The sequence below is a fragment of the Loxodonta africana genome, chromosome 24 (assembly GCF_030014295.1).
Source record: "Loxodonta africana isolate mLoxAfr1 chromosome 24, mLoxAfr1.hap2, whole genome shotgun sequence".
In the NCBI taxonomy this organism is placed as follows: Eukaryota; Metazoa; Chordata; class Mammalia; order Proboscidea; family Elephantidae; genus Loxodonta; species Loxodonta africana.
This window is the reverse complement of record NC_087365.1, coordinates 37,946,806-38,018,494: the sequence shown is the minus strand read 5'-3', so window position 1 is coordinate 38,018,494 and position 71,689 is coordinate 37,946,806. Positions and strand designations below refer to the sequence as shown.

The 71,689-nt window shown below is 46.0% G+C and overlaps 2 protein-coding genes across 2 annotated transcripts; both read right to left on the bottom strand.

The window, feature by feature from the left end:
- Positions 1-15,285: 15,285 nt before the first annotated feature.
- ACTR5 (actin related protein 5) lies at positions 15,286-42,361 on the bottom strand. Its single transcript, XM_003411545.4, has 9 exons — positions 41,974-42,361; positions 40,186-40,415; positions 38,003-38,172; positions 35,779-35,996; positions 34,844-35,026; positions 27,185-27,301; positions 26,325-26,464; positions 25,201-25,333; positions 15,286-20,975 (listed from the first exon to the last, which is right to left on the bottom strand). The coding sequence occupies exons 1-9, from the start codon at positions 42,355-42,357 to the stop codon at positions 20,718-20,720; spliced, it is 1,833 nt and encodes a 610-aa protein (XP_003411593.1). The 5' UTR covers positions 42,358-42,361; the 3' UTR covers positions 15,286-20,717.
- A 13,770-nt stretch (positions 42,362-56,131) lies between these two features.
- SLC32A1 (solute carrier family 32 member 1) lies at positions 56,132-60,001 on the bottom strand. Its single transcript, XM_010591680.3, has 2 exons — positions 59,609-60,001; positions 56,132-57,319 (listed from the first exon to the last, which is right to left on the bottom strand). Exons 1-2 carry the CDS (start codon positions 59,999-60,001, stop codon positions 56,132-56,134), a joined length of 1,581 nt encoding a protein of 526 aa, XP_010589982.2.
- Between the last annotated feature and the right edge of the window lie 11,688 nt (positions 60,002-71,689).

Below are 71,689 nucleotides of genomic sequence, written 5' to 3'. Positions count from 1 at the left end.
GCCAGATATGAAAGTGTGTTATAAAATGAAAGGACTACATAGTTCAGTGTGAATTCAGGAACAGACAGGGAGATGAATGGAGCAGACAGGTGAGTCTGGAATTTGGCTAAAATATATCCAATCACTTAATAAATAATAAAGATGGCATCAAAGTCAGTGGGGGAAAAGATGGATTACTCAATAAATATTGCCAGTACAACCGGATAGTCATCTGAAAAGAAAATTCAGCTGAAGCTCTACCACAAATCTATGCCAATTTTAAATAAATTCCAACTGGACAAATACATTGTGGTGCATGCTTACAATAAAATACTGCACAACAATGACAATGAATGAACAACATGACGTGCAATGTGGATCAATCTTAAGAACATATTTAGGGATGCATAATTAGGTGGAGCCCTGGTGGCGAAGAGCTCGACTGCTAAACAAAAGGTCAGCAGTTCAAATCCACCCGCCAGCTGCTCTTTGGAAACCCTATGGGGCAGTTCTACTCTGTCCTATAGGGTCACTTTGAGTTGGAATCAACTCAACAGCAATGAGTTTCGTTTGGGGTTTTTATGGATTGAAGTGTGCTCCCCAAAAATGCATGTTGTAAATTCTAACCCCAGTACCTGTTGATGTAATCTCATTTGGGAATGGGGTTTTCTTCATTACATTGATGAGGCCACATCAGCTCAGGGTATGTCTTAAACTTAACCGCTTTTGAGATATGAAAGAAAGCAGATTAGGCATGGAAGCAAGCAAGCACAAATGAGGGAAAGATAGATGCCATGGGAAGATCACCAAGGAACCCAGAGATCCTGGGGCTAGAGAAACTGAGACAAGGATTCTCCCCCAGAGTGGACAGAGAGCCAGTTCCCTGAATTTGGACTTCTTGCCTCCTGTGAGAAAATAAATTTCCGTTCATTAAAGCTACCCACTTGTGGTACTCCTGTTACAGCACCACTAGGAAACTAAGGTGGTAAAGCTATGAAAAACGCATTTTGGGATATTATAAAAGTCAGGGTATTGGTTACTACTGAGGGCGAACAATGGGGTTTTGATCAGGAGGCTTCCAGGGTGGCTGCAATGTTCTGTTTCTTGATCACTGTGGGTGATGGTTACATAGGTGTTTTTCTTACAAGTTGTTAGGTTGTACATTTATGTTTTATCCCATTATCTATGTCTTTTTTTAAACAATAAAAAGGTTTAAAATAATTAAATATATGAGAAGGAAACACATTTGCCAGGGTTTTTCTCATTATCTCAGGGTGAGTAAGACCTTTCTAAGTATGACATAAAACTAAAAAGCAATTTTAAAAGATTGCTTAAGTTGTAAAAAATTCCGCATGGAAAAACACCTTAACAAAGTCAAAAAATAAGCCACCCTCAAGGGAAAATACAATTCTTACCACATTTCTTAATATAAAAGAGCAAAGGGCTAGAGGGTGGTTTTTCAGAACCTCATGAATGTGTTATCCATTAAAAATAAAATAAAAAGAAACAAGAACGCAGAAACTCTTTGTTTTAATGTGGAGTGATCTCTAAGATACACTGTTATACTGTGGATGCTATGCCACCATTTATGTGAAAATCAGATGTGTAAATCATGAATACGCTGCTTGCATCTTCATGGTGTTGTTTACCATGCTTCTGACAGATATATAATAAACACGAATACACAAAAAAAGGTAAGAGGCCGCTCCATACACATTGATGTTCAATGATGCCCGAGACAAACTACAATATGAGAAACCAAAGAAGGACAGATAAGAGTGTCGTTATTTTTTCATTTTTTTTTTAATGGAAAATTTCAAACACATACAAAAGTACAGAAAAGTATAATAAGCCTCTATATACCTTCCTATATTCAGCGATACATAATCGACACACAATCATTCTTGTTTCATCTACACATACCCATCTCCTCCCACCCCACTTGATTATTTTAGAGCAAATCCTAGACATATAATTCCATCTGCAAATACTTCAATACATATCTCTACGAGATAATCTCTCTCTGTGTAGCCACAAAATCACAATCACACCTCTAAAAATCTATCAGTATTCTTAGCAGAAAATGCAGGGGCAATGCTGTTCGGCCTAACTTTTAAGAACAGATTACCTAATATAATAAAAACACAGCTATAGACAAAATAAATAAAAGGGACCTCATAAAAATTAAAAGCCTTTTTCCTAAATTTTATGTATTGTCTGTTGTGCAGCCATTCTCACCCTCCTTTTCTGACTTGTTCTTCCCTCATTAACATAAACTCACTGCCCCCTAGGGTTCCCGTCTAATCTTTCAAGTTGCTGTTGTCAATTTGATCCCACATAGATCATTCTTAAAAGAGCACAATGCTCAAAGCAGATCTTTTTACTGGTTAAGCTAAACTACTGCGCAATTTTAAGGTGACTTCAGGGAATATTTTTTGGTTTAAAGTTTAGAGATTATCTCAGGGCAATAGTTTCAGGGGTTCATCCAGCCTCAATGGCTTTAGAAAGTCTGGAGTCTATAAGACTTTGAAACTCTTTGCTGCATTTCCCCCCTTTTGATCAGGCTCTTCTTCTATAGAATCTTTGACCAAAATGTTCAGTAATGATAGATGGACATCATCCATTTCTTCTGCTCTCATGGCAGAGGAGGCAGCTGTTCATGGAGGCAATTAGCCATGCATTTCATATCTTCCTCCTATTCCTGACTCTCCTTCTTCCTCTGTTGCTCCAGGTGAATAGAAATCAATAGAAAGCTTGGATGGCCGAGCTTTAAGGCCCTAGGAACTACACAACAAACTAGGAGGTAGAAGAGAAGCACTAAAGACATTATCAGGCCAGTTAACTGGGATGTCTCATGAAGCCATGACCTTAAGCCTCTAAACCAAGGAACCAAATCCCATGAGGTGTTTGGTTGTACATAAGCAGCCTCAGCAGCTACTCTTTTTTTTTGTTTTTAATTCCATTGTTTAAATGCGTGTATCACACAACTTTTGTCAGTTCAACTTTTTATAGGTGTAAAACTTATCAACAGGAATTACAATAATTGGCTGTGCAACCCTACCTTTAATCAATGTGATTTTTCCATCACCGCTAAAAATTAAAAACTTTTCTTCACCAAAAGACTTTACCAAAAAAGTGGAAAGACATGCTACCAGCTGGAAGAATATCTTCAGAAACCATATACCCGATAAAATCCTAATAACCAAAACACAGTGAAACCTGTGAGAGCCAGAACTCAACAGGACTGCCTTGTTTCTCTGGGTCTCACAAGTTTTCCACCTTTGATAAGGTGCAATCTTACCATTTTTCTATGCCTCGTTTCAGTGGAAAATATTTGAGTTTTCCTTCTCTGGGAGGTTTTCACCTTATACACGTTCCAGCTTTCGCAGGCTTTACTGTATAGATAAAACTTTGACAACTTAACAACAAAAAGACAAATAACCCAGTCACAAAATGTGCAAAGGACTTGAACAGACATTTCACCCAAGAGGACATTCAAATGGCCACCAAACATGAAAAGATGCTCCGCACCATTAGCCATCAGAAAAATGCAGATCAAAACCACAATGAGCTACTATTTCACTCCCACTAGGATGGCTAAGATTGAAAAAAAAAACAGAAAGCCATCTAAGATAACATCTATTGCTCCCATCCCATCCGGAGCAAAGGAGAATGAAAAAAAACAAAGAGACGAAGAAAATACTAGTTCAAGGGACTAATGAACCATAGCCTTCACCAGCCTGAGCCCAGAAGAACTAGATGGTGCCTGGCTGCCACCACCAACTGCTCTGACAGGGATCACAATAGAGGGTCCCAGAAAGAGCAGAAGAAAAATGTAGAACAAAATTTAAATTCATACACACACACAAAAAAAAGATTAGACTTACTGGTCTAACAGAGACCGGAGGACTTCCCAAGACTATGGCCCCTGGACACCCTACTAACTCAGAACTGAAGCTACTCCTGAAGCCTGCCTTTCAGCTAAAGAGTTGACAGGCCTATAAAATAAACAATAACACATGTGAGGAACATGCTTCTTAGTTCAATCAAGTATATGAGACCAAATGGGCAACAGCTGCCCAAAAGCAAAGATGGGAAAGCAGGAAGGGACAGGAAAACTGGACAAATGGACACAGGCAACCCAGGGTGGAAAGGGAAAGGGGGAGAATGCTGACACAATGTGGGGATTGCAACCAATGTCACAAAACAATTTGTGTATAAATTTTTGAATGAGAAAATAATTTGCACCGTAAACTTTCACCTAAAACACAATAAAATTAAAAATGAAAACAAAACAAAACAGAAAATAACAAATGTTGGCGAAGATGTGGGGAAAATGGAACCCTTATCCATTGCTGGTATGAGTACAAAACGGTACAGCCATTGTGAAAAAGAATGTGGCAGTTCCTCAAAAAACTAAAAATAGAACTACCATAAACCCATAAAAAAACCATTGCCTTCGAGTCAATTCTGACTCATAGCGACCCTATAGGACAGAGTAGAACTGCCCCATAGAACTACCATATGACCCAGCAAATCCACTCTTAGGTATGTCCCCAAGACTTGAAAATGAAGACTTGTACACCAATGTTCACTGCAGCACTACTCACAATAGCTAAAAGGTGGGAACAACCTAAATGTCCATCAGATGAATGGATAAACAAAATGTGGTACAAACATACAATGGAATACCGCTCAGCCAGTAGGATAAATGAAGTCTTGATACATGCTACAATATGGCTGGACCTTGACCACATGCTGAGTGAAATAAGTCAATCACAACAGGACAAATATTATATGACCTCAATTCTATAAAAAGACAAGAAAAGACAAATGTACACAGATCAAAGTTTATTAGTGGCTACCAGGGGCAGGAGGGAGGGTGAAAGGGTTTAGCGGTGATGGAAAAATTGCATTGATTATGGGTAGGGTTGCATAGCCAATTACTGTAATTTCTGTCTATAAGTTGTATACCTATAAAAAGTTGAATTGGCAAAAGTTGTGTGAAACACATATTTACAACAACAAAAAGGAGTAGCTGCTAAGGCTGCTTATATACAACAAAACACTTCATGGGGTTTAGTTCCTTGGTTTGGAGGTTTAGAGTCATAATTTCATCAGACATCCTAGTTAATTGGCCTAATAATGTCTTTACTGCTTCTATTCTGCCTCCTAGTTCATTGTGTAGTTCCCGGGGTCTTAAAAGCTTGCAAGCAGCCACCCAAGGCACAATAATTGGTTTCTATTCACCGCAGCAAACACAGGAAGAAGGAGAGTCAGGAATAGGAGGAAATGGAATGTGTGGCTAATTGCCTCCGTGAACAACTGCCTCCTTTGCCATGAGACCAGAAGAATTGGATGGGTTCAGCTATCATTGCTGAACATTTAGACCAAAGATTCTATAGAAGAATTCTGGTCAAAAGGGGGGAAATGCAGCAAAGAATTTCAAATTCTTATGGACTCCAGACTTTCTGAAGCCACAGAGGCTGGATGAGCCCCTGAAACTACTGCCCTGAGATAAACCAAAAATATTCCCTGCATCATCTTAAAGCCAAGCAATAGTTTAGCTTAACTAGTAAAGAATGTCTACCTTGAACATTGTGCTCTTTTAAGATCTATCTATATGGGATCATGCTTGCTGAAAGTGAAGAGGACTTGAAGCACTTGCTGATGATGATCAAAGACCACAGCCTTCAGTATGGATTACACCTCAACATAAAGAAAACAAAAATCCTCACAACTGGACCAGTAAACAACATCATGATAAACAGGGAAAAGATCGAAGTTGTCAAAGATTTCATTTTACTTGTATCCACAATCAACACCCATGCAAGCAGCAGTCAAGAAATCAAAAGACACATTGCACTGGGCAAATTTGCTGCAAAGGACCTCTTTAAAGTGTTGAAAAGCAAGGATATCACCTTGAAGACTAAGATGCACCTGACCCAAGCCATGGTGTTTTCAATCACATTATATGCATGCGAAAGCTGGACAATGAATAAGGAAGACCGAGGAAGAATTGATAGCTTTGAATTGTGGTGTTGGCGAAGAATATTGTACATACCATGGACTTCCAAGAACAAACAAATTTGTGTTGGAAGAAGTACAACCAGGATGCTCCTTAGAAGCAAGGATGGCGAGGCTGCATCTTAAATACTTTGGACATGTTGTTAGGAGGGATCAGTCCCTGGAGAAGGACATCATGCTTGATAAAGTACAGGGCCAGCAGAAAAGAGGAAGACCCTCAATGAGATGGACTGATATAGTGGCTGCAACAATGGACTCAAGCATAACGATTGTGAGCATGGTGCAGAACCGGGCAGTGTTTCATTCTGTTGTATGTAGGGTCGCTATTAGTCAGAACCGACTCGATGGCACCTAACAACAACAACGTACAGGATCAAAATGACAAGAGTAACGAGAAAGATTAGATAGGAAGCTTAGGGGGTAATGAGTTTGTTAGTAAGGGGAGAACAATTCAAAAAAGAGGGTGAGAACAGCTGCACAATTCGATGAATGTAATCAATGTCACCCCCACGTGTCTGTCCGTTTGTTGTACTGTGGGGGCTTGTGTGTTGCTGTGATGCTAGAAGCTATGCCACCGGTATCCAGATACCAGCAGGGTCACCCATGGAGGACAGGTTTCAGCTGAGCTTCCAGACTAAGACAGACTACGAAGAAGGACCCAGCAGTCTACTTCTGAAAAGCATTAGCCAGTGAAAACCTTATGAATAGCAGCGGAACACTGTCTGATATAGTGCTGGAAGATGAGCCCCCCAGGTTGGGACGCACTCAAAAGATGACTGGGGAAGAGCTGCCTCCTCAAAGTAGAGTCGACCTTAATGACGTGGGTGGAGTAAAGCTTTCGGGACCTTCATTTGCTGATGTGGCACGACTCAAAATGAGAAGAAACAGCTGCAAACATCCATTAATAATCGGAACCTGGAATGTAGAAAGCATGAATCTAGGAAAATTAGAAATCGTCAAAAATGAAATGGAATGCATAAATATCAATATCCTAGGCATTAGTGAGCTGAAATGGACTGCTATTGGCCATTTTGCATCAGACAATCATATAGTCTACTGTGCTGGGAATGCCAACTCGGAAAGGAATGGTGTTGCATTCATCGTCAAAAAGAACGTTTCAAGATCTATCCTGAAGTACAACATTGTCAGTGATAGGATAATATCCATACGCCTACAAGGAAGACCAGTTAATACGACTATTATCCAAATTTACGCACCAACCACTAGGGCCAAAGATGAAGAAACAGATTTTTATCAGCTACTGCAGTCTGAAACTGATGGAACAGGCAATCAAGATGCATTGATGATTACTGGCGATTGGAATGCAAAAGTTGGAAACAGAAAAAGGATCAGTAGTTGGAAAATATGGCCTTGGTGATAGAAACAACGCCGGAAATCGAATGATAGAATTTTGCAAGACCAACAACTTCTTCATTGCAAATACCTTCTTTCACCAACATAAAGGGCGACTTATACACATGGATCTCGCCAGATGGAACACGCAGAAATCAAATTGGCTACATCTGTGAAAGAGACGATGGAAAAGCTCAATATCATCAGTCAGAACAAGGCCAGGGGCCGACTGTGGAACAGACCATCAATTGCTCATATGCAAGTTCAAGCTGAAACTGAAGCAAATCAGAGCAAGTCCACGAGAGTCAAAATATGATCTTGAGTATATCCCACCTGAATATAGAGACCATCTCAAGAATAGATTTGACACATTGAACACTAGTGACCGCACACCAGACGAGTTGTAGAATGACATCAAGGACATCAGCCATGAAGAAAACTAGAGGTCGCTGAAAAGACAGGAAAGAAAGAAAAGACCAAGATGGATGTCAGAGGAGACTCTGAAACTTGCTCTCGAACTTCGACCAGCTAAAGCAAAAGGAAGAATTAACGAAGTAAAAGAACTGAACAGATTTCAAAGGGCCTCTCGAGACGACAAAGTAGTGCTATAATGACATGAGCAAAGAGCTGGAGATGGAAAACCAAAAGGGAAATCGGCGTTTCTCAAGCTGAAAGAACTGAAGAGAAAATTCAAGCCTCGAGTCGCAATAGTGAAGGATTCCATGGGGAAAATATTAAACGATGCAGGAAGCATCAAAAGAAGATGGAAGGAATACACAGAGTCATTATACCAAAAAGAATTAGTCGATATTCAACCATTTCAAGAGGTGGCATGTGATCAGGAACCGAAGGTACTGAAGGAAGAAGTCCAAGCTGCTCTCAAGGCATTGGTGAAAAACAAGGCTCCAGGAATTGATGGAATATCAATTGAGATGTTTCAACAAACAGATGCAGCACTGGAGGTGCTCACTCGTCTATGCCAAGAAATATGGAAGACAGTTTCCTGGCCAACTTACTGGAAGAGATCCATATTTATGCCTATTCCCAACAAAGGTGATCCAACCGAATGTGGAAATCACACACAAGCAAAATTTTGCTGAAGATCATTCAAAAACGGCTGCAGCAGTATATCGACAGGGAACTGCCAGAAATTCAGGCTGCTTTCAGAAGAGGATGTGGAACCAGGGATATCATTGCTGATGTCAGATGGATCCCGGCTGAAAGCAGAGAATACCAGAAGGATGTTTACCTGTGTTTCATTGACTATGCAAAGGCATTCGGCTGTGTGGATCATAACAAACTATGGATAACACTTGGAAGAATGGGAATTCCAAAACACTTAATTGTGCTCATGAGGAACCTTTACATAGATCAAGAGGTGGTTGTTTGGACAGAACAAGGGGATACTGATTGGTTTCAAGTCAGGAAAGGTGTGTGTCAGGGTTGTATCCTTTCAACGTACCTATTCAATCTGTATGCTGAGCAAATAATCCAAGAAGCTGGACTATATGAAGAAGAACAGGGCATCAGGATTGGAGAACACTCATTAAGAACCTGTGTTATCCAGATGACACAATCTTGCTTGCTGAAAGTGAAAAGGACTTGAAGCACTTACTAATGAAGATAAAAGACCACAGCCTTCAGTATGGATTGCACCTCAACATAAAGAAAATAAAAATCCTCACAAATGGACCAATGAGCAACATCATGATAAATGGAGAAAAGATTGAAGTTGTCAAGGATTTCATTTTACTTGGATCCACAATCAACAGCCATGGAAGCAGCAGTCAAGAAATCAAAAGACGCATTGCATTGGGCAAATCTGCTGCAAAGGACCTCTTCAAAGTGTTGAAGAGTAAAGATGTCACCCTGAAGACTAAGATGCGCCTGACACAAGCCATGGTATTTTCAATCACATCATATGCATGTGAAAGCTGGACAATGAATAAGTAAGACTGAAGAAGAGTTGACGCCTTTGAATTGTGGTGTTGGCGAAGAATATTGAATACACCATGGACTGCCAAAAGAACAAACAAATCTGTCTTGGAAGAAGTGCAGCCAGAATGCTCCTTAGGTGCAAGGATGGTGAGACTGCGTCTTACATACTTTGGACATGTCATCAGGAGGGATCAGTCCCTAGAGAAGGACATTGTACTTGGCAGAGTACAGGGTCAGCGGAAAAGAGGAAGACCCTCAAGGAGGTGGATTGACACGGTGGATGGAACAATGAGCTCAAGCATAACAATTGTGAGGATGGCTCAGGACTGGGCAGCGTTTCGTTATGTTGTGCAGAGGGTCGCTATGGGTCGGAAACGACGCGACAGCACCTAACCACAACAACAATCAATGTCACTGAATTGTACATGTAGAAACTGTTGAACTGGTGTATGTTTTGCTGTGTGTATTTGTAACAACAATATTGATAAAATTAAAAATAACAACCTAGCAATAATTCTGTCATATCATCAAGCATCCAGTGTTCAAATTTCCCAGATTGCTTCAGACATTTCTTTTCTTCTAAAAAGAAAAAATCAGGATCCAAACAAGAGCCACACTTTTTAATTGTTTCTTAAATCTCTTTTAATTGAGGGGTTCCCTTCTTTTTCCCCCCTTTGCAATTTATTTGGTAGCAGGAAAAAAATAAACGTACTTTAATTTATAGGTTTCCCCTTCTTTTTTTTTTTTTTTTTCTCCTTTCCTTTTATTCCCTTTTGTGATTTATTTGATGGAAAAGAAAAAAGGTAGTTTGTCCTGGAGAATTTTCTGCATACTGGATGTTGTTGATTGTATCGGATGGTGTTGTTTATCATGGTTGTGGGCAGATACTACTCCTTTGGCCCATTCAGATCCTCTCTCCATCTTGGTCCCTGCCCCAGAAGGCAGACCTGTGTGAACTTTATCAGTGGGACTCTCCTGCCTTCTGGCTTCAGTTGGGTTTGGTCAATAGGAAGCTCTGGCAGGAACTGGAAGGAGGGAGAAGAATGAGTGTTTATTTCCCTGGGTCCCTCCCTGCAAGACCACCTTGGGCTGGCTGTGCTCTTTGACTGAAATCCTTGACAACTTCAATCTTTTCTCCATTTATCATGACGTTGTTCACTGATCCAGTTGTGAGGATTTTTGTTTCTTTATGTTGAGGTGTAATCCATACAGTAGGCTGTGGTCCTCTCAAGATGGCTGCTCTACAGAACTCCTTCCCTTTTCAGGTTCTGGTAGCCCCTCTCTCCTACTAATTAAGGCTTCTCTGCCTCTTCCCAGGACCCTGCCCTATTCTGTACACCCCACCTTCACCTTTGTAAATAAACCTTCCTCGATTTATCCCAATCTGAGTTTGCCATCTGCTTCCTGTTGGGACCCTAACTGATACAATGTTTCTTTGTCCTCAGTGTTTCCTGTAAACTAGAAGTTAAATCTGGAGGCTTGATCAGTTTCGGGTTCAAATATTACTTATTTATTTTGTAAAAATACTTCACTGGTGATGTTAGATATGTTATATTATGTCAAATCAGGAGACACACCATATCTATCCATGATAAGAGTCCCTATTAGCTTTTCCCCAAATAGTTTTCCGTTGTTATTGATGGTCATTGTCTCTTGCCATTATTTCATTAAGAGTTAGAAAATGGTGGTACTCTATCATTCCTTCTTTATTTATGAACTGGAAATCTTCTGTAAAGAAAAACTTTCGCATATCATCTATTTGGTTACTTTGGGGTACAGTTTGTACAGGAAAGGCAAGATCAATGCTTGCTTCCTTCCCTTTATTTATTAGCTTTCAGAATTATGAGCTGGTTTCCTGGCATCTTCCAATTCGGTGCTTTTAATATTTGGTGTGTTTCCACCCTTCACTATTATCCTTTCTAATGCTCAAATTGTCCCATTCTTGGCCGGTAAGAGCCCCATTCAAGTTGGCTCCTGAGTCTTTTTGCTCTGATCCCAGGAGTCTTTGACAGCTTCTTTGTCTTTTAATGCAACAAGATGTTCCAGGTTCATCTTGTATATTTCCTGCCCTTGAACTAGAACCAGCCAGTCCTCTAAGGAGCCCTGATTCCTTTGAATGGGAAATGGTATTTCGAAGCCACGATGTGGGCACTAGGGGTGCTCCTCATTACTGGGCTATTCATTATTTCTAGACCATATTCCAGCTAGGAAATTGCATATTTTTAAAAAGAACATACATTGTGTTCACACTGCTACATGCCATTCAAATTTAGGGATACAGCCTTTTTATTTAAAATTTTTATTATATATTTGTATATCTTATATCTTATCCTAAAAATATCTTAGTCCCTAACAACATTAACATAATTATTTGCACATACATATACATATATATGTATGTCTGTATTTTTGGAATAACCACACCAATGCTATTTCTAACAACATGATTATTGAAAACAGTCAGATTTCTTTGCAGTTCTTTTTTGGCCTTAGAATATATTCCACTAGGGATGTACATTCAACTACTGTGTTTTTTTCCTCAACTATACTATGAAAAAAATCTCTTAAAATAAAGTCACCTAATTAATGTCACTTAAAATAACTCTCTGTGCAAGCCACCGATTTCATATATAATTAGGTTTATTTGTTTCACTTTGCTTTTGATTCTTAAGGATTGTATTCTTATTTTGATTGAAATTTATTTGTTTTATAATTTTGTATAACATATGCATGACTCCAAAGCCAAATATACAAAGCATGTCTAATTAATTTAAAATGAAACGAGAGCTGTCAAACTGTTTGAAGGAAATCATAGTCATAGGAGAAAGAAGAGGAAATTGCACAGCTCTTCTGGCCAATGCAGGCACTCACAAACATTTGGACCTTCAATTTAAAACACAGAAATGTCAATTTAAATATTACTACCAGGACAACATATGATTAAGCAAGACTACCAACTTAAAGGAGACCCTGAAACAGTTAAGCATTGAAGGTTCAAATCCACCCAGAGGTTTCTGAGGCAAAAGGCCTGGTGATCTACTTTTGAAAGGTCACAGTTTTGAACACCCTATGGAGCAGAGTTCTACTCTGCAGCACAGGGGATCGCCATGAGTTGGAACTGACTCAACCACAACTGGTTTGGGGTTTTTTGTTTTGGACCAATTTAAAAGTTAAAAAAAAAAAGGACATGGTTACATTTTAAACACAGACATCTCCGAAACGCAGCGAACTTAAAAGACTCTTCTGTTACATACAACATCCTCACCCATGTGCCTGCGCTGGGCCGGAGAGTAAGACCGGTTATCTTGTGAATGCCCTGCATTTGATGCTTTATCAGAAGAGGTGCTTCGAGCCAGCTGTATGAGGCTCTCAGGAAAGTGTCTGAACGGCTACGCTTGCAGGGGAAGAAGGAACGTCTTCTCTTTCTGAGATGCTCTTCCCTAGAAAGTGTTCACCAGGATGACCTGCATTCTCAAGGCCAAGCGCTGGAAGCCCATCAGACAGCAAAGAGCGAAAAGAGAGAGCCTGAGAACTTGAACTTGCAATACAGACGGACAAGGACAAGGAGAAGCTGTAAGATTCTGCTTCTATGGTTGACAAAGAGCCAAGCTGAGGCACTTCACACCCCCAAGATACACCTCTGATCCTGCCTTTACCACCCAACCAGGCTCCTCTGTCAGCTTTTTAAAAATTCCGTCCTTCTCCAAAATCAGCCCCGAATTCAGAAGGAAGCCTTTGGGAGATTTTGCACGCCTGTCATCTTTGGTGCACCCCAGAAAGCCGCTAGGTGGCACCAAAGGATCTATTCTCGCACCCTGATCAAGTAACCCAAAGCCTGGCACACACAAATGCAGAGCGGATGCTGGGATTAAGTGGGTGTGATCGGTATGTCCCCAAATTTCCCAGGGTGTCTCAACAGTATGGTAAGAGCTTCCCTAGCTGTCAAGAAAAAACTTGAACTGGTGTACGTTTTGCTATGTGTATTCTCAACAACAAAAAATAAAATAAGTTATTAAAATAAAAATAGAAAAAAAAGAGGCCAGGTCATCCTCCACCTCGTGAGCCTTTATTGAGATGAAGAAATGTTACTTGGGTGAGTACACATTGGCATTTGATTGTACCTTCTCAGAGTGGCTAAAGAAATGCCTATGACAGAGGCTGAAAAAGTCACTATCAACAAAAGGACTTTGTTCATACTGTTGGAAGGCCCTTGCTTATTAATAGTGATCAGGACGTGGATATTACTGATCCAATTGTAAAGGCTTACAGATTTAACAATACTTCAGATGAAACCCAAATTATTGCTGAAGCGTCCCAAGCTGGGGAATGATAAGCAGGAAAAACCCCCTCTCCTCATGATGATAGCCAAGAGTTGTTGGAAGCTAAGAGGTGTTGTCCAGCCTAGGGGATACCCACCAACCTCAGTCCCAGGCAATCCCCAGGCAGCTTCCCAGGCTGTGGAATAGCTGGCAGGATAACATGCATCCCTCTTCAGCAAGGTGCTTGTCAAAGTATTACCCAGCCTGGAAAGTGCCAGGCAGCTGAATTCATTTTTTATTAATATTTTAAGTGAGATGGGCCCAGTTGGGGTATGTGTGTGTGTGATCTGTTAGACTTTGATAACAATGCTATACTCACTACCTAAAAATAATTTAAATGATTTCTTTTATTTCCTATGCTCAGAAAAATGTTAAGGAAAATTGAGTTTCTAGTCTTTAAATGCTGATAGAATTCTTCTGTAAAACCAACTGGACCTGGTGCCATTTTCTTTTTTTTGGCTGGAGAGGGAGGGGAGCATCTCTGGGACACCCATCTGTAGTTCTTCTATGGAAATAGGTTTGTTTGGACTTTTTATCTCTATTAGGGTCAGTTTTAGTAACTTATGTTTTCCTAGGAAACTATTTCATATAGATTTTAAGGTTATGCAAAATAGTTCTATTTTTTCTGTTTTATTACCTTATTTCTTATTTTGTGTATTTGTGTTTTCTCTATTCTCAGTTTACCTAGTTTTTAAATTTTGTTGTTTTTTTCCAAAGAACAAGTTCATTTACTGATTTTGCCATTTATTATTTTCTAATTATTCAATTTCTTTTATCAGTTTTCTAGTATTGGATATTACCTGGAGGTTCAGAGGATTTCTTTATCTTTAAAGTCTAATAATTTTAATAGAATCTTTCTTAGATACTTATAAGTAAATTTTCCCAGTCACACAGTTCTTACCAGTATTTAGATTCAGGGTGGGTTTTTTTGTTGTTGTGGGGGGGGGGGGCGAGTATTTTGTTAAATTGTCATTTTAAATATTAATTTTAGAATTTCTGATTTAGAGTTTAGATTTCTGAGATAATTGTATCATTTTCTTCAATTACTTTCCTGAGTTTCATCAGTTTCCTTCACATTTTCCTGCTGTTTGGTCATCTTTTCTGAGTTTCAGTTGTTTTTATAGTGTCCTTTCACATCTGCATTTACTTATCTAATTATTTTTTAATTCAGGTTAGAATGTTGTGTAACAGTTTTCCTTTGCTTTGCAGTAGCTTTTTTTTTTTTTTTTTTTGTATGTTTGGTCTGCTAAAAAGTTTTAATTTGAATTTTCTGGTCTTGTTCTTTTCTTACAGCATCTTTGTAAGGATGTTACCGTTTTTATTGTTGTCCGTATTTGAGCATGTTAGATTTAACCTAAACAAATATTGTTGTGGTTGCTAGTCGCCATTGAGTCAATTCTGATTCATGTCGATCCCATGTGTACAGAGTACAACTGCTTCATAGGGTATACAAGGCACTGACTGACCTTTCAGAAGCAGGTCACCAGGCCTGTCTCCTGAGGTACCTCTTGTTGGGTTTGAATTGCCAACCTTTTGGTTAGTTAGTAGTCTAGCACTTAACCATTTGCACCACCCAGAAGATATAACGGATAAGGGATGGGGCAGCGAGAAAGTCTGGGTGGGTTTCACATTTCTCAAGGGCTCACTCTTCTGCTTCTAAAAAAAAAAAAAAAATGAAGGACAGATTAATACTTGGCACATTTTTGTGATCACGCTTCCTCTGGCCCTGTCTTACTTTACTAAGTCTCTTGTCACTAGCCCTTCCTTGTTCCGTTTACATCACCTCTAGCTTCCAAGGTGTCTCCCTCTCCCCTAGAAGTGGTGTCTTTCCAAGGCTGTCAGCTCTGGTCCTGTGCACTTTCCAAGCCCCTTCTTTTCCTCTTTCATTGCCAATGCTGAATCCTTATAGGTGGATGGGGCGCTCTCCGGGGTGCAAAGCTTCTTTGATGATCTCTGGTTCTGCTCTTCTAGGACTCCTCCATTCTCATGGACAAGTTATTTCCTTCCCTAAGGCTTAACAGCTGCCCACCTGTACTCAGACTCCTCCCACACTCAGCCTGGTCATCCAACCAGACTCCATCTTGACTTCCCCCGGACTTTGGTCAGTTAAAATATTTGCTCTGGGCAATGTCTCCTGAATCAACAGGACCTCTGCACTCCATGTGGCTTCCTGGGCCTGGGAAAGCAGAAGGAACAGAGTGGGCAGGGAGCAGAGACAAGAACACCTGGACCGAGCGAGCACTCATGAGTGCGAGTTGAACTGGACAATGAAAAGCAGAGGGAGAACATCATAGAAGAAAAAGAACAGAAAGGGAAACACCAGTGAGTGGGTTAGTCTATTCATGGAACTTCCCAGTGCCTGTGTTCTGACTTGAGTTGGGATGCCCACACTGGTCCTGACTGTGGCAGCTCCCAAAGGTGAGGCTCTTGGCTATGTGGCATAGTGAGGAATGAACAGAAAGGCAGAGTTGTTGGGATAGGATCCTATGCCCCTGAGGTTTGCTGGGCAAAAGAGAGAAACTCCTGGGGCTGCCCTGGCTGCCAAGGGCTGAGGGGGAGGCAGACAGGAAGGGGAAGCAAATAAGAATGAAATGTATGGTGGGTGGAGGGAGAGGCTGGAATCCCAGAAATCTCAGGGTTACCAGAATGTGTTTGAGAGATTTGCCTCAAATTTTCCTTCAAAAACTTTTGCAGATGTCTGTTTCTACTGTAGGAATGTCCCATAACGGTTTTGAGAGGAGGGACCAGCAGAGAGGCTGCTGCTAAAGTAGAGGAAGAAGTATGTGGCTTCCAGCTCAGGGTCCTCCCTTCTTCCTGAGCATAGCAGTCTTCAGGGTGGAACGGGAGGGCCCAGAAAGAAGCTAGGAATCCAGGTATAACTGCCCCAGCCCCAAGTTCCCCTTTGATCCTATACGAATTGACCACTCCTGGACTCTGCTCTGCTGCCAAGAAGTACCAGGCCTACCCTCTTTCTGGGTCTCATAATAATTACAGCTCCTAAATACTGAGCTCCTATGGGCCAGGCATTTTTCATTTGTAAATCTCACACTATGTCAATTTGTGCTTTCTATGTTTTAAGGCTCTTTTATTAGGGGCACACAGGTTAGTTTCAGGATTGCTATATCTTCCCATGATTTATTTTATTACTAAGTAAATATTCTCTACTTTTTTTTTGCTTTAAAGACTATTTTGCCTGATGTTCAGATTACTATAGCAGATAAATTGTTTGGTATTCATCTGTCTAGTTTAGCTTATCCTATCCCTTCATCTATCTTTTTACCATGTTTTTAATGTGCTTTTACAGTGTGCTGCTGTATTTTTTAAAAATCCAATCAATTTGTTTTCCTTTTTTTTTTGACAGGTCAGCTTTAATCTCTTTACATTATGATTATTACTATATTTGAACTCATTTCTACTGCTTTGCTCCCTGCTCCCTTTATTATTGATTTGGCTTTCTTCCCTTTTGTGTTTGGCTTTAGACACTCTATTACTAGCGTTTTTGAGGTTACCCTCGCTGCTTTAGTATTATTTATTCAGGGAGCTTATTCCAGCTTCCTCACTTGATGAGGGCCCAGGGCCACATCTCTGGTACGTACTTGAGCATTAGAACCTGTTCCCACCCACCCCTAGGACTCATTTCTCTGTATGAAACTCCCACGGGATGGTTCAGTGTCAGCTTTTGGTTACTATTCTGGCTTTGATTTCTGTATTCATTTCTGGTATCTATGATTTTCCCTCTCTCTCAAGTTCAGCATTACAATTTTCTTGTTTTATTCAGCTTTTCTACATTTATAGCCGGAAGGGGGTCCTTCTGGGTCAGCTTAGTCTGTGTTTCCTGAAATCCTTAGGGAATTGCATTCATTACCTCATTTAACATTCCCACTGGATGAATGGAATTACTCCCATTTCCTAAGTGAAGAAATAACTCTGTTATACTGCTCTCATTTCATACTTTTTTTTTTTTTTTTCCTAGCTAACAAATCCCCCTGATAAACACAAATGGCTTTCAAATTCTTGTTTGTAACCTGTTTCAGTTAGAATAACGCTAGCTGCCGTTACAGATAAGCTCAGTGTTCTCAGGGCCTCTTGGCTCCTTCCATTTTGTAGCTCCATGCTCCTCTTGGGCCTTAGACTTCTCTCCACTCAGTGAATGAGGAAAGATTCTCTCATGGGAAATGGTGTACATCTCTTCCAACAATATTCCATTTGCCAGAAATTAAATGGGCACAGGTACAGCTGCCCAGGGAGGCTGGGAAATGTAGTTTAGCTGTGTGCCCAGGACGAAAGAAAAATATGTTTGGTAAACAGGCAGTCTCTTTGCCTATACCTTTTAATCCTCCCATGTCTTATCATTTTCTTGTAATAATTTAATATGAAATTCCCGAAATGACAGGCTTCATTTATTCACTTAATCCATTAGGTAGGCCTCTACCAAACAATCTTTGCTTATTGTATTTGCATGAACTTGACTTCTCCATTTCTTGTTTTAGCCTTCTCTGCCCACAATTTTAACATTTCATTCCTAACTTATTCCACTATCTTACCTTCCTTTTGTGAAACTGTTTCTTTCCAGAGATGCCAGCAGGGAGCAGAGAAAGAGTAAGTGGGCAGCAAGGGGTATAGCCCCTACCACTTTAGCTGGGGGGAGGTGTCCTGCTCATTTTAGGTGGTCACTCAACCTTCAAACTCAAATCTGAAGCTAAGTGGTCCCAGAGACCCACTGGATAGACTATCCCTTCCCTGTGCCATCTTTTCTTTCTGAAGTCCCACAGACAAGAGCTCTCAACTGGGCATTGGGAGTCCATTCCTTGGCAGCTGACACCAGAACACTGGCTACAGACAGATCCACCTTCTCTCCAAGGATCATGGCAGGGTCAGAGGCACATCCAGATGTCTCTATGAGTAGGGCTACCTGACCAAGGGAAAGCCCTCAGTGTGGACTCCTGATTTGTTCCTCTCAACAGACTGAGCTACCTCAAATTCTCTTTGTTCAGATTTAATCATTCATTTACCCATCCAGTTGGTCATTCATTAAAAATCCTGTGAGCCCCTGACACCCTCCAAATTCAGCACTGGACTCGATACTCCAAGCTGAATGAAACACATTTCACAGTTTAGAAGAGACCATCTTGGAGTGCAGACAAAGCCCAAGGTATTTGGAGTGCTCTGTTAGTGATCTGTGTGAGGTGCTGAGGGACCCTGAGAGTAGCAAATCCCTGCCTAGTGCACTGGAGAAGGATCAGCAGGATTCCATAAGAACCGCACACGCAGAGGTGGTCACTGAAGGTCATGGTATGTTTAATGCAAGGGGTGAGGGGTGAAACAGGGGAGCTCAAGGCTCAGCCCCACGGCCTGTCTCTCACCACAGCCTCAAATGTCCTCCTGCAGTTGCAGCCCACAGACAATCGAGTAGGTCCAGCTTTAAGCTTGTTTGGCCATGCTGTGTCCCATCTTACCTGCCGAGTCCAGGATCCTTCCCCATCACACCTCCTCAGTCAGGCTGTAGGCAGACCGGTAAGGGCTTGATCACATGACAGTCTTTTGACCTCATCTCTGCCGCTCCTCCCGTTCAGGCTATTTGATCTGCTGACCGTGGGAGAAAGACCGCCAGGCCTCTGACAGCAATTAGCAACATTCCTCTCCCTGGAACTGTGATAGGGAAACCTCTGTCACGTGGAGGTTGGCCCTGCCTTCTTCACATCTACCCTTTCATAGTAGCTCAGGCCTATCACCACCTCATCGGTCCTTGGGCCCTGCCCTCAATGGTCAATGGTTTAACTGCACAATGCCATAGGAGGTCTTGCATTCCCTTGGATGTTCTACTTTCTCCACCACCACCACTACCCCTTACTTATCCGCAGTTTCTAAGTTCTTGAGAGCTAGAGATACAGATGACTACCCGTGGTAAATTGTATGAGCAAGCAGGTTCTGTGGTGGCCTTATCAGAGGGGTGGACTGGAGGTTCCATGGGATTTACAATTGTGGATTCTGTGGCATGAAGTTAGTGACTGAGGGGCCCTCTGGGTTCAGTTCTTAGGTGTGTTGAAGAGTTAAGTCTCAGGAGCAATCTCTGTAGAAGAGAGGGGTTATTGTCCCTCTGAGATGAAATTATGGGGGTAAAGGGAATGTGAGGTTATGGTAAAACTAAAAAGGCCGGATGATTAACTCTTTTCCAATCTCTTTCTTCAAAAACCAAACCTGCTGCCGCTGAGTCGATTCCAACTCATAGCAACCCTACAGGAAAAGTAGAACTGCCCCAATAGGGTTTCTAAGAAGCAGCTAGTGGATTTGAAATGTTGACTTTTTGATTAGCAGCCGTAGCTCTTAAGCACTGTGCCACCAGGGCTCCATTTCTTCAAAAAGGCCTGAAAATATTAAGTAGCCAACAAACTCAAGGGGACATAAATATTTGCGGGAAGGCCCTGTACAGTGGAAATGCTTCCAGCAAAGACAGCAAGGGCAAAAGCTAGGCTGCTAGTCCCATTTCTACTCATTCAGACATGGGCACCAAGCAGCCCCTAACATCAGAGTGACTCTGTACAGGCTGGTTACCTCAATGAGACGTGGGAACTATTTCCAGCTCCTGAGATTCCATGGGTGATTGTTTTTATTACATAAACATTATCTTTTAATACAGATGAAAGACCACCCCCTGCTGGGCATTCACACAATTCCTGAACAAATTCAGAAGAATAAAACATCTACACGGACAATATAAATCTTAAAAACAACAAAAAAGGGTTCAAAATGCAGCAAGAAATAAGTCTTGTGTGTTCTGTACGTCTCTGTCTTCCTCCCCGTCTTCATTTACTGTTGCAGGGAGCTGCTAGAAAGCTGATGCCACAGCTCATCCACAGTTTCACAAAGACACTATGAGGCTACCTAAAAGTACTTCATTGCAGAAGTCCCCAGATGAACACAATTCTAATGGGTAGCTCCCAGCGTCCTTAACTCTGTTCTCCCTAGGAGAAATCCATTTCACAGCAACTGTTACCACCAGACTCTGGCTGGAATCATCTAGTACAGTTGCTGTTGTGTCCCACCGGCTGGCATGGCCCAAGGACATCGTGAGCTGGGCAGTCTCTCTGGAGCGGCCCTATGCTAAGCATGCTCTCCAGCACTGCTTCCACTGGCCCCTGTGCTCCTGCCAGATGCCTGGGTGTCCGAGGAACGTGAAGCCTGTTTTGGCAGGTGGATGGGGACGTAGATGTTGGAAGCGCAATGCTCCTTGAGGTACTCTCCTCCCTTTTCTTCATATTCTTTCCTGGTGACCCAGACTTCGTGGTTGTCTAGGTGGTCCAAGGCCCAGTCACGAGCACCATACCAGGCGTCCAGCACAGGGTTAAAGGCAAGTTGAACCTGCAGTGTGAAGAGAACATTCACCAGTAGGCATCTCCCATCAGAACTCCAGGCTCACGGAGTGTATTTAGCAGGCCCAGCTACACCCCCTACATTTTATCCCCAGAGATATACAAATAGGAGGGGCCCACTCAATTCCCAGGCAGGGTAGGACTACCTTTGCAACTCAAAGCAAAGCTGAGCTGAAATGCCATACTTTCCAAGAGAGCACACAAGAATGCAAAGTACATCAGATATTTTAAGAACATGAGACCTGCCACCTTGGGTCAGAGAGGTGACCAGTTGCCCAACCTCCTCTCCACACTGCTGTCAAACACAAGAGCAGGTACAGGACAAGAAAGAAAGGCTTTCTTGGTCCCGTTGACCTCTATGAGACAGAGGGAAGCAGAGGCTGACTCAAGGTGGCTCTCGCCATAATGGTGAAAGAGCCTCAGAAGAAACGAGAGCAGGGAGGGATGACCTAGGGAGTGCTTTGTGATGCTGCCAATGCTTACTTTCCATTCCTTATTACCCTGGGGGTCAGCAGGTCTGTATGACCCTCAACTAGGCTGGCCTACCCCTTCGCGGTAACACTCTCTGTAGCTCAAATTGGGCTTCTTGGGTTTTGGGAGTCACCTGCCTGACCTCCCCTCTTCCTCTCACCTCCCTTTCTCCACCAACCACAGAGTTCCAGGTTGGAATGGTGGCCTCAGGACTCCCAAAGTAGGTGACACATGCAGAATTAGCATGCACAGGCAGAGAAGAATGAAGGAGATGAAAGTGCACGTGCAGGAATCGGACTGCCTGGGTGCCCACAGGCTAGCGACTTCTCAACAGGGACCTGACCGACCCTCTCTGGGGATCATTTCCCACCACCAAGTGAGGAGGACGAGAGGCCTCACAGCTCTGCCTTCGGAGGAGTCAGTGAGAATGACTGTAAAGCGTTTGGTATGCTGCCTGGGACATGTAAGTACTCGATAATGGTGGTTATCATTATTATTAATAAAAACTACAATAAAACAGATATTTAACAATGGAATATTAAATAGCCACTTTAAAAAAGGAAGCTTTAACTTGATCAGACATTTCACCTAAGAAGAAATACAAATGGCCAATAAGCTATAGGAAAAGATGCTCAACATCATCAGCTATTGTTGTTGTTGCTGCTGTTGTGTGCTGTCTAGTTGATTTCACTTCACAGTGATCCTACCAGACAGGGCAGAACTGTCCCATAGGGTTTCCTAGGCTGTAATCTTCATGGGAGCAGGTTGTCAGGTCTTTCCTCCCAAAGAGTGGTGGGTGGTTTCAAATCGCCTACCTTTCAGTTAGTAGCCAAGAGCTTAACTACTGCACCACCAGGACTCCTCATTAGCCATTAACCCAAACCCATTGCTGTCAAGTCCATTCTGACTCACAGTGACCCTACAGGACAGAGTAAAACTGTCCCACAGGTTTTCCACGACTATAACCTTTACAGAAGTTGACTTCCATGCTTTTCTCCCGTGAAGCAGCTAGTGGGTTCAAACTGCTGACCTTTCAGTTAGCAGCCGAGCACTTAACCACTGTGCCACCAGGACTCTTCATTAGCCATGAGGCAGAAGCAAATCAAAATCATAATGAGATATCGCTTCACATCCACTAAAATGGCTATAATTTAAAAAAACGAGAAAGCAAGTTTTGGTGAGGACATGGAGAAATAGGAACCCTCATCCATTGCCGGTGGGATTGTAAAATGGTACCACCACTATGGAAAACCGTTTGGTGGTTCCTCAAAAAGTTAAACATGAAACTACCACATAATCCAGCAATTCCACTCCTAGGCACGTATTAAAGAAATTTAAAAGCAGGAAATGGAACAGATACTTGTGCACCTGTGTTCACTGACCAACTATTCACAATAGCCAAAAGGTGAAAACAGCGTAACTGTTCATTAACAGATGAATGGATAAATAAAACACGGTACAAACACACAACGGAATATTACTTAGTCATAAAGAAAAATGAAGTTCTAATACATGCTACAACATGGATGGACCTTGAGAACATTATCACGGAATAAGTCAAATACAAAGGGACAAATATTGTATGAGTTCACTTAAATATCTAGGATAGGCAAGAGTACAGAGACCAAAGTTTATTAGTGGTTACCAATGGTAAGTAGGCAGGAGTGGAAGAAGGGGACTCACCGCTTAGGGGACACTGAGCTTCTCTTAAGGGTGATGGGAAAATTCAGAAAAGAATACAGGCAGTCCCCGACTTAAAACGTACTCAGGTGAGCACGAACCGTACTTACTACCAACCCTTTTTTTTTTTGTACATCTTATGGTTATGGTTAGTAATATGTACTACGTACAATGTTGCAGCATGTGATTCATTGATGTTATCATTCTCAGATATTCACTTGTTGACAAATAAAGGTTGGATTTATAAAGATACTGATAATAAAAGGCAATAACAATCAAAACTAAAAAAAAAGAGATATTCAATTTAGAACTGACTTATAACAGAGTCACTGGAATGGTTGAACAACATGGTAAACGTAACTAATGTCACTGAATTGTAACACGTGAAGGTTGAAATAGCAACTGTGTTATTTACATATTTACCACAGTAACAACAACAAAAAATTACTGGGGAGAGGGCAGGTGCTTTGGAAATAAACCTATTGATGTAGAAAAACTGTCACCATAATTTGAAGAATACAGGTTACAAAACAAGTTATCAACGATCTTTTTTTGTTGTTAAAATCATATATATGTGGGAAAAAAGACCTAAAAGTAGACGTGTAAAGTTGCTCACAGTGGCTAGAACTTTAAGTAAATTTTTTTTCTATTTCCTTTTTTAGGTTATTTAAATTGTCTGATTTTTTTTCTTAGTAATAAATTTTTCAGTTTAAATAAGAAAAACAACAGAAACTTTATTTTTAAAAAACAAAAACCACCTATGTAAAAGCTGTGTGTATTGGGGGGTTCTCCACCTTCAAAAGGTCACGCAGGGCCTTAGATGGCTTGTATATTTGAGCCACTGCTGTGTATATAATCTACAATTAGCATATTGGGGATTAATTATGGTGTGACATGCACTCACGGCATTAGGAATGAAGAAGGGGGCAGGACAGGTAGAAGGTGGAGGTGGGACTGCACCAGGTGAGAGCGCACAGACAGGCCTGGGAGGACGGAGCTGGAACCATCCCCTGGAACTGAAACTTTCCCAACTTATGGGAAAAGCCTTGGGGTCAAGCAATGGATCTTTTTTTTCCCCTTTTCCTATTGTACTTTAGGTGAAGGCCAAGAAATAGATCTTGAAAGCCAGGTGAAGTTTTCCTCTGGATTCCTGAATCGCAAGTCAGCCCTGCCAGCGTGCACCTCTGCTCATGCTATACAACTTCACCCGCCCCCGGCTTCGTGCCGTCGCTCCCTCCTGTTCACTGCTGTCTCTTACTGCCTCCTTCTTAGGCTCCTTCACTGGCCCCTCCATCCTCCAACTGTCCTGAAATGCTGGTGTTATTCCAGACCTAATCTTTGACTCCCTCCACTCTCCCAAACAGTGCCCGCTGGCACAGCATGTTAGGCGATCCAAACCTACCCTTCTACTTTCTCTTGAGCTCTCATCAGCTACCTATGGGCCATCTCTTCCTGTATGTGTCCACTGGAATCTCAACTCCACCCACCTGGAAAGGGTATTTAAGCCCATTCCTCCTCCCCTATTTCCTAGCCCAGAGAATGAATGTCATATTTATCAAGCCAGTTGTCCAACCTAGAACTTGGAGGTTTAAGTCTTACATTCCACTTCTCTCCTGATATCCAATCTATCACCAAGCCGTGACAATTTTACTTCCTTAACCTCTCTCATGTCAAACCCCTCCTCTCCTCTCCCTCTGCCACTGTCTTCACCTATCCTGCACAGTGACCAGGTAACTGACACTGTGCCAAGAGCTTAGAACACGGCAATTCATGAGACACTCGCTGGCCCTGACCTAAGCAAGGTGGGTCTAGTAAGGAATACAGATAAAGATAGGGAAGAAAGAAGTACATAAGACACACTCCAATTCTGCTTCAAAAATTAAACATACGCTAAAGACCAGAGAGAAAGCCATAAAGATGTTTAATAGCAGATATTTCTGGATAACAGAATTATAAAGTAATTTTTTTATTTGTACTTTATTTTTTATTTACACTATTACTTTTGCAATCAGAAAACAAATAATTAATGCTATTTTCAAAACAGTTACATGACTAATCAGTACCTGAAAACAAGACTGGAAGGGCCTCATCTCCAACAGTTCCTTCTCAATCCTGGCTTTCATCCCAGGATACATCATGTTCCCACCAGTGAGGAACACATTCTGAACCAGCGTCTCCTGGACGTCCTTCGGATACCTAGGAGAGAAACAAGTTTTTCTGGTCTAGTCCAACTTGAAAATTAAAAAAAGAATGTAGATTTAAAAATATATGCTCTAAGTACAAAACATTTCCTGTGTGTCTTTACAGAATGCCAGCCGAGTGTTTCCAAATATTAGTCAAAAACCTAAATTTGAATGTTCAACTCATTTCTGTTACGTGATTAGAATTTTTGCCCCTTTCTTATACTTTTTTTTTAACATCAACTTTATTGAGGATTAATTTACATACATTTTGATGAAGTTTGACAAATTTATATCCCCAGTAACCAATACAACAATCAAGATACATAACATCTTCACTACCCCCAAAAGTCCGGCCTCCTTTTGAGGACCCATCCTTGATTTGTGTATGTTTTCCAGTCAGCTTTATCTTATCCCTGTTGGATCACTTTTCCACCTATTGTCAACACAAAGCTCAAAGCCACTCAAAAAAAGCAGCTGTAATCGCTTTTTCTCCTTGCTAGGTGCTGCTGGTTCTAAGAATCCTGTTACAGCCACTGGCAGCCAGTGTACTAGAAATCATGTTCCCTGCTTGTCCAACTTGAATTATGAAAACTCCCGCTGCAGGAAATGCCTGTATAAACGAGATTGGGGAGGGGAGCATTGTTATAGCTCTTAAATAAACCCTGTGTACTTTGGGGGTGATTTAAAAATCGCTGGTCTTCAATAATGTAAAATTTATATAAAAGCCAATGCGTATACGTTACCGTCTAGTTCGCACATATAAGAAATTATGGAAGTTCCTCAAATCAACTGAGCATTTGTGTGCTCAGAAAAGAACAACAGAGTCCCAGCCATGTGCCAGGCCTGAGGCAGAGATACAAGAATACTATCTGAGCACAGCACGTCAACGAAGAGGAGCGAGAGAGGTAGATTTCCCAAGTGCCCAACCATCAAATCTACCATCAACACAAAATCCAACACAAGGGTTCAGGGAAATCGAAGGAGATGAAGTTTTGCAGTCTCACCTGTCCAGGACGTACTGAAGAGTCTCCGCTATCCCAGCCTGCTCTTCTCCGATCAGAGATGGCTGGAAAATAATTTCTGGAGCTCGAATTCTTTCTGTCCCAACAAACAGCTGATGATATGCTGCCAAGTTAAACACGGGCTTTGAAAACCCAAGGTTTAGAAGATATTTTTAGGCCATAATGACAAACATACCAGCTGCCAGTTTCCTCAAACTCCATCTCTTATTCCAATATAGCTCTTGTCCATTGTTCATGTCAGAATAGCCTTCCCCAACTCTCCCGATTTGATAATCTGGTTTTCTGCCTCCTTTCAACCTCAGAATTACAAAGACCTAGAAATTTACATCATGAAAAATGACCCAAGTCACAGGGAAAGACACTTCATGGACAGCAGCAGCTAAGAGGCCGAGTGGTGGAAGCCCAACTCTGCCCACCCGGTGCCTGCCTTGGCACCACTGGCCCCTCCCCAGCCACGAAAGCATTTACCCAGGTGTGTCTCAGGCTCAGATCCATTTATCTGGCCGCCATTATAATGACAGAAACATAAACCCAAGTGAGAATTAAGCATAATAACGCTGGCTTAATTTTAAATGAAACCACTAAAATCTAGTCTTTGGGTCTAAAGTCATCAATTAGTTGCCCAAATGTCTCTGCCAGGAAGACTGTTTCTCACAGATTCACAGATCATGATGTCAATCTCTGGGAAAAAAACCTCTGACTTCAGATGTTTAAGTATCGGTACCTCCCTTTTCTAGAAAATACAGCTGAGATTTTTTTTTTTTTAATCTTCCTTGGCTAGTCTGGTCATCAGTGTCAAGTGTTTCAACACAAAACCTTGGTCTAGGCTACAGAAGTCAAACCTGGACAGTGGTAACTGGCTTCTCCACTTCAGGTGTTTCCTCTGAAAACAGGGGCTCAAAATCATTCATGCTTTCCACGTCTTCCAGGGATGGCTCCAGCTGCTCCAGGTCAGGGGTCTAAGAACAAACAAAACAAAACGGAACCTGTAACTTCAGCGAGTCTTAGCGCTCTTGGTTCAGAGTCACCAAAAAGAGCTGGGAGCTTGTCTAATATTCTAAAAGTTTACATAAAAACCTTGAAAATTTTTCTAAGCCATAAAAAAAAAAAATGAACACAAGGATTAAAAGACTAAAAAGCCAGGAATGGGCTTTGCTTTTATCCTACGCCTTTTCCTGCTTATACAAGCCTCATCAACACCCACCTTCTCTCTCTGAAGCCTTCTGAAGGTGCCAGCTCCAGGCGGGGCCCAGTGGAAACTGGCTGCATGCATTATCCCTCCCCACCCCACTCAGAACTCTAGGGGAAACGGGTTTGATAGCCAGTGTCCTACAAAACAGCTTAGACTAACAGCAAAATCAGATAGATCCCTTAATAATTAATAAACACATGTGCCAACACTGATGGGCATAACAATTAGGCCCCTTAAGAACAGGTTCCACTGGGCTGGGAATGTGACTAAGGGCCCCAAGGTGGCTGAATACTTCCTATCTGTGGCATCCTGCCTGTCTACTGAACGGACAGTCCTCATGGACGATGACAAGCCTGGGTGGGGCCTGGACATGCTGGCATCATTCCCAATAGAGGGCTTAGGGCGTTTTTATTTTAATTTTCATCTGCACTAAAGAAGCTGTTTACAGAGACTCCACCAGTCTGAGACCCTAAGAACTAGACGGTGCCTAGCTACCACCGATGACTGCCCTGACAGGGAACACAACAGTGAATCCTTGATGGAGCAGGAAAACAGGGGAATGCAGATACTAATTTCTCGTAAAAAGACCAGGCTTAATGGTCTGACCGAGATCGGAGGGACCCTGACAGTCATGGTCTGGGCCCAGACCCTTTGATAGTCGAAGATTAGAATCATTCTTGAAACCAACTCTACAGACAGGGATTGGCCTAGACTATAAGATAAACAATGATGCTGGCAAAGAGTGAACTTCATGGCTCAAGTAGACACGAGACTATGTGGGCAACCCCTGTCTGGCGGCGACAGAAGGAAGAGGAGGACAGGAGCTGGCTGAATGGACACGGGGAATACAGGGTGGAGAGGAGGAACGTGCTGTCTCATTAAGGGGAGAGCAGCTGGGAGTGCACAATGGGGTGTGTACGGCTTTTTGTATGAGAGACTGACTAGATTTGTAAACGTTCACCTAAAGCACAATAAATAGAAAAATAAAAAGAAGTTGTTTAGGGGAGAGGGGTTCTAGATGACATCTTTAGCCATCTGTCATTCTGCCATGAGAAGGGCAGATGAGTCTTGCCTTTCTGGACTCAAAGGGAAGAAGTCACAGGGAGAGATATACCGTTACATCCCAAGGAAGAACGTTCTAACAATGACAGCTGCTGTAGAATGGACTGTCTCACTAGGTGGTGCCGTAGCACAAATCAAGCAGACTCAATCACCGACAGCCAAGCGTGCTTGGGAGGAGATGCCTACATGGAATATGTGTTCTCTGAGTCCCTCTTTACTCCAGGAATCTATGAAGTATGTAGATTACCAACGCAGGTCAGAGCATTTAAATATACTTCTCTAGGACCTGTAGTATATATACTACAGATGTAAACAAGCACTCAAACTCACTCTTTTTTCCAGGCTCACTTTTAAACAAGGCAATGACCCTCAATGGCTGCCTTCACCCCCATAAAAGTCACGTGGCATGTGTGGCACGAATGGGGGACAATGCATTCTAATTTCTATCCAATGTAGGCGATTCTACTGTATTTACAGGGAATTTTCCAGGCTTGAGGGTAAGCCCTGGAAAAGAATATTTCTTCATCTGAGACTACAGGAGAAAATGGGAGGGACTGGTTTAGAAGTAGGTAATTTAAGGAAAAAAAAGGGGAGTCAGGGGATAAGATCAAAACGACCTCCTTCTCAGTGAAGGCGGCAAAAGTCATCTCGGCCAATACTGAATCAGATCCAGGGGCAGGGATGCCTGCTGTTTGCAACGCCACCCACAACTCCCCAGTCCTCACTGCAGATATTATCCTACAGTTTATGGCTGAGGAAGCTGTGGCTCAGGAAGGTTAAGTATCTTGCCCAAGGTTATATCACACTAGTAAGTGGGGGGAGCTTGCCTGAGACAAAACTGCTTAGCTCCAAAGTCTTTGCTCTGCTTTACCTGAACTTTTATAAACTATCAGTCTGAGAGTGACAGGACAGCTGGGGCTTTAGGAGTATTAAAAAGATCTAGGCCAAGCTCAGGGTGGGTAACACAGAAAGAATGGAAGACCTTATGTACGGCGGCAAAACCAGCTCAAGTGAGCGACAGGCTCCTCTGCTCAGGCAGAGGCAGTGAGAGCGTGTCAAGGGGCATTCCCATGCCGTCTGCAGTTGGTGATGTGAAAGACTCCTAACCTGTGACCCCTCCCCCCCCAAATAATAATAGGTGAAGGCAAGCACTGGGCTCCATTGAGGTCCCTCCTATCTGCCTTTCTACTCCCCACCCATCTCACCACCTTTACCCTCCATCTTCATCCCAACCTCCACTCCTCGGACCTCCCTCACCCCTATTTATTCTCCATCCCACCTCCTTATCTTTTTCCTTGTCTCAAAGGATGAAGCATACCATCTTCTACCCTGGGCAACGCTTATCACTCATGCTGTTAAAACTCTCCCATCAATCTTCTCTGGCTTGTCTCTTTTCTAATTGTTTTTTCTCAGTCTCCTTCCTTACTTTTTTTCTTCCACCACCTGCCAAGTGGTGGCATTCCCCAGGCATTCTGCTTTTCTCACACCCCATGTTTTTCCCATGCAATTCTATGTAGTCCCATTGCTGGGTCCTAGAGGGCTCCACCTGGTGTCCCATAGAGCCTTTAAAGATAAGGTGCTCAAAACTGATCTCATTAGCTCCCCAAACACGGTCAAAGGCACGACTACCCACCCCTGCCTTTCAAGATAGCCTTAGTGTTAAAAGAGTGGAATATGGAACTGGATTGCTTGTGTTTGAGTCTCAGCTGTACTACTTGCAGCTGTGAGACTCTGGGCATGTTTCTTCACTCTTGTTTCCTTATTTGTAACATGGGAGTAGTGACAGCACCCACTCAGAGTTGTGAAAATGAATCAGGACAACACTGGCAGAAGTGCTCAGTACAGGGTCTGGCACATGTCATGTGCTCTATTGTTGTCAACCACTGCCACTGTGCTGCCACCTCTGCTTCTGAATAGCACCTAGATCTTTAGATGCTAACTCTCGAGTGCCCACCCTCTGTCCCCATGAACAATGATAAATTTCAGCTCTCTTCTGAAATCCTACATTTCTCTCCTGTCTTCCCACCTCTAGCCTTGTCTCTCCCTATAACGCATCCTCCTAACTGCCACGGATTATTTTCCCAAAATAAAATCTTATGCTATGGAAACCCTGCTGGTCTAGTGGTTAAGAGCTCAGCTGCTAACCAAATGGTCAGCAGTTCAAATCCACCAGGAGTTCCCTGGCAACCCTAAAGGGTACTTCTACGCTGTCCTTTAGAGTCACTATGAGTTGGAATCGACATGACAGCAATGGGTTTTTATGACTTCCTTGCTCAACATACTTTGAAGGCTCTGTATGTCTAACTGATAAAGACCTTTGGAGCCTGGCCTCTGCCTCCCTTCCCCACTTCATCTCCCGCCCTGGCCCCTCCTGCCCACGTGCTATATACCAAACAGGCCATCTCCTCATGCATGTGGTCCTCCCATCAAAAACCTTCTTCCTCCTTGTCTGCTGCCTGCTGAAATCCTAATAACCTTTCAGGGCCCAGCCCAAATGTCTAATCCTTTCTCAAAAATATGTCCGTGTCCCACACACATACTAGATCACCATGCCTGATATACTTTATTACAGTCAGTTAACTACGGGGCTAGCACCGTATCTTCATTACCTCTGCATCTCTGGTCCCTGGCATACCATGCCCGGCATTGAGTTGTAGGCCCCTGGGATACACCCTCAAATCTCTTTGGAAGAGAGAAGACTGTAAAACACTGTGGTTTCAAAAAGCTTCTTCAGCTGCAACAAAAACATCATCCACCTTCATCCAGCTACACTCACAAGCATGTCACTGAGCCCTGGTGGCGCAACAGTTAAGTGCTCCACTAACTGAAAGATTGGTGGCTTGAACCCACCCAGTGGCTCTGCAGGAGAAAGACCAGATGATGTGCTCCCGTAAAGATTACAGCCTAGGAGACCCTACGGGGCAGTTCTACACTGACATGTGAGGTTGCTATGAGTTCAAATCTACTTGATGGCACCTAACAACAGCTTAGCTCCACTAAAAATGGTGAAAAGAATTTTTATTTATCCCAATTCATATGATTCACAGAGAAGAACAAAGATAGTAATCCCAATGCAGAGACTGGGCATCCGCTAGGGAACAGATTTCTCTAACCTGCCGGCTTCTCTCCCTCTAGGGTTTGCCAGGGTATCCACACACACTGCGTGGCATTCAGAAACACACGTATGAACAGAACACCAGCTTGCCAATGCACTTCATAGAAGATGCAGTGTGGGCCCCTGGAACAGCCTCAAGTAATGTAAGAACAAGCAGAGACCAACTCTGATCTTGGCTACTCAGTAAGGGAACGTTCTATATCTGGCTCACTGTGTTTTCCAACAAATGATGGTTAGCTCTTAAACTGTGTCCCTCCCCGCCAATACACACTTGTGCCATGTTTATAGTTCCGGGAAGCAAGCATCCTCTGGTTTTAAATATTTCATCAGGAATGCTAACAAAGCCCACTTCTTCACAACACCCTAGAAGGATACTTGCAGAATGGCAAGGGCTCAAACAGACTGATCTTTAGGAAAAAATGGATTTTACAAAATATTTTAAGTTTAAAATTTTAGCTATATTTCTAAACCGTACTTTAGATAAAGTTTACAAAACAAACTAGTTTCTCATCAAACAGTTAGTACACACATTGTTCTGTGATACTGGTTTACAACCCCACGACATGTCAACACTCTCCCTTCTCAATCCTGGGTTCCCTATTACCAGCTAAAAATTTAGCTGTATTAATCTAACTCAGCCATTACTGCTTAAATGGCATTTTAAAATGAATGCTGGTACACGTAAATTTATTCTTTATCCCAATGAATTCTACTGCTAGAAAATATCATAAGTACTTTTTGAAAGGGCAACATAAATCAGAGACTACGTCAGCCTGAGACCAGAACTACCTGGTGCCTGTCTATAACCGATGACTGCCCTGAGAGGGAACACAACAGCAAATCCCTGAAAGAGAAGGAGAGCAGTGGGATGCAGACCTCAAACTCTCGTGAAAAAAAAAAAACAGACTTAATGGTCTTACTGGGACTAGAAGGACCCCAGAGGTCATGGTCCCCAGACCTTCTGTTAGCCCAAGACAGGAACCATTCCCAAAGCCAACTCTTCAGACAGGGATTAGACTGGACAATGAGATAGAAAGTGATACTGGTAAGGAGTGAACTTCTTGGATTAAGTAGACATATGAGACTACGTGGGCAGCTCCTGTCTGGAGAAGAGATGAGAAGGCAGAGGGGGTCAGAACCTGGCTGAATGGATACGGAAAGAGGGTGGGGAGGAGTGTGCTGTCTCATTACAGGGAGAACAACTAGGAGTATATAGCAAGGTGTATATAAATTTTTGTACAAGAGACTGACTTGATTTGTAAACTTTCACTTAAAGCACGATAAAAATTAAAAAAAAAAAAAAAGTATTCCAAGAATGTTATTGGAATTGACCTTAGTCACTAACAATCACCCTCAATAAATGCTGACTGACCATTACAGCTTTGGGGACAAATCGATCCATCAGATTTTTTATTTTATATAGAGAAACCTTTTGCAGTCCAACGTTTCCGAATCTCCCTAAGCCCAGAAACACTTGAGTGTGTGTCCCCAGGGCTCAGAACTAAGTGGGTACTTAGCAAGTGCCTGCAGAACGAGGTCACGAGTGGTTCAATCACAGTATGTAATAAACGCAGGGAGAACGGACAGGGACAAGGAAAAACTAACTCCCCAACGGCTCCCCAGTCGCATCCCCACAGCCGTTTGTTCGAATCTGAAATCTCTCTCCTGCGTGTGGCTTAGCGGTACATATCTGGTATAAAGATGACATTGACACATTAAACGTGATAAAAATAAATGCGGATGAATGAAAAACAAAGACAACATGGTTCTGGATCCCAGTAAAGAACGGTTCACATCTGGAACACAGACATGGAAACTGAGAGAAGCAGATTAGAAAAGGGACACTGCGTGCTGTGGGGGAGAAAGTGGCGGTAAAGGTTCCTTCTGCCAAGATAGCAGTGATCCAGGAAGGTGCACCTTGTAAGCCTGACTCAGGATCTGTTCTGGAAAACATGCGTGCTCCCGGCAGTCACTGCATATAACCTACAGCCTGGCGAGGAGGGAGGGCGGAAGGCTAGAGCAGAGGCTGCAAGGTTGAGCCTGCAGCTGGGACACAGTCACTGCAAAAGCGAGCTTCATGCTGACTCAAAGACAGCTCGGAAATCATGAAGAAGCCCCACAACACGCCCAGCATCAAACGGCACTAACTTGGATTCTTCCACAGTGTTGTTCTTTCCAACAGCATGAATAATCGACAATTTAAAAGTTGAGCTAAAAACAAAAACCAACAAGCTATATTGGTTAATCCTGCCCCAGAAGTGTCACGAGGCAATGAACAAGCCTACTAGGTGCTGTCCACCACCCGTCTATCAGTCTGTTGTATTTCAGTCTGTTGTATCGTGGTGGCTTACGTGTCGCTGTGATGCTAGAAGCTATGGCACCGGTATTCAAATACCAGCTGGGTCACCCACGATGGACAGGTTTCAGTGGAGCTTCCAGACTAACACAGACTGAGAAGAAAGGCCTGGTGATCTACTTCTGAAAAACAGCCAGTGAAAACCCCATAGATCACAACATAATACTGTCTGATACAGAGCTGTAGGAGAAATCCCCTAGGTTGGAAGGCACTCAAAATACCCAGGGGCCACAACGATGGACTTGAGCATACCAACAACTGTGGAGATGGCACAGGCTGGGCAACACTGCATTCTCATCGACAACGAAGAGCAACAATTAGTTGCTGTAAAAAAATTCAGAAGCTATGTATGAAACATGATCCCTCGGGGAACATCAAGATGGAAAGGAGGTTTAGCAAACATCAGAAGAGAGCTAATGGAGTATGTGACTAAAGGACAAACCACCGTCAGAGGAGTAGGTTCAGGTTCAAGACGGGACCACGGGACCGATGTGTGACTGCTCCTCCTGCTCCAGCACTCACCTCCACTCCCACATGGAGGGCCAGAGGACTACAAGGTGAAATTTCTCCTGTCACTGCACCAGCTGATACAAGGTCAGTGCCACCACTGTCCCTGCCCACGTCCATGTGACACCACTGATCACACTGCTGTCTTTTCCCACAAGTCTGGTCACAACCCCTTGACATCAGCCTTCTCAGGATCCTCCTCCAACCCCTCGGGAAGAGCTGTTCTCTCTCGATGGCCCTGTGGGATCCAAGGGAGGGCCCTCCATTACCTCTGGCTTGCTGTCTACCACATCCACCTCAAGGGTGACTTCTGCTTGAAGGATTTTCTGCTTAGCTTGCTCCACTGCTGAACTGAGCTTTTGTATGTAGGACTGCAGCTCTTCTGGAGAGTCCATATTCAGCTCTATCAGGGCTTTGTGAAACTGATCCATCTGGCCATCCTCTAGAAGTTCCTGAAACCAGAGCAGCCACAAGTCACCCTCAAAGACAAACGCTGCAATCACATACAGAAAGAGAAGACAAGTGGCTTAAAAGCCAAAGAGAGAAGACTCACAGCAGGCGAGGTCTGCAGGGCTCACCTCCTGCCCTACAAGAGTCACACCTCCACCTCCCACCACGGCTTCACCCAGGTGCCCTCCTCTCCAGCTCTTCCTAGGCTAGCATTACTTCATGGTTTCAGCATTCCCCAATTAAGCAAAACTAACCTATGGTGACAGATGTCAGAAATGTTACCTATTGGGTGGGGGCAGGTGGGAGGGTTACTGCCTGAAAGGAGACATGAGGGAGGCTTCTGGAGTACTGGCAGCATTCTGTTTCTTGATCTGGACGGCAGATACATGGCGATATCCATTTTGTGATATAGTATTCACCTAAGTATACACAAAGACTTGCGCCCTCTGCATCACGTGCGCCATACTTACGTGCATTAGAAAGTTTAAAAAATATGATAAATGAGGTCACAGGGCAAAAATAAACAAATCAGTAATGCCAGGGTCCAGAGCTCTTTCACTCTTTCAGAAACACCTGCTACCATGCTCCACTTAAAAAATCTCCATACTGCCAATCCACCTGGACTCCCTCCCGACCCCAAGGGTGACTTAGGTGGTCAACACGTTTTGAGGATGGAGGAGAAAACAGAGGAAGAAAACTTTCTGGGACCACCACGTTGAGCAAGACCGAGGCCCCGGCCGGCGTCTGCTCTTACTTGCACGCAGAGCAGCCTGTCCAGCCGCTCCTGATCGAGCTGCAGCTTCTCCTCCCGCCGACGGGCGTTGAGCTCCTGCAGTCTCCGCAGCTGCTGCTGCCGCCTCTCCTGCTTCTCCTCGGAGGTCAGGGTGCTGCCAAGGAGCTTGCTGGAAAACGGGAGCTGCATCTTGTGGACATTGTTCTCATAGTAATCAGGGCACCGCCATTTCTGCAATTCTTCAAGGAAATTATTTCAGAAGTTATGACATGGGAGCACTATTAATGCAGAAATTAAAAAATCGAGACCAGGGTTCCAGTTCTGGGTAAGAGGAGAAAGCACACCCCACCTTCCCTCTTTAACTGAACACGGCCACATAACCTGGACATAAAGGCAGCAGACCCACTCCGAAAGAACTCATAAGTAAAGTTCTACAGACAGATGGGAAACGACACCAGAAAGAAACCTGGAAGATAAGGAATGAAGGAGCAAAAGAAATAACAAAATCTGGTTAAATGTAATAGACTCGTCTTGTCCTCCTGAGTTTTTTACAATATTTTTGACAGCTGAAAGCAAAATTTATAACACTGTCTGGTGGGATTTTCAGCATATGTAAATGTAATACCTAACGACAACATACGGGGGCGGGGACAGGAGCCTAGATAGGGCTAACACTTCCTCATTTCCACTGAAAGTGGTCAAATACGATTATAAGGAGACTGTGAAAAGTTAAACGTGTTTTTTGAAACCCCTAGAGCAACCCTGAAAAAAAGCTACAGAGATACAGTAAAAACACAATAGATAAACTAAAATGGACTACCAAAAGAAAAGAAAACAAAGTTCAAAAAAAAAGCAGGGAAGGGAAATAAAAAAAAACTGGGACACTGTGGTGCAATGCATTAGTTAAAATGGCCCTTCTAGCTATGGTCCTTGTAACTCACACACAATGACTGAGTGGGACTATGCAAACAAGGTATATGGAACCTGCGATGTTTGGGGTTCTGTGGAAACTTGGTTAGGCCATGATTTCCAATATTGTATGGCTATCCTCCATCTTATGTGTTGTAAATTCTAACCTCTATGTGTTAATGAGGCAGGATTGGTGTGGGATGTATCCTGAGTCACAGCCTTGTAGGAGGGCATGACTCAAGTCCCATAATTACTCAAGTTACGCCCTTCCCTGGAGTGTGACCTGCATCCAAGGTATATATGTAAGTGCCGTGGAGGGGTTCTCTCTCTCTTCTGCATCTGGATTCCATGTTCAGTTCGTGATCATCTAACCTTCGGTTCTTGGGGATTGAGCCAGTCCGACCTGCCGATTCTGGGATTCGCTGGCCTCTGCAGCCTCATGGGCCAGCAGTCTATCATCTGACCTGATGTGCCAGCTTCCACAGCCCTGTAAGGCAGCAGTCTGTGGTCTGACCTGTGGTATGGGTTCGTCAGCCCCTGCAGCCGTGGGCCAGGAGAAGCCTATGCCTCACCCACGGATTTGGGACTTGACAGTCTCCAAAACCATGTGAGCTATTTCTTTGATACAGTTCTTGAGTTCTGTGAGATGTTGCAGCAAATTAGGGAACTCAAAGACAAGAGGGAGAGTGCTGAGGGGAGAAGGGTAGTTGATGTTAGAGATGATAGGGTGGTACAGCAGTTTGGAAAAATTGGACATCTTTAACCTCTGCCTCATAGGAACGAGCTTTGTGATGATCCTTATGAAAGAAATTATTCATTTAGAAGTGCAGAAAACAAATAATAAAGTGGTGGACCTAAATCCAGCCATATGAATAATTACATCAATTGTAAAAGGTCTTAACATACCAATTAAAATATAGCGATCAACAGAGTGGATTTAAAAAAAGACCAAATTACATGTTGTTTATATGAAATTCACTTCAAATATAATATAGGCAGATTAAAAGTAAAAAGACAGAAAAACATACCATGCAATCACTCATCAAAAGAAAGCTGAAGTGGCTATATTAACATCCAAGTCAACTCTGCAGCAAAGAAAATTACCAAGGATAAAGAGGGACACCTGGTGGATTCGAACTGCTGACCTTTTGGTCAGCAGCCATAGCACTTGAACCACTACGGCACCAGGGTTCCCAAAAGAGGAAAGGGTGCTAAAAAAAGGCAAGAGAAAAAAAGTGCACAAGCCAAAGTGACATCCTGATAACAATTTAAGGAACACCCCAAAAGCAGACAACATCTAAAAGGTTTAAGTAAACACCCTTTGCTTGAGGCTGACCTTCTCCATAATCCTCAGCGACGTAGCTGTGCTCATGCAGGATCTCCTCCATGCGGCTGAGAGTGATGGCTGCCAGGTGCCCGGGATACTTCAGCTGAAGGAGGCGCTGGAGGTAGCCAGCTGCTTGGCTTCCCCCAAGATTGATGCGTTTGCAGTTTTTAGCGTCTAACCTGCAACCCAGCAATAGAAAATGGCACTGAAATGTTTGGCAATACGGAGGACAGACCTTGGAGTGTTTTGGGGGGAAAAGGCATAATTTAATGAAGATGAATAAGGAAGAAACTGACTTGCTGGAGAAGCACAAAAACCTTACAGTTGGAAGAGACTTTAAAGGTCCTTTGGTCCAACCTCTTACTCAAGGCAGGAATTCCTAATCCACATCTGGACAGATGCCTGGCCATCTAACTTCTGACCAGAGTCTCAGCAGGAAACAAGGATCAATAGAAAGAATATGTGCTCCAGAGTCAGACTTTTATGTTTCTCATCATACATTTCTCAAACTGGAGTCCTAGGACCAAGTATCCCAGGATTATCTGGGAAACTGTTAAAAATGCCAATTCCCATGGCTTCACCCCAGAAATTCCAACTGTTTTGGTCCAAGAGGGACCTGAGAATTTGCATCTTAACAAGCTTCCCAGGTGATTCTGGTGTCGACCAGAGTTTGAGAACCTCTCCCGTAGACACTCCACCTCTACTGATGCAATCACATTAAGTAACCACACATGTATCGGTTTACAGTAATCTCCTAAAAGCACCAGATGCCACTCACATGAACCAAAGAGGAAAACAACCACAGTAACTTTTATTATGAGAAAGAGGAACACAGCATTTAAGAACTTGCTGTATGTGGAAATGTCACTGCTATACCACACCTTACCAGTAGATGCCAGCATAGAACAGAATATGGCCCAATCGGCTAATTCCTCACCTTTCCGGGAAACAATTTTCTCTCAATGTGCTTTTTAAAACTACTGCATATTCCATAAAACAAGAACTCTACTTCAAGAATATTTGGTAATATCTAAGGATGTACTTTTTTCTTCATAAATTTTCAAAGACACTTAAAGAGAAACTCCCACTACAGGTTTCGATCAATTGAAATATTTATTTAAATACAGGTCTCAAATAAATTCGAGCATTTATTTAGCATTTGATACTGTGACTTAAATACGCAAACTGCTTTTCAGCTTAAAAAGGAGCCCTGGTGGCGCAGTGGTTAAAGTGATCGATGGCTAACCGAAAGGTCAGCGGTTGGCAACTACCAGCGGCCCTGGGGGAGAAAGATGTGGCAGTTGGCTTCTGTAGAGATTTACAGCCTTGGAAACCCTACGGGGTCGCTATAAGTCGGAACTGGCTCGACAGCAGTGGGTTTGGTTTTTTGGTTACGGTTTAAAAGGCACTGTCACCTGAATTAACTCACTTCAGCCTCAGGATAAACCCACTGTATAGAGAAATCACGGTTTCCCAAACTTGCACGTTAGTGGCGAGGTTAAACTCCTCAGCAAAGCTACAAATCCAGGCGTTCAACTCCCAAGTCAGGGCTGTCCCTCCTACTGCACACACTCTATTTACGCAGCGTGAGGAACCTTTTAAAGAGAGCACAAGGCTGGTCTAGCTTCTTATCGGACAACTACAGTCCAACTGTAAAATGAGAACAGATTTTAAATATGACAGAAACTACCCTCACCTTTTATTCGATTCATAAATATTTAATAAGTGCCTATCATGTGCCAGGCACTATACCTGAAAAGGTCTAAACAATAGTGATTAAAGAGCTTTGAATACAAAAATGCAATCTCTTGATAACAAAGTGACTCCAGTACACAAAGACAGTCTAAATCAAACATATTTAAATAAGTTACTCAAAACAATTTTATTGAGTGCCCACTACCTGCAGGTGTTGTGTTAGTGTCTCCCCATAAATCAGAATTATAAATTATAGAATTATGGATTTGGACCTGAGAGACCATCTACTCCAACTCCCTCCAGGTCACTAAGGAAGGAAGGTAAAGTGACTTAACCATAGTCAAACAGTGAAGTGAAGTCACAGCCAAGCTCAAGCTCAGAGGCCCAGTTCCTGGTCTAGTACTTGCTCTTTCCATTTCACCTTTAAAGTAGGCACACAATACATGTTTCCTGGACACATCTATAAATAGCACTCAAAGTGCCTAAGTGTAACTCACCTCCCTTCTAAGATGGGTAAAATATGCGTACACTGGTATCCAGATGAAATGATGAGCGCACTGGAAGTCAAGTTCTTTGGCTTATTGTGGTAGAAGCTGAAGAGACTGTCTATTCCGTAGGCAACCTTTGGTATCCCATAGCACTCAAAAAGAAGCTCGGACATCATTTGCCTTGAATACAGTGGGTTGCACACAGCTTCAGTCAAAACTACGGGATGATCAACACAGCCCTACTTTGAAAGAAAAGGGCAACTAGATGAGCGATAACAGAAGAATATTCTTTTTAAAAGCATAAAAGAAACCAAAATCCTTATTGTAGAGCTGAATTTGCTTTTGGTCCCTAATCAAATGCTTGACCAGAGGCAGCTGTAAAGCATGCACTCAGCTCTACTGGAAGTTGCTCTGGAAAATACGAAAGGAGGGTCAAACGATTTAAGGTCATTAAATCAAGCCCATCCAAGCTGTCAGCAAATTCTATTGGCTCGATCTTCCAAATATCTCCAGACTCCAAGTGCTTCTTACCACATCCCACGCAACTTCCCTTCCAAGCCACCATGACCCCTCACCTGGACCACTGCAATAGCCTCCTAACGGGTCTGTTCCATCCTCTGCCTCAGGGCAGTCCGTGCAGCAGCCATGTTGTTGGGTGCCAGTGAGTCGATTTCGACTCATGATGACCCCACGTGACAGAGTATAAGTGCCCCACAGAGCTGTCTACACTGTAGTCTTTCTCCCATGGGGCCACTGAGTAGGCTGGAACTGCCACCCGTTTTGGTTAGCAGCCCAGCACTTAACTGTTGCACCACCAGGGCGCCTCTGTAGTAGCCAAAGTTGGTTCTTTTAAAACAAGTCATGTCCCTCTTTGGCTCAACACCCTGCAACAGCTTCCCATTTCACTTAGAGTAAAAGCCTACAAAGTCTGTGATTTGTCCCCTGGCTACCTCTCTGAATCCCTTTTCCATTTAGTACCACTCTCCCCTTCACACTCTTAAGGTTAGTTACCAAGTCAGCTCCAACTCATGACGACCTTAGGTATAAAAGAATGAAACACTGCCCAGTCCTGTGCCATCTCTGTGATCTTTGATATGGTTGGGCCCATTGTTGTGGCTATTGTGTTAATTCATCTCATTGAGGGTTTCCCTCCTTTTCACTGACCCTCTACCAAACACGAAGTCCTTTTCTAGGGACTGGCACACTCTTGCCTCAGGACCTTTGCACTGGCTGCTGTCTGTAACACTCTTCCCTCAGACATCCACATAGCTTCCTCCTTCAATCACCTCCTTCAAGCCCTTGCTCAAATAACACCTCCTCCAGGAGACCTACCTACCTTATTAAAAAATGCAAGCCTCTCCTCTCCTTCCATCATGCCACAGAATTTACTTCTTTGTTCTACTGTTTGTTGTCTGTGCTTCCATACTAGAATGTCTTTCTATACTAGCTCCATAAACACACAAATTTGGTTACAGTTGTATTCCAACCGCCTAAAAAGTGCCTGACAAAAGGCGGCACTCAATAAATATTTGTTAAGTGAATTTATTAGCAAACGAGCACACATGCCCGAACGTACGCTGCAACAGGCAAGGAAGGGGGAGTTTGTGTTATTCACTGCTCCACCCTAAGAGCCTAATACAAACCCTACACACGTTAGGAGCTTAATATTTGATACACCAACTGAGTGAATGACAATGACAACCAAAGTCACCGGAGGGGCTGTTACCTCTCAGGGAGAGGAATGCGCAGGGACGAGACGTCAACCCTCTCTCAAAGCAACACACCCGCGCTTCTCACCTGTGAGGAAACACCCAGGTGCTGGAAGCTGTAGTCAAACAGCAGCTCCTGCAACTCCAGATTAACCGGCACGTTGCGGTCGAAGGGTGAGCGCAGCATCCAGCGCAGCGGCTCCAGGCTGCCCAGCGCGTTGCCCACCTGCGGGCCCGGCCCGCCCCGCGCCGCCCCACGACCGCGGGCACATACCGCACGGAACTGCAGGCGCGGCTCAGGGCCAGGGTCCGGCCCGGGACACGCCCAGCCGGCACGGGCCTGGAATGACCCGTTGTCCAGCACCAGCGGCACCGGCAGCGGCCCGTATGCCAGCGGGCCGGCCTCCAGCACCGGGTCCGGCGCGGAGCGAGCGTCGCGGAACGGGAAAACGTTCGCAGCAGCTCCGACCATGCCGGCCGCCGCCATGTTAGAGCGCGCGCGCCTGGCCCCGCCCGCTCGCCGCAGCGCCGTCCAGACGGCGCAAAGCCCCGCCCCCCGCGTAACGCTGCGCGGCTGAGGTCCTAAGGCTGCTTCACTCGCTAAACCCAGCTGCCTCTGCGACTCGCTCGCCCTTGGGGCTCAAGTTGGGCTTGGGGCCGCTAGGCCTCGCTCCTCCTGTTGCTTAACCTCGCCCCATCGCTCCAGCCGGGACTGAGCCAGGAAGCCCCGCCCCAATGCGTAACTCCACGAGGTCCCGCCCCTTCCGTGCCACTAGACCTGTGCACTAAACCCCGCCTTTTCGCCTAACCACGCCTATTTCCGTCTACGTCACCTTCCACCGCCCTTGGCCCCGCCTTCAAGCGGTTTCCACGCCCATAGTTTAGCGACCGGAAACCTTGGTAACGCAGTAGTTAAGAGCTATGCTTCTAAGCAAAAGGTTGCAGTTCGAATCCACCAGTTTTATTGTGTCCTGTAGGGTCGCTATGAGTCGGAAGGGACCGAACGCCAATGGATTTAGTTTAGCGACCGGGCTAAATGTATAGCCCCGCTCCTCTGACCCTGTCCTCAGGCTGTCATGGAGACTCTAAACTCTGGGATCTTGATGTTTTCAATTTCTTGCCCTGGAAGTTCGTTGCACAGGTGTGTTCAATCTGAAATTTCAGGAAGCTATCCCCTGTGACTTATGCACTTTTATGCATGTACATTATTTTATAATATAATGTGAGGTTTTAAAAATTTTATTAACTCCCACACTGCCCTCTCGCTCAGACCTCAAGACCAAAAACAAAAAAAACAATTGCCCTAAAGTGAATTCCAACTCATGGTGAGCGTACGTGTGTCAGAGTAGAACTGTGCTCCATAGGGTTTTCAGTGGCTGATTTTTCAGAAGTACTTCCCCAGGTCTGTCTTCTGAGGCACCTGTGGGTGATGCCAACCACCAAGCTTTCAGTTAGCAGCCAAACTCTTAATTTTTTGCACCACCCAAGAACTCCCGCTTAGACCTCAGACACTGACAATTGTCCCCCAATATGTACAGTCTCTCTTCATTTTAGTGGCAGAACTCCCTGGTCATTTAGCTGAGTGTGAGCATGTGACTAAGTTCTAACCAATGGGGGTGGGAGTGGAGGAGAAGTGACCCACTCCCAGTTTTAGCCCTAAAATGATTTGGCACCTCTCTCCCTGCCCCATTTCCCTTTTTCCGCTAGCTGAGGAGATAAGAATTAGAGCCTTCAATCTACCCTACCAGCTATGGAACTTTGAGAAATGAAAGCAAATTAATTGCAAAAGGTGGGTCTGAATACATATCCTTTGCAGAAGATGAGACCCAGACCTTTCTCAAGAGCCTCAGGGAAAGACTGACAAGCACCCAATCATCTCCCTGTGCTATTGGGAGGATTCGTTTCTAGCTTTCTTTCTGTAAGTGACAAACTCTGAGGAGCTTTGGGTTTTATGCTGAGGCATGGTTCTGACTGTCCATGACCTATGGCCAAAAGCCTTATTTCTTGTCTTCCGTAATTAAAAGGTTACTGAGGACAATAAGCCGCCCCCAGGCTAGTGCTCATGTCATTATCACTCTTGGTTGCTTGCATCTAAGCATTTCCTTTTTTTCTTTTTTTTAAGTTTAGCTCTGCCTTAAAAAGAAAAACCCAAGAAAGTCAGATTTTAATCCACCATTTTTAGATATTAGTAGTAAAGTGTCTTCCAGGTGGTCTATTCTGCAGTATTGTTGGAACCACAAGAAGTTTGTAGTTTACACATGCTTTGTTTTTGGTTATTTTCCATGCCCACCACTTTAAATTCTAGGGTGCCCATTGCTTTTATCTGAATCTGCCTGGCGGTAAATTGGTCTCTCATAATCAGTTAATTCAAATTTCCCTGATTCTCGCTCTTACCTGCCTACTGGGGAGCTCCTACAGGCATTCAGGCATTTCTCTTCCTGCCAAAGAATCCCTGTTTCCTCGGAAGCTCCAGGGAGAACTCCCAGATGTGTTCGCAAACTACCGTGTGCCCCTTTGCTGCCTCTCACTGAGCCCTTCCGTGAGGGCACCAGAACTTCAAGGTCCCGCAGCATCTCCTCTATCTGTTGCACATTGCTATTATGGGTTGAACTGAGTCTCCCTAAAATATGTGTTGTAAATCCTAACCCTATACCCGTGGTTATAATCTCATTTGGGAATGGCATTTTTCTTATGTTAATGAGGCAGTATTAGTGTAGGGTGTGTTTTAAGTCAATTTCTTTTGAAATATAAAGAGCAGATTAAGCACACAAGCAAAAATGAAGGAAAAGATACAGGCCACGTGATCTCCATAACCTAGGAATGTTGTTGTTAAATGCAGTTGAGTTGATTCCAACTCATAGCGACCATATAGGACAGAGTAGAACTGCCCCATATAGTTTTAGGCTGTAATCTGCATAGGAGCAGATCGCCAGATCTTTTCTCCTGTGGGGCTACTGGTGAGTTCCAACTGCCAACCTCTCAGTTAGCAGCCAAGCATTGTGCCACCCAGGGTTCCTTAACCTAGGAATAGAAGCTGAAAAGAAACAAAGACCTTCCGCCAGAGCAGACACAGAGAGAGAGCCTTCCGCTAGAGCCAGCACCCTGAATTTGGCCTTCTAGCCTCCTAAACTGTGAGAAAATAAATTTCTGTTTGTTAAAGCCACCCACTTGTAGTACTTCTCTGATAGCAGCACTAGATAACTAAGACAGAATTTGATACTGGGAGTGGAGTGCTGCTCTAACACATACCTAAAATGTGGAATTGGTTTTGTAATTGGGTAATGGACAGAAGCTGGAGAGATTTTGATGTGGTTTCATAATAAGGCCCTAGTTTGCCTTGAAGAGACTGTTAGTAGGATTATGAACATTAAGGATGATTCTGAGGAGGGCTCAGAAAGAATTGAGAGCTGTGATGAGAGTCTATCTTGCTTGAAATATTGTTGTTGTTATTAGGTGCCGTCCAGTCAGTTCCGACTCATAGTGACCTGGTGTACAACAGAACCAAGCACTGCCCAGTCCTGCACCATGCCCACAATTGTTGTTATACTTGAGCCCATTGTTGCAGCCACTGTGTCAATCCATCTTCTTAAGGGTCTTCCTCTTTTCTGCTGACCCTGTACTTTACCAGGCATGATGTCCTTCTCCAGGGACTGATCTCTCCTGACAACACGTTCAAAGTATGTAAGGCGCAGTCTCGCCATCTTTGCTTTTAAGGAGCATTCTAGTTGTACTTCTCCTAACACAGATTTGTTTGTTCTTCAACGTTCTTCTCCAACACAATTCAAAGGCATCAGTTCTTCAGTTTTCCTTATTCATTGGCTAGCTTTGCATGCATATGATACAACTGAAAATACCATGGTTTGGATCAGGCACACACTAATCTTCAAGGTGACATCTTTGCTTTTCAACACTTTAAAGAGGTCCTTTGCAGCAGATTTGCCCAATGCAATGCATCTTTTGATTTCTTGACTGCTGCTTCCATGAGTGTTGATCGTGGATCCAAGTAAAATAAAATCCTTGACAAACTCAGTCTTTTCTCCATTTATCATGATGTTGCTTATTGGTCCAGCTGTGAGGATTTTTGTTTTATGTTGAGGTGCAATCCATACCGAAGGCTGTGGTCTTTGATCTTCATCAGTAAGTACTTGAAGTCCTCTTCACTTTCAGCAAGCAAGGTTGTATCATCTGCATAGTGCAGGTTGTTAATGAGTCTTCCTCCAATCCTGATGCCTTGTTCTTCTTCATACAGTCCAGTTCCTCAGATTATTTGCTGAGCATACAGATTGAATAGGTATGGTGAAAGGATACAACCGTGATGCATACCTTTCCTAACTTTAAACCACGCAGTAGCCCTGTGTTCTGTCTGAACAACTGCCTCTTGATCTATGTAAAGGTTCCTCATGAGCACAATTAAGTGTTCTGGAATTCCCATTCTTTGCAATGTTACCCATAATTTGTTATGATCCACACAGTTGAATGTCTTTGCATAGTCAATAAAGCACAGGTAAACATCTTTCTGGTATTCTCTGCTTTTAGCCAAGATCCATTTGACATCAGCAGTGATATCCCTGGTTTCACGTCCTCTTCTGAATCCGGCCTGAATTTCTGGCAGTTACCTGTTGATATACTGCTGTGGCCATTTTTTAATGATCTTCAGAAAAATTTTACTTGCATGTGATATTAATGATATTGTTTGATAATTTCCACATTTGGTTAGATCACCTTTCCTGAGAATAGGCATAAATATGGATCTCTTCCAGTCAATTGGCCAGGTGGCTGTCTTCCAAATTTCTTGGCAAAGACGAGTGAGTACTCCCAGCACTGCATTGGTTTGTTCAAACATCTCAGTTGATATTCCATCAATTCCTGGACCCTTGTTTTTCACCAATTTGCCTTCAGTGAAGCTTGGACTTCTTTCTTCAGTACCGTCAGTTCAAGGTCATATGCTATGCCTTGAAACGGTTGAATGTTAACCAGTTGTTTTTGGTATAATGACTCGATGTATTGGTTCAATCTTCTTGTGATGCTTCCTGTGTCATTTAATAATTTCCCCATAGAATCCTTCAGTATTATAACTTGAGGCTTGAATTTTTTCTTCAGTTCTTTCAGCTTTAGAAATGCAGAGTGTGTTCTTCCCTTTGGTTTTCTATCTCCAGCTCTTTGCACATGTCATTATAATACTTTTCTTTGTCTTCTTGAGCCGCCCTTTGAAATCTTCTGTTCAGTTCTTTTACTTCATCATTTCTTCCTTTCACTTTAGCTACTTGATGTTTGTCTTAGTCATCTAGTGCTGCTAGCTATAACAGAAATACCACAAGTGGATGGCTTTAACGAAGAGAAATTTATTCTCTCACTGTCTAGTAGGCTACAAGTCCAAATTCAGGGAGTCAGCTCCAGGGGAAGGCTTTCTCTCTCTGTTGGCTCTGGGGGAAGGTCCTTGTCATCAGTCTTCCCTTGGTCTGGGAGCATCTCAGTCCAGGAACCTCAGGTCTGAAGGATGCGCTCTGCTCCCAGTGCTGCTTTCTTCATGGTGTGAGGTCCCCTGTCTCTCTGCTTGCTTCGCTCTTTTATATCTCAGAAGAAATTGGCTTAAGACACTATCTAATCTTGTAGACTTCATCAATATAATTGCTGCTAATCCATCTTATTACATCCTAGTGATGGGATTTACAACACATAGGGAAGTCACATCAGATGAAAGATGGTAGACAATCATATAGTCATACAAGGGAATTATGACCTAGCCAAGTTGACAGATATTTTGGGGGGACACAATTCAATCCATGACAATGTTCAAGAACAAGCTTCAGAGTCTCTTCTGATATCCATTTTGGTCTTTTCTTGCTTTCCTGTCTTTTTAATGACCTCTTGCTTTCTTCATGTATGATGTCCTTGATGTCATTCCACAACTTGTCTGCTTCAGTCATTAGTGTTCAACATGTCAAATCTATTCTCGAGATGGTCTCTAAATTCAGGTGGGATATACTCAAGGACATACTTTGGCTCTTGTGGACTCGTTCTGATTTTCTTCAGTTTCAACTTGAACTTGCATAGGAGCAATTGATGATCTGTTCTGACTGATGATATTGAATTTTCCATCGTCTCTTTCCACAGATGTAGTTGATTTTATTCCTGTGTATTCCATCTGGCAAGGTCTAGGTGTATAGTTTATGTTGGTGAAAAAGGGTATTTGCAATGAAGAAGTCATTGGTCTTGCAAAATTCTATCAGGTGATCTCTGGCATTTTTTCTATCACCAAGGTCATATTTTCCAACTAATGATCCTTCTTCTTTGTTTCCAACTTTCACATTCCAATCTCCAGTAATTATCAATGCATCCTGATTGCATGTTCGATCAATTTCAGACTGCAGAAGTTGGTAAAAATCTTCAATTTCTTCATCTTTGGTCTCAGCAGTTGGTGCATAAATTTGAGTAATAGTCGTGTTAACTTAACTGGTCTTCCTTGTAGGTGTGTGGATATTATCCTATCACTGATAGCATTTTACTTCAGGTTAGATCTTGAAATGTTCTTTTTGACAATGAATGCAATGCCATTCCTGTCAAGTTGTCATTCCTGGCATAGTAGACCTAATGATTGTGTGATTCAAAGTGGACGGTACCAGTCCCTTTCAGCCCACTAATGCCTAGGATAGCGATGTTTACACGTTCCGTTGCTGGACATGTGGACGTTAAAGGTGCTTTCTGGTGAGATTTTAAAAGGAAATGACTGGACACTGGGTGGAAGGTGATGCTTCTTGTTCAGTGGCAAAGAATTTGTCTGAATTATGTTCAAATATTTGGTGGAAGGTAGAACTTCTAAGTGATGAACTTGGATATTTGGCCAAGAAGATTTCTAGATAAGACCTTAAAGGGGCAGCATGGTTTCTCCTTGCCATTTACATAATAGAATGCAGGAGGAATGAGATGCAAAATAAAACCAGAACTCAAAGATTTGGAAAATTCTCCGAACTAAGAGTATGTGTTCTAGGACTCTTAACTAAGCACATGACTCTACAGTGTTTTGTTAGAGAGATTAAGCTTGTGACTGATGGCTCTATTATACTATCTCAGCAGAAAATGCATCAGCTTAGACCAAAGGGGACAGAGACAGGACAAAATGAAGGAAAGCTGTCTGCCTCTTGGGATTCTACTCTTGCTCCTACCTGCTTACAGGGCAGGAAACAGACCAATGGAGCGACTTGGTTCCAAACATCTGATGACCTCCAAGAAAAGAGAAAGACCATCCCTGGAGCAGTTTGGAGATCAGCAGAACTGTTGGAAGGAGCACTGGAAGCACAGATGCCCCAGTTTCAAAGGTTAGAACTACCTGTCTCCTAGGTTTTAAAGGGTGGAGCCACAGCCTCCCAGGTTTCAAAGAGTCAGATCTCCACCAACTCAGTTCTGGAGTGTGGGGCTGCCGTTCAGGTGGGCCAAGAGGATGGGGTCACCCACCAAAGCTAAGGGGGTGGGGCAGCCATGCCCAAAGGGCAGAAGAACAGAGCCTACTGGGCCCAAGGGCATAGGGTTGCCACTTAGATGGACTAGAACGGGCCACCCAAAGCAGAGAGGGTGAGTTTTCCATAATAGTGTGCCTGGAAGGTGGGACCTCTATCCAGGACCAAGGGGCCTACACCCAGAATCCAGAAAGCATGGCCACCACCCATAGTCTGGAGGGCAGGGCCATTGCCCAGCTAATCTCAGAGAACAGAAGATTATTTGCAAGCCTTGAGAGCTAATGTAATTTGTTCTACTGAGTTTTGGACTTGCTTGGTGCTCCTCATCCTTCTTTCCCTCCAATTTCTCTCACATGTAATGGAAATATCTACTTGTGCCTGTTCCACCATTGTACTTTGGAAACAGGTAATTTGTATTCTAGATTCACAGATGAAGAGGAATTTTGCATCAGGACTGAATCCACCTAAAGCCTCACTCATGTTTGATTTAGACGATTCAGAAGATGAGATTTTGGACTTGGAGTTGAGTAATACTTTTGGGATGATGTGATGGGGTAGATGTGTTTTGCATGTGGGAAAGACATGAACTTGGGGGGCCAAACGGAATGTTATGGATTGAATTGCGTCCCCCAAAAATATGTATTATAAATTCTAACCCCTTTTATACTTGTGGTTAGATCTCACTTGGGAATGGGTTTTCTTTGTTATGTTAATGAGACAGTATTAAGTAACCCTGTGCCATTGAGTCAATTCTGATTCCGACTCATAGGACCCTATAGGACAGAGTTAAACTGCCCCATAGGGTTTCCAAGGAGCAGATGGTAGACTTGAATTGCCAAACTTTTGGTTAGCAGCCACACTCTTAACCACTGTGCCACCAGGGCTCCTATATTAGTATAGGGTGTGTTTTAAGTCAGCTTCTTTTGAAATATAAAAGAGCAGATTAAGCAACCAAGCAGGCAAGCATAAATGGAGGGGAAGATACAGAGCACATGATTGTCAAGGAATGGAGCAACAGAAGTTAAAAAGAGACAAGGACCTATCTGCAGAGTGGACAGAGAGAAAGCGCCTTCCCCTAGAGCCAGTGCCCTAAATTCGAACTTCTAGCCTCCTAAACTCTGAGAAAATAAATTTCTATTTGTGAAAGCCATCCACTTGTAGTATTTCTGTGATAGCAGCGCTAGATAACTACTTAAAAGGAAGAGCCCTGACACAGTATGAATGTATTAGAGGTTTTCTTGTATTAGAGATTTTTGCTAAGCAGCTTTATATTATGAAAAGCTTGTTACCACTGAAGGCACACAAGGTTCTATCCTGTTGGGGGTCCTCTGAGACAGCTTGTAGAATAGACCTCAAATAATCCCACTGGGACTGGGGACAGGCATTTGTCCCCAATTGACTGATTGTTGGGGAGCTATTAACTCCCCACGATTCTCAGCTATGCTCCCAAGTATCCTAGAATGCTCTCAGGCAGAGAAGAGAGACAGATGGAGGCACTTGTGGTGGTTCACTGTCAGATTTCTGAGACACGTTCACAGATTCAGGTGACCTCAGGTGAGTCTATGGTATGTGGGGCAGAGCAATGACAATTGCCATAGGTTATGTCTGCTTTGTGTACTAGTGCATCCCCAGGACCTAGAATAATCCTTAGTCCAGTGTGTGGGTTATGTCGTTGGGTGCCTTCAAGCAACCCATGTGGCAGAGTAGAACTGCCCCAAAAGGTTTTCTTGGCTGTAATATTCACACAGCAGATCACAAGGCCTTTCTCCCACGGAGCTGCTGGTTGGTCCCTGCAGACCTTTAGGTTAGCAGCTGAGCGTTTAACCATTGTGCCACCAGGGCTTTTGTGTGGCTTATTAAAAAAAAAAAAAACTCGTTGCTGTCAAGTTGATCCCAACTCATAGCAATCCTATAACAACCTCATAGTGGGTATGTCATGGATTGAACTATGTCCCCCCAAAATATCTGTCAACTTGGCTAGGTCATGATTCCCAGTACTGTGTGATTGTCTACTATTTTGTCATCTGATGTGATTTTCCTGTGTGTTGTAAATCCTATCACTATGATGTTAATGAGATGGGTTGGCGGCAGCTATATTGATGAGATCTACAAGGCTAGATTGTGTCATAAGCCAATCTCTTTTGAGATATTAAAGAGAGAAGTGAGCAGAGAAATGGGGACTTCATACCACCAAGAAAGCAGCACCGGGAGCAGAGCGCATCCTTTGGACCCAGGGTCCATGCTCCTGAGAAGCTCCTTGACCAGGGGAAGATTGATGACAAGGACCTTGCTCCAGAGCTGATGCCTTTCTCCAGAGAGAGAAAGCCTTCCCCTGGAGCTGATGCCTTTAATTTGACTTGTAGCCTACTAGACTGTGAGAGAATACATTTCTTCTTGTTAAAGCCATCCACTTGTGGTATTTCTGTTTTAGCAGTGCTAGATGACTAAGACAGAGTGCTTAATCAACATAAGTAAATTCTGTGTGCCTACCGGACCTTGTGTCAGGTACCCAATAATACTAGGAATTTAACCCTTTAACTTTTCTCTCCCTTCTGACTATGTAAAGTCAGTCCCCCATCTCCTGCACCATCCCCTCAGCAGCTCCTCTTTCTTCTCCCCTGGTTTCTGTCCCAGCAGGGTCTCTGGGAGTCCCTGGAAGTATGAAGCCCATATATGGCTGGCCCTTAACACTGTTGGATCATCCTGCTGGTTTTCCTAGCCAGAGGCCCTCCCTTACCCGACCCCTCCTGGATCCCACGGATGGCAGTGGTAGCACCCACAGGATCACTGTGGAATCAGTTGTAGCCAGAGTCCTGAAAAGACTCTATCCAAACTTCTAGGGGGTAGAGCTCATCTCCCAAGCCCTACCTCACACCTAAGACCAGGGCAAGGGTGAGGCAAGTGAAGCACTTTCTTTGCCTCAAGAACAAAATTTAAGTGGGTGCCAGAAAATTCAATAATCAAGATAATGTTTTCATGCAACATTTTTGAAATATCAAAAGGCAAAAGCCTATGATAAACAAAATACAATTTGAAATAAAGACAGGATCGGTGTTACGGATTTTTCTATTTGCCTCAAACTCCAATATGGTGGATGACCCAACACTGCATTGCTACTGACCAGTGCTATCTGAATGGCACTGTTACTGATTCCGCATGGGTAACTGGGGGGGGGGGGGGGCGGGGAGTATACTGAGGTCTGCAACTTACTTTGAAATGCACAGGCACAAAAAAGTAACATGGGTTGTCGCTTGGATAGATAACCCAAAACCCAGTGCCATCGGGATAGATGAACTATTGTAAAATGTTCACTGTTCAGACTAGGTGGTGGGTGTATGGGTATTTGTTGTAAAATTCTTTCAACTTTTTTGTATATTAGAAATTTTTCGTAATAATGGAGAAAAAAAAAGCCAAGGATACACAAGACTGGCTCCCTGGGGTCAAGCCAGCTCCACCCTTAAATCTCTGGGTGTCCATGGGCTGGTGGGGACCTCAGACCCCCTCCAGGCCTCAGTACCTACCTCACCCTCATACTCAGTGAGGACTGAGCCCTCCCCTCTGCTACCTTCTCCACCAAAGCCTCTCTCTGTCCCTTGTTTTTGAGGTCTCCCAGGAATAGCAAGGCCCAGATCCTCTCCACTTCCTCACTCATACCCACCGGGCCTATTTGACTCTCTCCCTCCCTCCAAGGCCTCTAAGCGGGGAAACATGACAGTCCCTGGGATAGGAGATGTCATTTACAAAAGGATGTTCAATAATATAAAATCCTGTTTGGAAAGGAACGACAAAAAGCCCATTTTTGAAATAATGAGGACCTAAAACAGCTTTAGAGATAAGCAATAATTTTCAACTGGGCGGGCCGGGGGAGGAGGCACGAAGCACTTAGGGATCTGGGGTGTGTGCGAAAGAAGTTACCCAAATTCTAAAGATGGAGTACTCTCTCCCGGTGCCCTCAGCGCGCGCTCTCGCCGCTGGGGGGCGGGCTGGCCGTCTCCGGACCGTGGTCCTCCGAAGTGGCGCAGATTGCTGGATTTCTCTGGCGGCACGGGTCTTGGTGGTTCGGCGTCGAGCTCTCAGCGCGCCGGGCTGAGAGCTCCGGTAGGGACAGTTTTCCGGGATCCGCGGCGTATCGAGCCAGGACGCACCGAAAGAATTGATGAGAACCAATGCGAGCCCTGGGGACTGGCGTGGATAAACCCTCTCCTCCTCAGTTCGACCCCCGAACCGAGCCTTGGCAAGCCCTATCAGCTCCCGCGGACTCGGAGAGTGAGGAGAGCTTAGGAGTTCTTCCTTTTAGCTCCTACCCAGGGACTGAGCCAGGCACTTCCGGGGGGAGGGTGAAATTGAAGATGGTTCCCATCTATTCTTCTCCCTATTTTTCCCAGCAGCCTAATTGCAGGTCTGCGGATTGGTGTCCCACTGACGAGGGTCCGGAGTTCGCTTTGGGGCGTCCAGGGGACTGTTTCTGCTACCTCTGCCACCCTCAGGACCCACCCTTGGGGACCCCAGCTCCGGCAAGCTGAGCACAAAGCCCGGAGTGGAGCCAGGCGAGCCCGAGGAAGCGGCAGCCGCGGTCCGGGGCCTGTCTGGATTACGTTGTCCTTTTAAAGACGGGAAGGACAGAGCTGGTGCAGCGTGACGCGCCCACCTTCCCTCCCACTGCAGATGGCCGGGTTTTTTCGCAGGGCTGCAGACTGCGCTCGCACTCAGCGCGCATCCCGGGGCGATGGACCCGCTGAGAAGCGGTGGGGAGATGGGCCAGGGAGGTGACCAATCTGTCCCGCAGGACTGGGAGACATCTGTGGGCGTCGAAGGACGGAAAGCTAAAGACCCTCCGATCAGCCCCGGACCCAGAGCGCGCGAAGATACTGACAAAGGATGATGAGGCCAACAACAGTGGGCATCTCAAATGGCCTGTTTAAAACGTCAGAGCCACGGCGGCCGGGCGAGGGCGGCGGATCTTGTCCCCCCTCTCCCACTCCCGTTCTGTGGCCGCAGAACCAGGGTGGTGCGAGGTTACCGCTGTCGCATGTGCGTCACGGAGTAAGGAGTAAGCCCACACGGATCTTCTACACACAGGTCAAAGGCTCTCACACAGTATAGACGCGGCCTCCCCCACCCCCCCCCCCACACACATATCTTCATACAGACTCGCTCTCTCCTTCACACACCACACACACACTCAGGCCCCGTTAAGCTGGCAGTTCTCTGATTTTTTTCCTGTGCCCTGAGCGCACCTGGATAAATCATTCCAAACGTGGCGGCTCTGGCAGTGACAGAGGACCGGGAGAAGTACCCAGCTGTCCTTCACTCAGGCTCCCACCTGGAGTCTGGCCCAGACGCCCTTCCAAACCACCTCCGGCCTGGCGCTCTGGGGCTGTGGATTCTAAACAGCCAGGTCTTTGGGCAGTGGCTGTGTGAAGCCCAGCTTGGACATGAGGGGCGATTCTATGGGGTGAGAGATGCGAGAAAGGTGGGCTGGGGGGCTGGCCCCAGGTGGGAAAATACACAGCCTGCTGCTGACGACCTGTGCTTTTCAGAGCCTGCTGTCATTTTGTGGATCTCTGGGTGTCCTTGTTTATTGCCTGTGTCCCCACTACTAGACTGTAGGCTACAGGAGGGTAGGGCTGAGTTTTTTCACCTGCATTTTGCACAGTCCCAGCCCTGAGGCGCTGTCTATATATTGAACAATCGTCTAGGGCTTTGTACATAAAAGCTCTTTTTTTAGGATTGGAGTCTGACAGCCTCCACCAAATTCTCAAGTGGATCTGACCCCCGGGCAAGTTTTGGAACAAACCTTGTCTGGTGGCTGGGGGCCGAAATAGCTGCCTCACCAAAATAACTCGGCCAGCTTGTTCCTTTCCCTGCGTCCCCAGACACCTCGAGTGTGTCCCTCTTGGTGCTCGGGTGCGAACCAACCTCCGAGCTCCCTGGGGGCCCTTTAAGCATGGTCGCTGCTCCACTCGTGGAGCGCGAACTCGCCTCCCACCGCGCGGGGGTTTCCGGCCGGTGAGAAGGTGCAGAACTGACAGACGATGCCGCGCGCACCTTTGTTTCTTCTTTATTTGCGGATATAATTATGCACCGCACTCTAAATTATAGATTTTTTTTCTGATATACATTTCATCGTATTCACCACGAGCACATCACACGCACAGTAGAACAGTTCCACAATCTGATAAATTGCACAAGATGAGTTTGGATTCCTGAAAACTGGCAGGCAAGACGGCCCCGCCGTGGCTCCTCGCCTCTCCGCTTCGTCTAAGGAAATCGCCCACCCGAAACAGATATCCTGGCCAGCCTTTCCCGCTGCACGGTTGAAATGTCTCCGGAATGCGAAGCGCTCTTGCTGGAAATGACTGGACGCTGCAGAGTCCGAGCACTGGATGGCTGCGAAATGTCCCCCCAAGGTCAAGCTCCAGCGCCTGCGAGCTGCGTCCCCTCTTCCTCCCTTCCCTGCCCCCTTTGCGGCTGGGACTGAAGTATCGAGGCCGCTCCCGGAAGGACTGAAAACCCTGCCCACAAATGCGCCCCGCCTCCTCTCCCAAACCAGGGCGTTGTGGAAAAGAAAGGGCAACAGAAACGCAGACCGGATGAATCGCGGATCCCGATCCCCCCACCCTACCCCACCCCCATCCCCAAATAATCAGAAACTAGGAACCAGAGATGTTGAAAGCTTGGCTTCCCAAGCGCGGCGGCAGGGCGCAAGGGGCTGACGAGGGTCGGCGGGGTAGGGGGATTGGTGGGGGGGAAGTGGGGTGGGGGGGAGCAGCCAGGGGGCGCCCTTGGGCCCTAGTCCTCCGCGTTGGTTCGGTACGCCTCGATGAGGCCCTCGAGAGAGTGTATGAAGCCGGACACGCTGCAGATCCCGCCGATGACGAAGATAGCAACGTCGAAGAAGACTTGGTGCCACAACAGCTTGCGCCAGAGCAGGCGCAGGTGGAAGAGGCTGGGCAGCAGGAAGCAGAGGCCAGCGCCGGTAAGGCTGCCGGTGAGGCCCATGAGCAGCGCAAAGTGCGGCACGTAGATGGCCATGAGCAGCGTGAAGACCACGAGCGCGCAGCGCAGCGTTAGTCCCCACGACTTGAGGCGCCCGTCGCCTCCGTAGCAAGCGGGGAAGAAGGCGCGGCTGCCCTCCTGGAAGAGCGACTTCTCCAGCACCTCGACAGCAGCGAAGAAAGGCAGCGGGTAGGACAACAGCGCCTTGGCCACCAGGAATATGTTGACCACGGCGCGGATGGAGCCCGGCAGGTTATCCGTGATGACCTCCTTGGTTTCGTCGGCCCAGGTGAGGTAGGCTACGAGCGCGAAGAGACCCTTGAGGACGCAAGCGGCGATGTGCGTCCAGTTCATCATGCAGTGGAACTCGCTGGGCTGCTGCATGTTGCCCTCGAGCGAAGGCAGGAAGATCTGCGACGTGTAGCTGAACACAATGATGCCAATGGAGATGGGGAACTTCTTGACGTCGATATAGAACTTGACCTTTTCCCAGGCCCAGTCGCGCGCCCGCGATAAGCAGTAGGCGATGACCAGGATGTTGATGACGAAGTGGGCCAGAGTGCACAGCAGGCTGAACTTGGACACGGCCTTGAGGTTCTTGAGGAAGGCGCAGGGCAGCAGCACGGCCGTGGCGATGATAGACCAGGACTTCTGCGACACTGGCAGCCCCGGGAAGCTGTTGTACATGAGGTTGCCGCTCACCACCACGTACAGGATGCATGTCATGACCAGCTCGATGATCTGTGCCACATTTACCACGCGACCGCCCAGCGTAGGGAAGCGTGGCGCACAGCACGCGTTGGCAATGGCCACGTAAGAGTCCCGCACGCGCACCACCTCGCCGTCCTCGTTCTCCTCGTACAGGCACGCGATGAGGATCTTGCCGGTGTAGCAGCACACGACAGCGGCGAAGATGATGAGGAACAACCCCAAGTAGCCGCCGTGCAGGATGGCATAGGGCAGGCCCAGCACGAACATGCCCTGTGGAGCGGAGAGGCAACCAGACGGGGGCGCTCAGCGGACGCGGCTTTGGAAGGGGGGCCCCGGGGGCGTGGCTTAAGGGTATGGCCGGAAGGGGGCGCTAAAGAGAGCGAGAGTTGGGCTTGCGCCTCTGGAGAGGAGGATTAAGGGTAGGCTGGAAAAAGGGTGCAGAGGGACCTAGTGGGGAGCCTGGGTGTTGAATCGCATATGGAGAGGCAGGTATTTAGGGGCAGGACTGAAAAGGAAAAGTGCGCGAATGTCTGGGAGGTGGAGAAGGCGCTGAGGGTGGCGAAGCGACCAACAGGGAAAGGAAATGTGGAGATACTTGGAGGTAGTTCCTGGGAATGGGACCAGAAGTGAGGCCAGGGCCGAGAAGTGGAAGAGAGAAAACGGCTGGAGGGCGCTGAGAAAGGTAGAAAGCTAGGCCACTTCGGGGAGGAGGGGGGAGGGAGGAAGGGATTTAAAATGTGGCTGAAGTGGGGAGCTGTGGGGGAAACGGGGATACTCAAGACCGAGCCCGAGAAGGAAACGGTAAAGGCGGCAGTGAGGCGAAAGGACATGGGTTAGGTAGGAAGAGGAGCTGAGCGTGGGCGGAGCCACAGGGAAGCCAGAGGAGAAGGAGACTGGGCAAACGCTTCCGTGGGGCGCCTTTTAGAAGGGGCGGGACCAGCGACGTTGGGGAGAAGCGGGGGCAGTGTTGGCCGTAGGGAGTCTTAAGGCAAGGCCGGTGTTGGGTTGGGTTTAAGGGAAGGAGACTAAGTCAGGGTGGTAGAGGCAAACAGTTGGTGGGGTCTACGGGGGAGGGGGGAAAAGGGTGAGCAGGCGCTGCGCAAAAGGCCAGGTAGAGCCTGAGGGATCTAGAGCCATAAGCGGTGGATGACTGCGGAAGATGGGCTTAAAATCTACAGGGGAAGAAAAGCTAACGAAATCCGGGGTCTTGGAGGCCTAAGGGCCTCCAGTCTTCCGCCCTGGCCCCCCTCCAGGCCTACCGAACGCGGTCTTTTAAGGCGATCCGGACCACCGCGCAGGCAGCAACCAAGGCGGGTGCGGACCCCAGATCGCCGGTACCGCGTGGCCGTCTCGCGGTCGCCGGAGCTACAGGCGCCTCCAGTCAGGCCGCCTAGTCCTCAGGGCTCTGCGAAGCCCCTCTGAGCCCAGGCTCCGGAACAACCTCGCCAAGGCCTCCCGCTCCCAGAAAACCTAGTTTTGCGCCTCAACGACCGTGCGCTCCCGGGACCTGCCGGGACCAAGCCGGAGAACTCGGGGGCGCCTGGGGCTGCGGCCTCCTCCTCCCCTCGAGCCAAGGCCTTCCAGCCCCAGCCTGCACTCCGGGGTCGTTGTGCGGACTCCAAACCCGCTCCGGGCGGAGTTCGGCGCCGCTTGGTGGGGGGGTGGTGTCGTGGGAAGGGGTTGGGAGTCGAGAGGAAGGCTAGTGGGGCCCCCAGACCAGAGACCGTAATAAGCTTCGGGTGGGGGCTTGGTCAGGCTTGGTCTTGCTGCCTCTTTGCGGTGCAGCCAGGATTTCGGGCGAGAGAGGTGAGCCTGTGCGCAGGTAGTGCGGGGTGCCCCGGACTACATGTGCTAGTGTGCATGTCCCTAAAGGGCACACCTGAGGGTGCGGCTTGGGCTCCGTGGCATGAGTCTGTGTGTGCGTTACGGTCAAATGCGTATATGTGTTTGGTATGTACAGGTATGTGCTTCTGTGTGTGGGGGGTGTAGGGGTGTAGCAGGTGCCTTTGGGGCTAGTTGTGTGGTCTATATATAGATGCATGTCGTGTGCACGCGTTTGTGGAGAGGGGGCCTGTGGACATGTTTGTCTGCCTATGTACGTGTGTGCGCGTGTCTGTGCGTGTGTCTCAGGGGAGGAGACTCCCAGCTCAGCAATTTCGTCCCGAAAATGCAGCTGTGAACCCATTCCGGAGACGCAGGCCATACCACTGCCTAGAATCCTGATTTTCTTTCTCCCTCAGCTCCCCCAACTCCTCCTCCGTTTCATGTTCTCCATTTTCCCTCTTTTACAGGGTCTGGGACATGTGTCTCTGGCTGCACCTCAGCCTGGCTGTCCTGCGGCAAGGGTCTTGGGAGGGGGACATGACCAGGGGCAGAGATCCCCTATCCAGCTGGGAGGGATGGGGGAAGGGGAGAGCCCAGGTACAGGAGGGGGTCCCGCGAACGAGATCACCCGGAGACTCGGTTCCGGGTAGAGCACGGCTCACAGGGTTGGAGGGCGGGATAGGGGGCCGACAGAGCTGGGAATCCCGCGGCGGGGGTGGTGCGTCCCGTGCTCACCTGGATGGCGTTGGTCACGTTCCAGCCCGCCTCCCACGCCGTGATCTTGGGCTTGTCTTGGCCCCCGAACTCGCCACCAGCCCCCACGGTCTGGTCCTTGGAGCCCGAGGGCGGCAGGGGCGCGCCGCCGCCGCGCTGGTAATGGATGTCTCCCTCGACAGGCGGCTCAGCGCCCTCGTCCCCGCAGGGCTCGCCCTCGGCTTTCAGGATGTCCATCTGCAGGCCCTGTCGGTGCTCAAAGTCGAGGTCATCGCAGTGTGCGAAGCCCACCGCCTCCTCGTCTGTGGCCGCCTGAAAGCCCATCCTGGCAAACATGCCGCTCACCTTGGCCTGGGACTTGTTGGACACGGACGTGGCCACGTTGGACAGCTTGCTGCGCAGCAGGGTGGCCATGGCGGCGGCGGGGCCTGAGGGGGCTTGGGGAAGGACAGAAGGGGCCGAGAACGCGGGGACGAAGCGGCGAGGGCCGGGCACACGAGGTCGCTATCTGGGCTCGCTCTCCCCGCGGCGCCCCGGGGCGCTCCGGCTCATGACCCTCTGGCTGGTGCTCGAGGCTCGCTTCGGGTCGGACCAGGCTGGCGGGCAAGTGGCAGGGCTGGCGGAGCGACGGCGGCGAGTGCACTGCGGAGCTGCCGCGGGGTGCGGGCTGGGCTGTTGAGGCTGGCGGCGGCGTCAGAGCTGCTACGCGAGGCTGGCGCGGCGCCCCCACCCGTGCGCAGCCCTGTGAGCTCCCGCCCCTCGGAATCGGCGGGGTGAGGGTTGCAGAGGGGGAAACACCGGGAGGCAGGGGGCATGGGGTGGGGGCGAGTAGGAGAGAAAGGGGCACGAAGGGATTCAGGAGAAGGGAGATGGGGCAGGAGAAGGGCGCCCTTGGGAAGGAGGCAGGAGGGAGTGCACGGAGAAGGAGGGGTGCGAAGGGCGGGAGTGCGGGGCCGGAGTGCTGCATTTCTGGGGGAGGTGCTAAGCTCTCATCCAGGCCCTTCCCATCTCAACGCCGCAGGGGGTGGGGAGCGGGCTGATTCTCGCGGCCGAGACCACCCCATCCAGAGTCCCGGAACCGCGCAGCCCCAGATCCTTTAGCCAAGGACTCGCCTGTGCGCCTAGGAAGCCAACACGACCGAGTTGCTCGTCTCCGGCGGCGCGGGCCGTCTGGGCGTCAGTTGTCTCCCTCGCACCCATCACTGGCTCTTAAGCCTGGCCGCAAGCCCCCCTTGAGGGCAGAGGTGTCTGGCGTAGGCCACTCTCAATAATGTCCCGCCCCGGGCTCGGTCTCTGGGTCTGTCTCCGCGCGTCCAGGGACTCCGCGATGGAAGCAATTTTGCGGGTCACTCGCTCACCAACGGCTCTCCAAATGTCTGCGGAAAGGAGGCGAAAGGTTTTATTTTAGCTTTCTTTTCGTTTCGAGGGGAAGAGAGGGAGCTGGAAGGAGGCAGGACTCGGTGAGGACACCTCTCGATCGCTTCGTGGCGGGTCTGCGAATATCCATGCGGTAGTGAGGCGCAGATGGATTCCGGCGCCGAGCAAAGACAGGCTAGCCGCGCTGCGGACCCGGGACGCAGAGGCGCGCGGTGCGCTCTCGGCCGCTGCTGCCAGGGCCGTGGGAGCCTGGGCTGTTCCTGTTGAGTGGGGTCCGTGTGTTCGCGCGCGCGACTAAGAGAGACCGAGAAACAAAGACCGATACTGCATCAGATATTGCTACGGGCTGGATCTGTGAGTGACTGCGAGGGTAAGGTTTTGTAACCATGTGTATTTTGTCAATGTGTAGTTATATGCCCTTTTGAGTCAGTGTGTTTGCCAGAAGCACATACATGTCCCTGAGCGTAGGTTGTGTGCTGAATTGCGTGTGTATATGTGTATCTGCGTTCTTGCCTGTGTGAGCCCTTTTGTAGATGTGTCTCTGTGGGGGTGCGCTGTTTCCGTGGCCCCTTCGTGTGCCCCCAGCTGGGTTCCTGCCCTGACTCCTCCGGAGCAGTAAATCGTAGCTCTTGACCAGGCAGCCCCAGCTCTAGCAGCTGTGAGTGGGCGGGGTGGGGGTGAAGGAAAGGGGAAAGGAAGGGACCCCAATGCCCCCTGCTGAGGCCTTTTCTCTCTGGGAACTCCAGTGTTCTTGCAGTATTTCTAGATTAGCTCACGTCAGCGCACAAGTAGGGCGGCCTGAGGGCTTTGACCATAGAGTTGGAGCTTCCAGGACAAGACAGGCTTCCCTGCCAGCCCCTCTCCCTCAACCCTACAGCCTCCTGGAAGCTCCTCCCTAGACAGGGAAACTCCACCGTATTGGACAGAGAGGTGTTTCTAATTCCTCCCTAGGTAGTCCCTTAAATTCCCTCTGGAGCTCAGGAAAGCCCTAACCCCAGTTTGGCAGAAACCATCCTCTTAACCTGAGGAACTCTCCCCTCCCTCCAGCCACTGCGACAAAAAAAAAAAAAAAAACCTCCCCATAGAGCCCTTCTCCAAACACAGACCCTCCAAGTCAGAGAACTCAGAACAAAGACAGGACAGAGACCCCTCCTCCCCAAACAGAGATTGCCTCCTCCAAAGAAGCTCTGAAACAAAGCTGAACTTCTATCCCAAGATTAGCCCTGTCTAGAGAGACCTCCCTACCCAACTCCCGAACCCCCTGCCCTCCATGCTAGAGAGAGATCCTTTCCCCTACAGATTCCTGAAAACAAAGATTTGTACCCGCTAACCCCAATCTCCTCTCCTCTGTTCCTGATGAAAGTCTTTTGGCCCACAGGGACCACCTGGGCAGAGACTTGTGTCTTTATAGGGTGCCCTAGTGCCCATCTAGCCCCACACACTTCCAGACCTTGAGATGGCTATTGATACCTTCTTTGATAAGTGAATCAATGGCATATGAATCCTTTGGTCATTGTTGATTTATGTGTGGGTTTTATGAAGATCCAGGTGCTTACCCTGTCTTTCATTATCCTGAATGATGCTTATTGCTTTTAGCACCTAGGTAGGCTGTGATGCTCTTTCATCAGGGTTAAAAACCCAAAAAAAAACCATTGCCGCTTAAGTAGATTCCAACTCAAAGCAACCCTTCTTCAGGGCTGGGGGTGAGAAAGGGGGTCATTTATTCATTCATGTATTCATTCATTCTCATAGCCCTTATTATGCTTGCGACTCTTCTGGCTATTGGGGGAAGCACCAAGAGAGCTCAAGCATGGCCCCTCCCTCACTCCTCACCCCAATTCTTGGGTCTGGGAGGGACCTCAGAGAGCACCCAGCAACCACTTCTTGTCCTTCCATCCCTACCCACAGGTTCTTGTTTGGCGTTTGGCCATCTCATTGTCAAGAGAGATGAAATTTAAAGACAGATTCCAGCCCCCTGGCTATGATTGGATTCTAGCAGTTGGGGGAAGGAATGCTTCTGTTTCCCTCCTTTCCTTCTGTTTACAGTAAATACTGCTTCCCACGATGAAGGTGTCAAGCTCCCAAACAACCTACCCAGTATGGGAAAATCCTGCCCATCACATACTGTGTGGCATGGGGCTAGTTACTTAACTTATCTTAACCTCCATTTCTTCGTCAGTAAAATGGGAAAATAATAGTATGGCCTCATAGAGTTATTGAGAGAATGCAATGAGATGTATATAAAATGCCTAGCACATACGTAATACATGATAGCAGTTATTATTGTTGTCATTACTGTATCTGTTGGCTATTTGTCATTTTGGGCAAAAGTGCGTTTATGAGAAGGAGCCTGTGATTGGGTCAGAGAGTTGAGATGAGTTGAAATTTAAATTCTTCTGTCTTTGCCCCACCCTCTGTCTTACCGCCTTCCTGTTGTCCTGAGCTAACCTGAATAACCAGAAGGGAAGGGAACGGAGATCAGAAGGTCAGAGGGGAGGGCACCGGACAGGCAGCCCCAGGAGACCAACAAGAGGACTTACCTAGCTTTTGCTGGTGGTTCAGACTTCAGCTCCCTTTGCCAGAGGTAACGAGCTGGGCTGTACTCTATAAAGCCATCAACCTCCAAATTCTCTTCTATAGTTCCTGTAAGCGTCCCCCAATGAAAGGAATTTGCAGCAGCCTGGCCCCCTGAGTTGAAAGGCACCACATCACACATACATACATACACACTGACAGGCCGACTGACAGATGCACAAAGACATGTGGGTCAACACACAGATTCCGCACACAGATTTATCCAGATTGACAGAACAACACACACAGGTTGAGGACAGGCTGCACACACAGACACACAGCAGCTTCGCGCAGAGATTGCCCGCCACACAAAGAAACCAGGACAGACTCACGGAGACTCATTCACGTGGGCAGAGTCACCAGACTAACAGGCTCAGACACAGCAGAGCAAGGACAGGAACACACACATGGACTGTCATACCCACACTGACAACACTCAGACACAAGAAAACACACAGTCACAAATAAACTTACACTGAGACCAATAGCCAGCACCTACAAATGCATGAACACCCCCATGTAACCACTGAAGGGGAAAGAGGAGAGAACAAAGGGAGGAAAGGGGAGGAGAGGCATGAAAAGGAATATTAAGCAAGAAGAGGAGTGGCAGGGAGACAGAGCAGGGCACACCAGCCAGAGGAGCCGGCCAGCAGGGCACAGAGAGGCAGAGGCTCCATAGCCTTCCTCTGCCAATGGTAATAGAGGCTTGGGGGGTAGTAAGTGGTGTGGTAAAGAGCAGAAACCAATGTCCAACCTGGGAGCAGGGTTGGGGGCTGCCCTCCCAGGACCACCCAAGGTCCCACCAGTCTCGGGGGACCTGGGCTGCCTAAAAGGGGCTCCCAAGACTCCTGCCAAGCCCCATGGATCAGGCACCTGGAGCCTGGGCCCAGGTGAAATACACACCCCACGTCCCTCCATACTGAGGTCAATTTCTCTTCCTCTGATGCCCTCAGTACCCAGAGAGTTAAAGGCCTGGCTAAATGAGATGGAGACCAATTTGAGGGGAATAAACAGGGTTAAATAGAGCTGGGCTTATCTCCCAGAGCAGACAGCAGCATTGGGGGGAGGGGGTGGAGCTCTTGAATTAATGACCTGGAAAGCCAACATCATGAGCATCATTTCGGGGCTGAATGGTCACAGACAGACCCCCTCTCCCCCTCCCTAGACTATGGCTCAGAGCCCTCCTTTTTCCAGAGCAAGATCTGTCCTGAGCCCCTTCCTACTGAGAGGATGGGCACTGCCTCCGTTAATCCACCTCCCCCACCAAGCATCCTAGGGCTGGGGCACTGTGAGGTTTCCCTGTGGCTGCAGGAAGCCATGCCCACCTTGCCCCAGACTAGGTCCCAACTTCCTGATGCTGTGTCCATGGGCACAAGGGAAGAGTATAGACAGCAAGGGTGAGGGCTCCAAGTGGGCAGTCCATGCACTGAGCAGAGACCCTGAGCATTCTGTCTTCTATGGGGCCCTGGAGGGCAGGGTGTAGGTGCTGTGTCTGCTAGCTCAGGGCAAAACATATTAAAATACATGCAGGACTCCATAAATGTTAAAAGTTTTCCTTGCTGAGATAGTGAGCATCCCATCTCCGGAGGAGTCCAAAGATGGTCTGTCACCCAAGGAGGCCCTACCAGGGACAGTGTCCAGAGGAGTCCTGCCTTGGGGCAAAGGAAGCTAGATTTCAGGGCTTTTAGGCTTCTAGGGTCATGGCTTCTGTGTGGATGACTCTGAGAAGGGGTCAGAAAGCAGGGGACACGGGGACCCAGGCCTTGCCCTCAATAGCCTGTGAAACCAGGAGAAGCAGTTGGGAACTTTGGGAGGAGCCCCGGGCATGACTTGGGGGGTTAGACCAGTAGTCCCTGTCCTTTCATGAGAACATAGACCCCTTATGCTGGGAGGCAGGGAGAAGGTCAGAGTTATTTCTCATGAGGTCCGCAGCACATGGTAGACACTCAATAAATACTTGTGTGATTGAATTAAATTCCTGTCCCCAAACCATTGTCCCTCCCCACCCACCATGAACTTTTAGTATAATTGGTTGAGGAAACACATACACTATGGTCAAAATAGGAGCCCTGGTAGTGCAACGGTTAAGCACTTGGCTACTAACTGAAGGGTTGGTAATTCAAGTCTACCGCTGTTCTGTGGGAGAAGGATGTGATAGTCTGCTTCCATAAAGATTAAAAAACCCCAGTGCCGTTGAGTCGATTCCGACTCATAAAGATTACAGCCTAGGAAACCCTATGGGGCAGTTCTACTATGTCCTATAGGGTCACCACGAATCGGAATTGACTCGACAGCAATGGTTTTTTTTGTTTGTTTGTTTGTTTTGTTTTGTTTTTTAATGGCCAAGATCCAGCTCTGAATTCTGAGCTCTGTAGCTCTTCTAAATGGGTTTCTTATGCCCTTATCACCATCTACATACAAGTGAAAGCCAGCCACACATACATGTGTGAGATGTGATTTTTGTACAGAGACAGTTTGGAGTGCACGCCCACATTCAGTGACTCCTGGAAAGAACACTCAGCACCGCTTCCTTAGGAATCAGCCCTACAATGGGGACCTGGGCCTCCAGGAATGCAAGGGTCTGTGGGTCTGACTCCTGGCACCCTCGAGTCTCCTGGTACAGAGCTGTTTTATGGAGTGGTCTTTACAGGTCAGGCACTGTTGAAGGCACTCTCCATGGGTTGTCTCCTCAAATTCTCCCAATCTGAAGCTTAGTCCCCCGTCATCTTAGGAGGTACAGGCAGGGCCCACAGGACTGGACAAGGAGAGATGCTACTGGATAGACATATAACCAAAAAAAACAAACCCAGTGCCGTTGAGTCGTAGGACAGAGTAGAATGCCCCATAGAGTTTCCAAGGAGCGCCTGGCGGATTCGAACTGCCAGCTCTTTGGTTAGCAGCTGTAGCACTTAACCACTACACCGCCAGGCTTTCCATACTGGATAGGCATAAGCAGGGGAAAAGGGAATGTTGGGAGGAAGGACGATGGGGGTGGCAGGTGTCAGGGCATTGAGGCTAGGGGAGCTGGGAGTGATCCTTGCTTTGGTTAGAAGCCTCAAGGGTCAGCCTTTGCTAGGCAAAACCTGCCCTCACCCAGAGCTAAAATAGCCCATCTCACTGAGTGCCTCTGCCAGCCCCAGCCTTTGACCAGCACTAGTTCAGTGGCCTAAGATTTTCCTAGGTCACAACCCCTATTGAACGCTTGATGAGGCTGCACGTCCTCGCTCCAGAAAAATGCTTACACACTCAGAAAATGCCACACAAGCCTTCAAATCCCTTGAAGCCCAGCCATGAGGAGCCCATGGCCTCCAGGATAAGAGCTCAATCTAAAGACTTTTCTTTCTAATTCTGTTGATACCTGGGGTCAGGTGAGATACCAATACTTTACATGTAATGATTATTAACAAAATTATGTGTATTATAATAATGAATATTAACATTTGATGAATGTTTATTCTATGCCAGGTGTGATGGACTGGATTGTGTCCCTCCAAAGTATGTGTTGGAAATCCTAACCTCTATGCCTATAGTTATAATCCCATTTGGGAATGGGTTGTCTTTGTTATGTTAAGAAGGTAGGATTGTACGGTGTGTCTTGAGTCAATCTCTTTTAAGCTATAAAAGAGATAACAAGCAAGCAAGCTGAGATGGGGGAAGAGAGATGCTGAGCCACACAGGATTCTGCCCAGGGGCAGAAGTTCAAAAGAGACAAGGACCTTCCTGCAGAGCTAGAGCCAGCACCCTGAATTCGGACTGCTAGCCTCTTAAACTGTGAGAAAATAAATTTCTGTTTGTTAAAGCCACCCATTTGTGGTATTTTTGTTATAGCAGCACTAGATAACTACGATACCAGGTTTTAGACTAAGTGCCTTAGATATATTTGTTATCTCATTGAAGCCTGACAACATCCCTTATGAGCTTGGATTGGTTTTTACGTCCATTTTAAAGACAAGGACACTGGAGTCCAGAGAGGTTAATTTGCCCAAGGTCTAAAAGCTAAGTAGTAGTGAATTCTGGATTCAAACCCAGGACTGTCTGATTCCAGAGCTGTCCTTAGCACGTCTGTATTCTGGGTGAATCTGCCAGGAAGGGCTGGAGCTGGTGGGCTCCAAGGGGGGCTGCAATGCAGATCTGGCTCCCACTGGTTCCATGCCCATTCTGGGGCATCTTCCCTGCACTGACTGGCGAGTATGTCCACTCTGGTGCAACTCCATCCCCCCAACTACAGGAAGGTGGGGGCGCAGGGCCAGGCACACAGTAGGAATGCACAAGGGCTTGTGGATTTCATTAATGTCTAGGCGAGGTCTGGACTCAGAAGGCTGGGTCCTCTGTCCTGGACTTTCCAGCCTCTAAAACACGTGGCTTTTTCCCATGGGATGGCTTAGGCAGCAAGCACTGCACAGCTGATAAAGGCTCCTGGGTCATTTATTGTTTCCTAGCTCGAGGTGTGTGAGCTCTCTCCCAGAATTGGCTAATTTCATATTATATTATTTTACATATAAAAAAAAACCTACTAGCAGATCCTGAATCTCCTGAATGACCAAATACCACTTTAATCATCATGGGTCTTCTGACAAAAGAACAGAGAGGGGCTGAATGCCGAAGCAGGCAAAGCCACATTCACCGTGCAAAGGGCGATTTAATTGCAACAAAACGTCATCCATCACATTAAATTAATCGTGTTATTTTGAAATTTCTGATTTTGTAGCTTGGTCTGTATTGCATCGCTATATTGCCTTTCCAGTTATATGAGAACTAAAAAGATAAGAGGTTTAGACCTAGCTTTGTGTTTGTGCATATTTCAGTAAAATTGTAATAAAGATAACCTGTCAGCTGTTGGTGGGCTGTGATTTTCTTCCCCCTTTGAAAGTGGCCTGTGCATGACTCAAGTGTGAGAAGCCCACGTTTAATTCATTCTGACCAAGTAGAAAATAAGCTTCACGCGTTGGTGCCCCCCACACAGCCCCTGCCACCTGGACGGGTCTCCATCCTCAGTTTGGCTCCCCCACTGCTGCCTTCGAGGGAAAATATGACAGCGTAATGAACAGTTGTACGACGTGCTATAAAAAGGCAATTAAGGGAACTATTGGACTGGGACAAGCCAGTGTGACCTGGTTAATAGCTCTGAGCAGAGCCAGGCCGTGGGGAGAATGGGGTGGAGGAGGGGAAAGGGGGCTTGCTGTTACACAGTGAGGGGCTGAAGCTGTTCTGTCAACTGCCTGCCAGGGTACCCAGGCTACCCAGGCTGGCCTCGTGACCATTGGCTCCAGGGACAGGCTGAGGGAGATTTTGGTTCAGAGCTCAGCTCTGGAGTCAGTTGTGCTGCCCACTCCTGGTTCAGTGACCTTGGGCAGGCCTCTCAGGTTCAGTTTACCCATCTGTTAAATGGGAGTAAATGTCATCCTAGAACTATGCCCTACAGTGGTCAGCGGGCAGAGCGGCACCTGGAGTCCAAAGGAAGCTGTGGAAGAGGCTTTTACTTCATGTTCAAGTTGGGTCTTTCCTTACAGCATGCTCCATGGCTCTGCATGTGTGTCCTCTATTGTAATCAGCTCATCCAGGCTCCTCGCCCTCTGCAGGATAAGGTTCTTCGATCAGATCCCTTGGAGTCACCCTGTGGTCACCACTCTTGTGGCCTTCACTCTCCTTTGGACCCCTTCTTTTCCTCCTCTCCCCTCAGCTCCTCAGTCCTTGTTCTCCTTCAAATGCCCTTATTTGTTAACCACCATTGGCATATGCCAATCTTTGGGAGGGGCACAGAGAAACACTTCCCACCCCATCAGAGTGCTGCTTCCCTCTACTTCACAGTGTGGGTGGGAGAGTTAATGAAACATTATGTGAAAGCACATAACACATAGTAAGTGCTCAGTAAAAACTAGCTCGTTATTATCAAGAAGTGCTGGTGGTGCAGTGGCTAAGTGCTCGGCTGCTAACCAAAAGGTCGGCAGTTCAAACCCACCAAACATTCCTCTGGAGAAATGTGTGGCAATCTGCTTCCATAAAGATTTACAGCTTTGGGGACCCTGTGGGGCAGTTCTACTCTGCCTGGAAGGTCTCTATGAGCCAGATTCGACTCAACAACAATGGGTATTGTTTATTATCATTGTCACAATTGGGAAAGCTCTGGGTTTATACTTAACACCTGGCACAGTTGCTGAGCACATAGTTGTTGTTGTTGTTATCAGGTGCCATTGAATCAGTTCTGACTCGTAATGACCCTATGTACAACAGAACGAAACACTGCCCGGTCCTGTGCCATCCTCACAATCATTGTTACGTTTAAGCCCATTGTTGCAGCCACTGTGTCAATCCATCTCATTGAAGGTCTTCCTGTTTTTCACTGACCTTCTACTTTGCCAAGCATGATGTCGTTCTCCAGGGACTGATCCCTCCTGACAGCATGTCCAAAGTATGTGAGACTCAGTCTCGCCATCCTTGCTTCTAAGGAGCATTCTGGTTGTACTTCTTCCAAGACAGACTTGTTCGTTCTTTTCGCAGTTCATGGTATATTCTATATTCTTCACCAACGCTACAACTCAAAGGCATCATTTCTTCTTAGATGTTCTTTATTCATTGTCCAACATGCATAGGAGGAGATTGAAAACACCATGGCTTGGGTCAGGTGCACCTTAGTCTTCAAGGTGACATCTTTGCTTTTCAACACTTTGAAGAGGTCTTTTGCAGCAGATTTGCCCAACGCAATATGTCTTTTGATTTCTTGACTGCTGCTTCCATGGGTGTTGATTGTGGATTTAAGTAAAATGAAATTCTTGACAACTTCAATCTTTTCCCTGTTTATCAAGATGTTGCTTGTTGGTCCAGATGTGAGGATTTTCATTTTCTTTATGTTGAGGTGTAATCCATACTGTAGGCTGTGGTCTTTGATCTTCATCAGTAAGTGCTTCAAGTTCTCTTCACTTTCAGCAAGAAAGGTTGTGTCATCTGCATAATGCAAGTTGCTAATGAGTCTTCCTCTAACCCTGATGCCCCATTTTTCTTCATATAGTCCAGCTTCTCAGATTATTTGCTCAGCATACAGATCGAATAGGTATGGTGAATGGTAACAACCCTGATGCACACCTTTCCTGACTTTAAACCACGTAGTATCCCCTTTTTCTGTTCGAATGACTGCTTCTTGATCTATGTACAGGTTCCTCATAAGCACAATGAAATGTTCTGGAGTTCCCATTCTTTGCAATGTTGTCCATAATTTGTTATGATCCCCACAGTCAAATGCCTTTGCATAGTCAATAAAATACAGGTAAACATCTTTTGGTATTCCCTGCTTTCAGCCAAGATCCGTCTGACATCAGCAATGATATCCCTGGTTCCGTGTCCTCTTCTGAATCCAGCTTGAATTTCTGGCAGTTCCCTGTCAATATACTGCTGCAGCTGCTTTCGAATGATCTTCAGCAAAATTTTACTTGTGTGTGATATTGATATTGTTCAGTAATTACCTTATTCGGTGGGATCACCTTTCTTGGGAATAGGCATAAATATGGATCTCTTCCAGTTGGTTGGCCAGGTAGCTGTCTTCCAAATTTCTTGACATAGACTAGTGAGCACCTCCAGCACTGCATCTGTTTGTTCAACCATCTTAATTGGTATTCCATCACTTCCTGGAGCCTTGTTTTTTGCCAATGCCTTCAGTGCAGCTTGGACTTCTTCCTTCCGTACCATTCCTTCCTGCTCATATTGTACCTCCTGAAATGGTTGAATGTTGACGAGTTCTTTTTGGTATAGTGGCTCTGTGTATTCCTTCCATCTTCTTTTGATGCTTCCTGAGCCATTTAATATTTTCCCCATAGAATCCTTCGCTATTACAACTCGAGGCTTGAATTTTTTCTTCAGTTCTTTCAGCTTGAGGAATGCCGAGCGTGTTCTTCCCTTTTGGTTTTCCATCTCCAGCTCTTTGCACATGTCATTATAATACTTCATCTTCTCAAGCCACCCTTTGAAATCTTCTGTTCGATTCTTTTACTTGATCATTTCTTCCTTTCTCTTTAGCTACTCAACATTCGAGAGCCAGTTTCTGAGTCTCTTCTGACATCCACTTTGAGCTTTTCTTTCTTTGCTATCTTTTTAATGACATGTATGATGTCATTCCATAACTCATCTGGTCTTGGTTACTAGTGTTCAATGCGTCAAATC

Bases quoted from the DNA above. Each gene is read 5' to 3' on its own strand.
- ACTR5 (XM_003411545.4), bottom strand. From the start codon at position 42,357: ATGGTCGGAGCTGCTGCGAACGTTTTCCCGTTCCGCGACGCTCGCTCC. The intron at 35,027-35,778 runs GTAAGAGCAGAC...CTCTGGTTTCAG, and splicing joins ACAGGCTGCTCTGCGTGCAA to GAACTTCTAGAGGATGGCCA. The intron at 20,976-25,200 runs GTACTGATTAGT...TTCACACTGCAG, and splicing joins CCTTCCAGTCTTGTTTTCAG to GTTCAACTTGCCTTTAACCC.
- SLC32A1 (XM_010591680.3), bottom strand. From the start codon at position 60,001: ATGGCCACCCTGCTGCGCAGCAAGCTGTCCAACGTGGCCACGTCCGTG. The intron at 57,320-59,608 runs GTGAGCACGGGA...TCCGCTCCACAG, and splicing joins ACGTGACCAACGCCATCCAG to GGCATGTTCGTGCTGGGCCT.